This window comes from Giraffa tippelskirchi, chromosome X, assembly GCF_054371585.1.
Source record: "Giraffa tippelskirchi isolate mGirTip1 chromosome X, T2T-mGirTip1v1.2.pri, whole genome shotgun sequence".
NCBI classification, from domain to species: Eukaryota; Metazoa; Chordata; class Mammalia; order Artiodactyla; family Giraffidae; genus Giraffa; species Giraffa tippelskirchi.
This window is the reverse complement of record NC_137289.1, coordinates 8061440-8133528: the sequence shown is the minus strand read 5'-3', so window position 1 is coordinate 8133528 and position 72089 is coordinate 8061440. Positions and strand designations below refer to the sequence as shown.

Genomic DNA, 72089 nt, shown 5'->3' with positions numbered 1-72089 from the left:
CAGATAGTATAAAACTATAAATATTCAGTACATTTTTCTTAAGCTTTTTCTATGGGATTCAAGATGTACTTTCACAAAAAGGATCTGATAAAGTTATGTTAAATATATAGGGATCAGGCATTTTTAATCCATGTATATTTCATATGTAAAAGAAATATAGGATGTCTTCTAAAGTCTATGAATTCTTCTTGAATTTTTTTTTCTAATGAGGAGATTGAAAATCCTGACAAACATGTGAAATTTGAATCAGGAGCAGTTCAAGTTCAATGCTAAAATTAGGAGAAAAGTTTGAACAAGTTCTCTGTATGCATCCTCATCAGAATTACTGCTAATGGCTATGAGCAAGGTTTAGCTGATGAATTATTCAGTTTGATATCAATCTTGTCTGTTGCCACAGAATTTTGAAACAAAGATTGCTTTGCAACTCTTAAGAATATACCTTTAGGCAATGATGGAAATATTACTTGACATCCATAGTCCATGCTTTTAAAAATTTATTTTAAAGTTTAAGTAAATTGCATAAGAAGCTTTTAATTCCTATAACTTTTGAATACTTTATCTTACCTTTTTTTTTTATTATCAAACCCTTATGTGTGTTTTGCTATGAAATACATTTAGCTCCATGTGTACATTATTTTGACCCTAGATAGAACTGACTTTATAAATATTGGGCTGGCCAAAAGAGTCATTCAGGCTTTTCCATATCATTTTATGTAAAAAACCCAAACAAACTTTTTGGCCAACCCAATATTAACACTACAGAGGTGGCTAATGAGAGGACTCCATAAAAGTCAAGTACTCTATGAATCACGTTTTGGAAACCACTGGATTATAGAAAACTACTATGTATACAGTGATCCCAGCCTTCAGAACTGCAATGATTAATGTCTTTCCATTTTGTTCATATCAATATTTAAGTGCTTTTTCATGGTATTCCACAACTTAAGAAATCTACTCTCATCATATCTCCTTATATTTGTATAGAACTGCTTTGATCTCTCCTCCTATACTTTTCTCCTCATCAATAGCCACTTCTTGCCAACCTTAGACTATGCACCATTGAAGACTCAGTCTTTGCTAATGTTATTTCACATGTCTGGAATACATACATACATATATACTCCTTCCTCTGCCCTGATACAGGGCTTTTCCAACTGATTATTTATTCAATGTTTCTTCACAACAGTCACTAAAAAGTGGTTGCAGCCCTGAGGAAACAACCAGTGAAGACTGCCCAAGAAAATCATTCATAGAAAGAAACTTCTCTTTAGATAACTTCTCATAGGATCCCTAGGATACACAGAAAAAACATCAATGTTCAGGATCCGTTCTGTCACTCCCAGTGAGTGGGATACAGTGCAGCCACCCATGTTGCCCAAGAAAGGGGCCTATTTCCATGACTATAAATTTTTTGAAGATAGAAGTTGTATTATTTATCTTCATATTCATATTTCCCTGCATATCATGTGGTACAAACGAGGCCTTCCCACATACTTGTTGAAATAAAATGCAGTGGATTTCTGAGACATTGCATACCATTTGTAGTTGTTTCATATCACTGCTCATTTTTTTCATAGGAAAGAAACAATAAAGGGTTTTTCTAACTAGGTCCATACCGTAAGTGAGAGAGGTATCAGCATCTTCATGAAGAAACTGAAATATATTCTTATAAAACAATATAGTATGCAGACAGAAATGATAATACTATAAGCTTTTAGAATATTGGTTGTTGGAGAAGCGTTGGAATGCAATTTTTTTTGTAACGCACAGATTTGAGCTGGTACAGATCTAGGTTCATGTGCTAGATTTACCACCTAAACGCTGTGTGATCTGGACCAAGACTCCAGCTTCTGTAGTTGTACAATGGACACAATAGTAGTACCTGCTCTGAATATTTAACTAAGATAATGTGTAGGCCATACCAGGCACTATAAGACTTTGCAGTTGTTGCTGCTTTTAGAGGAAAATTAGGTATTGGGTAAAACATTAGGTTAGAAAACTTACTAGGTCCACTTTCACGTTTAGCATCTAATTCTTAGAAAAGTTCTTAGAGCCTGGGCTGGGCAGACAGAATTGTGATCATGTGACCACTACTTCCTGCTACTTTCTTTTTCAAGGAGCTCCCTGACAACAGGCACTGTATAGGCTCTGTCCCCACATCTCATACCCAAATTCAGCTACCAGCAGTCCTTGTTTCTTTCCCTCTTCTCTTCTCCATACTGGCTGATTCCTTGTCCTTGTTTTCCTTGTTATCCCTCAATGCCTTGCAGAATGTATTTTAACTCACCTTGTTTTTTCCATCTGTGAAGCAAGGATAATAACCTTCCTATCACCTTTGCTTGAACAACCACGGTGAGAATTAATGAAAAACAGTTTAGACTCAGGCTCAGAGATAATAAAGTCTAAGAAATGTCAAAGTACTTTGAGTTCTTTAGAAAAAATAAATTTGAGAAAGTTCAAAGATAACATTATAGCATTGATAGGCTGAATTTGTTGTCAGAAAAAATTATTTTGTCTTCCTAGATAGAAAGTAAAAACTGCATGCATTACTTCACCCAATTTAAATTAGAAATCATCAAATCCATAGAATATTTAGAGTTGGATGGGAGTTCTGAAATGATGCACTTCAACTCCAGCATGTTGACATGAAAACTGAGGCCCCAAGAAGGGAAGTGACCTCCTTAAGTACATGCAGCAGTTTAGGAAAAGTACCAGGCAAACTTCCATTTTGCTGTTGTGAAACAAGACAAAAAATATACTACATCAATATTTCTTTGGGTAAAATTACCATGACTCAAAACCTCCCAGTGGAGGTCATTTGACCTTAGTGCAAAGTTTCAGAAAATTATTCTATCAAGAATTCCAGGGACTTCCTGGCAGTCCAGTGGTTAGAACTTTGCACTGTCACTGCCAAAGGCATGGGTTTGATCCCTGGTCAGGGAACTAAGATCCCACAAGCTGCATGGTGAGACCAAAAAGTTGGTCAAAAGTTGGCAAAATGTTGGAGAGAGAAACAACCCTGGCATCCTATCCTTTCATGACTCTCAAGACATCTCAATAAAACAAGAGCTGCTTTTAATAAACTTCAGAATAGAGGACAGTATGGTGATCATTTTCAGCGGTATCATCTAGACCAGTGAAAGTTCTAGTTATCCAGCAAAGACTGAAACCAAACTTAGTGCAAGGAACCAAATGGAGTCCTTCATTGTTCTCAGTCAATGACAATTACATCAAGTTTGGAATACCTTTGTCTCCTCAATGATCTGTGGCTTTTGTTTAGCATGAAAGTGAAAGAATAATGGAACTATTAATCTTCATTACCTTAATAGTCCTCAAAGTCCTATTAGGGTAATGAAGATAGAAACTATTCCAGCTTCTTCTCGTCATTATGGTCATTGATGACCTGAGAAGCAATATCAGCCCCTCTCCACATCGGTGCTCTCTTATTTCCAACTCTAAAATGGAGGGGATTTTCTGAAGGCAAGAGGTGATGACTTTGAAATTGAGATTGATGTTTACAAGAAATTTTACCTTCTAGCCTAAAAACTTGCAGCAGAAACATGTCTCTCGAGGTATTCAATGCACACATCAAAATACCTAATAGGTATGCCCCCAAGAGAATACATATTTTGGAAGAAGCTCCTTGGTAAATGTTTAAAATGTGTTTAGAAACTCAATTGGTGAGATTCTTTATGATTATAAGCACAAACGAGGCTTACACTAAAAAACAACAACAACAACAACAACAAAACACCTCAACAAAAATTTTGGCACTCAGTGGGAAAAACGGCATTCAGCTCCCAACATTGATAATGAATATTATCGGGATATAGCACTGTCCAAATCTTATGGAAATACCAAAACCTTTTCCCCACCCTCCCTCTCACTGTTACCAGTTTTAGCTGTACAAGATATTTCTTCACCAAAACCCTGAGAAACTATTCACTGGAATCTTCAGATCCATAATAGTCTGCTTCCCACACTCTTCAGAGTGAGATTCCTCTGACCCTTGAGTGATGAAAAGACATAGTGATTTTCGAGTTTGGTTTCACAATAATGTCCTCTGAGGAGCTTTGCAAAATCCCGTTTACTCAGCCCTGCTGCTGCTGCTGCTAAGTCGCGTCAGTCGTGCCCGACTCTGTGCGACCCCATAGACGGCAGCCCACCAGGCGCCGCCATCCCTGGGATTCTCGAGGCAAGAACACTGGAGTGGGTTGCCATTTCCTTCTCCAGTGCATGAAAGTGAAAAGTGAAATGAAGCCGCTCAGTCGTGTCCGACTCTTCGTGACCCCATGGACTGCAGCCTACCAGGCTCCTCTGTCCATGTGATTTTCCAGGCAAGAGTACTGGAGTGGGTTGCCATTGCCTTCTCCGTTACTCAGCCCTACCCTGGGCCAATTAAGTGAAAGGCTGAGGTTAGAACCCAGACATAGGTATTTTTGAAAGTTCTTCAGGTAATTGTAATATGTAACTAGGCTTGGGAATCCCTGTTTGATAGTATACCTTCTGCAGGCCCCTGCCGCTTCAGAACCTTGAAGGAATATGTCCTTCTCCCCACCATCCCCAACTCCACTCATGTTAAATTCCTGAACCAAAGTCTGTGGAAGGTTGTGGAGTACACGGTATCTTTTTCTCTTGTCCTATTGTTCAGCCAAGATAAATGCCAAATGAGAAATAATTGCTAAGTTGTCACAGGATAGAGACAGACTAGGGCATAGACTCAAACATGTAGAATACACCCAGTGCTAGAGCAGATCAATATGGAAGAAAGCCAAAATGGTCTCTTAAAGTGACAGCTGGGGACTGGATTTGGGAATCATCCAGCTTCGGTTAACACTGAGCTTGCAGGTAATGATAAGCCCCTTCCATCTCTAGGAAATAAAGTCAGGGCCAGGATTGGGCTCAAGCATCTAAAACACTAAACTAGGACACAGAATTTTAGGGGCCATGAAAACATCAGTAAATCGGATTTGCTTGGTGGTCCAACAGTTAAAACTGTGCTTCCACTGCAGGGGGTACAGGGTTTGATCCCTGTTGGGAAACTAGGATCCCACATGGTGCACAACAGGGCAAAAAAAGAAAAAAAAAAAAACCAAGAAGTAAATAAAAATACACATTATTTTAATGTCATGTTTTAAAAATTCTAAATCAATGAAAAAATCTGACGGACAAAATTTTACATAAATACAGGATCCAACCCTGCACTCGCATAGCTTAGTTACTTCCCTCATCCTAACCTAGGCTCTGTCCTGACCTTTCACCTTAGTCCTGGCCCTGAGACAGATGCATCCAGACCCCAAACCCACCTACCACCCAGAAGAGGAAGATACTCTTATTCAGGAGAAAGATAATGGGACTCCTACTCCAATACCTCATGAGATGAGTGGGCATGAAATACACTGTATCCTGAACTTCTTACCTACAACTGTTCAGGAAAGCAACCCTCCTTTGCTGCCAAATAAATCTCATGAAACCTCACCATGATCCTCCCAATATAAATCAAAAGCTGTGAAATGAGAAGAAAGGGATAAGAGACCCTACAGAAGGAATTTTCCCCAAAGCCCTGCTTGGTGTATTGGAGGGGAGTAGAAGAACGGGATGGAATGGCTAGAAGGAGGCAGTTATTTGCCTGTTGCTTGACTTTTTTAGTTGAACCTCTTGACAGCTCTGTCTGCAGATCAATAATCCCTAAAATGATTCTCTAATGGTTACATTTCAGGCATCCAGCAGCTTTGGGAGAGGCATAGAGATGGAAAATTTCCAAGTTCTCTCCATGGGGTACTAATTAAAATAACAGACTTAAGAATGAATAAATGAGTGAATGGATGAATGGGTGGGCACCTGCTGTCTCTGCATTAGAATAAAATCTGTTGTCTACATTTTCAAGGTCACACAGAAAGATTTGGTGGAGTCTGCAATGAGAACCCTGGCTTGTCAATTCAGTGTTGATTATTGCTCAAAAAAAATTATATAAAGTAAAAGTGTACTATCAAGAAAAGTGTTAACAATAGATACATATGGGGAAAGAGGATTTTTGTTTTTGTAATGGTTGGAAAATTTTAAAGCATTTTTAAACTTTTATTATTAAAATTTCATATATTAATAAGAAAGCTGAGATGCTGATTTGAAAAGTAGGAACTAAACAAATCATAGCCATATACATCAAAAATTAAAATTATGAGATAAACATTGCAAACTATGATCACAGAAATGCAAAACTAAATATTTATGATATACCATTTGTTACCTATTGAATTCTAAAAGGATACAGATGCTCAGTTTTGACAAGGCATTATTAAAAAAAAGCACCAAATATTGCTGGTTGAACTTTAGTACAAATTTTATAAACTTATGGAGAAAAACAGCAATCTATAGCAATGTTCAAAAAATCTCAAGCATTATAATGTAGAAATTATACTTTGGGGACTATATTATAAGGAAGTAATCAGAAATACAGACATATATTAATAAATACTGATGGCCTCCCCAGTTATTGTATAATAAGAAGAAATAGAAAAATTTAAACATTTAAGTGTAGGGAATGGGATAAAATAAATTAGAGCATATTCATATAATCGTGTAAAATTCCAGACCTTTAAATTCTATTTGGAAAAATGTGGGGAAAATGTAGATTAGATAATGTAAATAGGACTAAAACAGAATAGAGAGCTGTATATCCAATTCATTCTAAAAGAAAGACTGAAAAAGAGTAACCCTATGTAGAAAAGCTATTATCTCAGATATTATACATATATATTCTAAAGTGACAATAGTGAGCTTATATCATTTTTATAATGCAACATGTAAATAATACATAATTTAATTGGATCCTCATAAAGGAATGGATTTCTGGATCATCATACCTCTGTCTTTGTTTTCTCCATATAACCTGCTCTCACTTCTATGACAATCTTTTGTTAATTGTGGCTTTACTCCCTCTATGAAGGATCAAATATTATATCTCTTATGAAGCCATAATTGAACTACTATCTATGATATTCTCCAATTTCCTTTATCAAAATTATATCCATATGACATAGTATTTGTTTTTTAAGTAAAATGTTTGGTTCAGGAATGTTACTTTGGTTATACACTGACAAGATTTATTACCAAGCATTACACCAGCCTGGGCATGTAGCTCAGTGGCAGAGCACATGCTTTGCATGTATGAGATCCTGGGTTCAATCCCCAGCATCTCCACTTGATTTCTCCTTGTTTAATTCTTGGAAAATTTGGCTCGTGTAAGTGCAGATCTGAGTTTAAAAAAAAAATATTACAAGATAAATATAATTAACATTGCTATATCTTATATATGAAAATTAAGAGTAAATCCAAGGAAAAATATTTGTTTTTCTTCAGATTATAACAGAGTGCAAGAAGGTTAACAGAGCCACAATATTATAAATGCATGCTATTGATTCTATATAAATGAAAATTATTTCTGATACACTTTGCTGATTAGAATGTAAAAGAATATTTCCCTTAAATCAGTGGTGGCATGAGATGCATCAGAGGATTTATTAATATGCTCTAGCAAAGGGCTTCCCTGGTGGCTCAGCAGTAAAAAATTTGCCTGCAATGCAGGCGACATGGGCAGGAGACATGGGTCCGATTCCTGGGTCAGGAAGATCCCCTGGAGAAGGAAAGGGCAACTCACTCCACTATTCTTGCCTGGAGAATCCCATGGACAGAGGAGTCTGGTGGGCTACAGTCCATAGAGTCACAAAGATTTGGACACGACTGAGCACGCAGCAAAGATATCATGTCCCACATAGTTTCTGCAATCAAGATTACTACTTTTGGTTGTATTCAATCATTCTTCAGGATCCATCCATTTTCTGCAGGGTCCAGATTGGAAAATTAAATAGAAATATAAAGGCTACGACTCCTGTATCCTTCAGATGTTTAATGATGTCACTAATCTTAACCATATCCTCCCTCATGATAATAAGGTATTGTTTTGATTTAGTATCATTTTCAGGTGATTTCATAGATTTCTGTATGGTCTTCCCTAACATGACAGTTCTTGCTTCACAGACCAGGGGCCCAATGTGTGGTTTACCTCAATTTTCAAGTATATTCAGGGATTCCCTGATAGCTCAGTTGGTAAAGAATCCACCTGCAATTCAGGAGACCCTGGTTCAATTCCTGGGTCAAGAAGATCTGTTAGAGAAAGGATAAGCTACCCACTCCAGTATTTTTGGGCATCCCTTGTGGCTCAGCTGGTAAATAACCCTCCCACAATGCAGAGACCTTGGTTCAATCCCTGCATTGGGAAGATCCCCTTGAGAAAGGAAAGGCTACCCACTCCAGTATTCTGGCCTGGAGAATTTCATGGACTAGACAGTCCATGGGATTGTGAACAGCAGGACACAACTGAGTGAATTTCACTTTCAAGTATATTCATTTCAATTGTGCATGTGGGGACTAAGGTCCGTCTTAAAATACCAACACTCTCCCACCTTCAGGAGACATATGCTACAACAGAAAGTTGTAGGGCCTTATGGTCCTACAACTTATGGTCTGACCGGGCCTTATGGTCAGACAGAACAAGAGGAGGCCCCTGGCTCAGCATTAATAGCTGACAGGGAGCAGGGTCAGGGAAGACTTCCTGGAAGAGGCCGAACTGGAACTGAATGTTAAGATGGCCTTTGTCTAATCATCTCTCATTTTGCACTATTTAAGTGTGTGGGCATGCTAAGTTGCTTCTGTGTGACCCTATGGGCTGTAGCCTGTCAGGCTGCTGTGTCCATGGGCTTCTCCAGGCAAGAATACTGGGGTGGATCACCATGCCCTTCAGGGATTCTTCCTGACCCAGGGATCAAACCCCCATCTCTTATGTCTCCTGCATTGGTCGACGGATTCTATACCACTAGTGTCACCTGGGAAGCCCATTTAAGAGTGAGTAAGCCTTAAGTCATTTTGAAAGTACTTATGACACATAGTTCAGTTCAGTTCAGTTGCAGAGTCTTGTCCGACTCTTTGCGACCCCATAGACGGCAGCACAACAGGCTTCCCTGTCCACCACCAATTCCTGGAGCTTGTTCAAGCTCATGTCCATTGAGTTGGTGATGCCATCCACACATCTCATCCTCTGTCATTCCCTTTTCCTCCCACCTTCAATCTTTCCCAGCATCAAGGGCCTTTCCAATGAGTCAGTTCTTCACATCAGGTAGCCAAATTATTGCAGCTTCAGCTTCAGTGTCCGTCCTTCCAATGAATATTCAGGGCTGATTTCCTTTAGGATGGACTGGTTGGATCTCCTTGCAGTCCAAGGGACTCTCAAGAGTCTTCTCCAACACCACAGTTCAAAAGCATCAATTCTTCAGTGCTTAGCTTTCTTTATGGTCCAACTCTCACATCCATACATGATTACTGGAAAAACCATAGCTTTGACTAGACAGACCTTTGTTGGCAAAGTAATGCCTCTGCTTCTTAATATGCTGTCTAGGTTGGTCACAACTTTTCTTCCAAGGAGCAAGTGTATATAAATTTCATGGCTGCAGGCACCATCTGCAGTGATTTTGGAGCCCAAAAAAGTAAAGTCTGTTACTGTTTCCCCATCTATTTGCCATGAAGTGATAGGACTAGATGCCATGATCTTAGCTTTCTGAATGTTGAGTTTTAAGCCAACTTTTTCATTCTCCTCTTTCACTTTCATCAAGAGGCTCTTTAGTTCTTCTTCACTTCCTGCCAAAAGGGTGGTGTCATCTGCATATCTGAGGTTATTGATATTTCTCCTGGCAATCTTGATTCCAGCTTGTGCTTCACTCAGCCCAGCATTTCTTGAGATGTATTCTGCATATAAGTTAAACAAGCAGAGTGACAGTATACAGCCTTGACCTACTCCTTTTCCTATTTGGAACTAGTCTGTTGTTCCGTGTCCAGTTCTAACTGTTGCTTCCTAACCTGCATACAGATTTCTCAGGAGGTAGGCCAGGTGGTCTGATATTCCCATCTCTTTCAGAATTTTCCACAGTTTATTGTGATCCACACAGTCAAAGGCTTTGTCATAGTCAATAAAGCAGAAATAGATGTTTTTCTGGAACTCTCTTGCTTTTTCGATGATCCAGCAGAGGTTATCAATTTGATCTCTGGTCCCTTTGCCTTTTCTAAATCCAGCTTGAACATGTGGATGTTCATGGTTCATGTTCTGCTGAAGCCTGGCTTGGAGAATTTTGAGCATTACTTTACTACCGTGTGAGGTGAGTGCCATTGTGTGATAGTTTGAGAATTCTTTGGCATTGGCTTTTGGGGATTGGAATGAAAACTGACCTTTTCCAGTCCTGTGGCCACTGCTGAGTTTTCCAAATTTGCTGGCATATTGAGGTTAGCACTTTCACAGCATCATCTTTTAGGATTTGAAATAGCTCAACTGGAATTCCTTCACCTCACTAGCTTTGTTCGTAGTGATGCTTCCTAAGGCCCACTTGACTTCACATTCCAGGATGTCTGACTCTAGGTTAATGATCACACCATTGTGATTATCTGGGTCATGAATATCTCTTTTGTACAGTTCTTCTGTGTATTCTTGCCACCTCTTCTTAATATCTTCTGCTTCTATTAGGTCCCTATCATTTCTGTCCTTCATTGAGCCCATCTTTGCGTGAAATGTTCCCTTGGTATCTTTAATTTTCTTGAAGAGCTCTCTACTCTTTCCCATTCTATTGTTTTCCTCTTTTTCTTTCCAGTGATCACTGAGGAAGTGATCACAAATTTTAAGCGAGCTTTTTTGCCTCTCAACTCATAATTTCTGTTTTATTTTGATATCAGCTGAGTCTTCTTCTCTTGCTTCCCCTTTCTCTTGTGTACAAAGACCTACAGGACTAGTTTTGGCATATGAAATGGCAGCCCACTCTAACATTCCTGCCTAGAAAATTCCATGGACAGAGGAGCCTGGCAGGCTATAGTCCATGGGGTCGTAAAGAGTAGGACATGACTGAGAATACACAGGACTAGATTTATTTTATAGACACCTCCCACAGAATGTCTTCCTGTTAAGGTTTTTCCACAGAATACTGCTTGGTTTTTAATACGCAAAATGCATGGGCTATATTTATTTCTCAACTCAATGTTTTGGTTTTTTTCTGGCGACTGCTTTTACAGGAAAACTTTATGTCACCAAAACTCAGTACTATATTTTAAACATCTTTTGAGTTGCATTCTAGACATAATTTTTAGAATGTTAGTCACATGTTGAAATCTTTAAAACTATATCAATTGTCGACCAAGGGGATGTGAGTCATGAGAGTTCTTTGCACAAAGAGAGGCCATGTAACAGCAGTTATTAACATTTAAAACCATTTTACTTTGGTGACCAGGAAGTCATGTCTTAAGCATTTCACATACCACATGATAAGTTATTTATGTGTTACCATTTTTAGTCATTTTAAAGGAAGCTGGTTAGGAGCTTGGGCTTAATATGAAATACATTATAGTTTCCCATTTAAATGATGGAAAATTAGTTCCTGGTTAGTGTTTTCAGTCCAAATTACTTTTAAGAGTAGATTACTGGTATAAAGTAAGAGGTGTCTGTACATGAACCCTTTCTATAATCACAATCTTCCCTTGAACTGTGATTTAGTCTAATCGGTGTTGGATTTCCTTCTCCTTCCCTTTGCAAACTCACAAGTTATTTTAGGATTTTGTGATTGAAGTGCCAGTAAATCTGGGTCTTGCTACTGTAGATCTAGTATTATTTCACCTGAAATTGTCTGTTTGTCTACAAGTTCAGTCAAACTTCAGTGTGTTGGTGATTACTTGCTAAATAGCTGATTGACTTTATTTACCTGCTTTTCACTCAAAAGGGTACATGTAAAATATCAGATTGGCCAAAAAGTTCATTCTGGTCTTTCTGTAACATCACACAGAAAAGCCTGAATGAACTTTTCAGCCAACCCAATACCTAAAATACTGACAGTGCTACTAGTGAAGCCCATCTCTAATCTGGGGCATGGTATAGTGCAACGAGTAAATTCTCATGACCAAGACAGGAATGGAAAAGATGCTGCTAATACGTCTACTGTCTGAATATATGAAACACCACAGTATTTCTACACAAAAGTCTTATTTGTGTGAATTACATGAGACAATGCTAGAAGTCAACTCAACTACCAGTGAATAAAATGAGAAAGTCTTTCTATTCAATTCCCAGTTCTCATTGTGTTGGATATCAGATATATGATAAACTATAAGTCGTCTCCTAGGGAGAAAATGGCCCTCAAAGTACTATTTTTTGTTGTAGTTAACAAAATCTTTCACTTTCTTAGTTCCTTCACACTAGAATCAAATACAAAATAAGAATCCTGGTGTCTTAGGTGACTTTGAAGGCAAAAAGAAATTGCGAGTTCCTAAAAATAATTCACAGAGATGCAAAAGCATAAAATCAGCAATTAATACAGTATTTAAAGATCATCCTGTCCCACTTTTATAAGTATGAGATGTAAGTTATCGTTTTTTGGTTCAGAGACTCCTTGGATCACTAGTTTAGTTCTATAATTACTTGAACACTGTTTTAAAGCCCACCTCAGTGTGCAGGCTACTCTAAAACATACAGTTTAAATCATTAGATAAATTCTTATCTGAAAGTCAGAAAATAATTTAAAACTCCCACACAGAAATCACACTGTACTTTAGATTTCAATGGCATTTTAATTTTTTCAGGTGAGATAAATATAACTTAATTTCTGTCTTTAAAGTTGGTGGTGGTGTTATTGAATATGAAACCACAGAATTTTTTTTTTTATTGTTGAGACAATTATGTTTTTTCCTAGGGGATAGAAAAATGCCCATGAAGTTTACATATACTTGCTTTTATTTCTATTTTTATTCCTTTGAGAATCTGGTAATCTCCAAGGGAATCTTTATTATTTTTTTTTAGATTAGTTTATTTATCTATTTTTTTAACTTTACGGTATTGTATTTGTTTTGCCATACATTGACATGAATCCACCATGGGTGTACATGTTTTCCCCTTCCAGAACCCCCCTGCCACCTCCCTCTCCATCCCATCCCTCCGGGTCATCCCGGTGCACCAGCCCTGAGCACCCTGTATCATGCGTTGAGCCTGGACTGGCGATTCGTTTCACATATGATAATTTACATGCTTCAGTGCCATTCTCCCATATCATCCCGCCTTCGCCCTCTCCCATAGAGTCCATAATACTGTTCTATTTATCTGTGTCTCTTTTGATGTCTCGCATACAGGGTTATCTTTACCAGTTAACTAAATACCATATATATGTGTTAGTATACTGTATTGGTGTTTTTCTTTCTGACTTACTTCACTCTGTATAATAGGCTCCAGTTTCATACACCTCATTAGAGCTGACTCGAATGCATTCTTTTTAATGGCTGAGTAATATTCCATTGTGTATATGTACCACAGCTTCCTTATCCATTCGTCTGCTGGGCATCAAGGGAATCTTTAGAATGCTAGAATGTTTAAAATCTTACTATAAAAGAGATCATTGTTATTGGGCTGGTACTGTAAACTGTCTACATAATATCACATCTTATCTTGTTAAGGATTTTCCTCAGATTCTTTGTTTTCTACTTTTTTAGGTTTAAAAATGGTAGACCAAATAACTGAAAATATAGTGGTCAGATTGGTGGACATCCTGAACATAAACAACCAGGGTCATGGAAGTTCCCAAAGAGAAGTTTAAGTCAGCCATGCAAATTTCTGATCAGGGAGTCAGTGATGTTGATTTTAAAATATCCCTTCTCTATTTCATCATGAGATTTTTGGCATTACTCTTAATTGCCTTAATATGAAAGGTTAGGGTGAAGGTTAAGAAAGTCAAGAAGCCCTGGATGACTTCTAGAATACCTCACGATATTACTTAAGGGAAAAAAAAAATATTCACCAGAGGTTCTGCTCTGGCTGTGCACACCCTTGCCATTGTTAACAAAGATGCTAATTGTGCTCTGCAGTCCATTTTGAATCAGTTTGATTATGTGGTGTGAGGTAGGGTTTGAGGTTCTTTTTTTTCTAAACAAATACCCAGAGGCTCCACCACTCTTAATTGCAAAGGCTGCCTTTTCTCCATTGAATTACTTTGGCAAATTTATTAAAATATTTGAACATACATGGCTGGTTCTAGTTTTGTAATCTCTATTCTGTTTCAATGATTTTTTTTTCTCTTCCTCTGGACATCATGACCACATTGTCTTGGTTACTGCAGCTTGATATTAAGTCTTCGAGCTATATGAGGCCTCCAACTCTGTTCTTTTTCAAAAATTCTTGGTTATTTTACATGCATTTCATTATCATATAATTTTAAAACCAATCTGTCAATTTCTATAAAACTTCTGTTTTTTTGGGGGGAGTGGTGTTAGTATTGAACCTATAGATCAATTTGGAGACAGTTGATTATTTTGCTTCCCAACACATGGACACATTGTACCTTTTCCAATTATTTAAGTCTTCTTTCCATCTAGTATCAGTTTCAAGGGCGTTTTAAGTACTTTTTAGAGCAAGTCTGCTTGTGGCAATTTTTTTCAGCTATTGCTTATCTGAAAATATCTTTAGTCCCAAACATTTTTGAATGATAGTCTTTGTTATCTATACAATTATGGATGAATACATTTTTACTGTTTTTATTGAAATATAGTTGGTTTACAATACTGTGTTAGTTTCATTTATACCATAGTGATTCAGTGTTGACACTTTTGCAGATTATATTTTGTTATAGTTCATTACAATATAATAGGTATAATTTCTTGCACTATAAAGCAAATCCTTGTTAATTATTTTATACATAGTAGCTTATATTAATTATATACCTTTTATTTGTCCCTCCCCTCTTTGATAACCACAAATCCATTTCCTATGTCTGTGAGTGTGTTTCTGTTATGTATACACCTCATTTGTATTTTTTAGATTCCACATATCAGTGATATCATACAGTCTTTGTCTGACTTATTTCACTAAACATAATATTCTCTAGGTCCATCCACATTGCTACTAGTGGCAGTATTTCATTTCTTCTGACTGAGTAATACTCCTGGACACTCATGAGCAAGTCTGGGTCAGTCTCTTGTGGGGTCACTGCTCCTTTTCCCTGGGTCCTGGTGTGCACAAGGTTCCGTTTGTGTCCTCCAAGAGTCTGTTTCCCCAGTCCTGTGTAAGTTCTGGCGGCTCTATGGTGGGGTTAATAGCGACCTCCTCCAAGAGGGCTTATGCTATACCCAGGCCTACTGCACCCAGAGACCCTGCCTCTGCAGTAGTCCACCTCCTCAGGAGACACTCAACAGAGTTCTGTATCAGTCTCTGTGGAGACTCTGGGTCCTGGAGTGCACAAGTTATGTTTGAGCCCTCTGAGCATCTCTGGCAGGTATGGGGTTTGATTTTAAATGTGATTTCGCCCCTCCTACCAGCTTGCTGGAGCTTCTCCTTTGCTCTTGTACATGGGGTCTCTCCTCAAAGTCACTCCAGTGCAACACAGCTGCCACTCCAGCATCTACCGTCTTGCTGGGGCTTCTCTGCCCTTGGATGTGGGGTATATCCTCACAGTCACTCCAGTGACACAGCCACCACTGCAGCACCATGCACCCAGCATCCCCCTTCCCCCCGATCTTTGGTAGTTACCAGAAAAAATTTAATTATAAATGTGGCTTGCTTTATATTTCCAGTGGACATGGTATTATGCATAGCAGGGCTCCCCAACGATTGATTGAATCACTGCCTAAACCATCTCTCTCAACTCCCATTCCTGTCCATGGAAAAACTGTCTGCCACAAAATCAGCCCCTGGTGCCAAAAAGGTGGGAACAGCAGCTCTGAATAAGGAACTCCTGAATGCAGAGTTCCAAAGAATAGCAAGGAAAGATAAGAAAGTCTTCTTCAGTGATAAATGTAAAGAAAGAGAGGAAAACAACAGAATATGAAAGACTAGAGATCTCTTCAAGAAAATTAGAGATACCAAGGGAACATTTCATGCAAAGATTTACACAATAAAGGACAGAAATGGTATGGACTGAACAGAAGCAGAAGATATTAAGAAGAGGTGGCAAGAATACATAGAAGAACTGAAGAAAAGAGATATTCACGACCCAGATAATCACAATGGTGTGATTATCATATGACACAATATGTGATGGTTTAGGCAGTTATCACTCACCTAGAGCCAGACATTCTGGAATGTGAAGTCAAGTGGGCCTTAGGAAGCATCACTATGAACAAAGCTAGTGGAGATGATGGAATTCCAGTTGAGCTATTTCAAATCCTAAAAGACGATGCTGTGAAAGTGCTAAACTCAATATGCCAGCAAATTTGGAAAACTCAGCAGTGGCCACAGGACTGGAAAAGGTCAGTTTTCATTCCAATCCCAAAGAAAGACAATGCCAAAGAATGCTCAAACTATTGCACAGTTGCACTCATCTCACATGCTAGCAAAATAAGACTCAAAACTCTCCAAGCCAGGCTTCAACAGTACGTGAACCGTGAACGCCCACATGTTCAAGCTGGATTTAGAAAAGGCAGAGGAACCAGAGATCAAATTGCCAACATCCACCGGATCATCGAAAAAGCAAGAGAGTTCCAGAAAAACATCTACTTCTGCTTTATTGACTATGCCAAAGCCTTTGATTGTGTGGATCACAACAAGCTGTGGAAAATTCTTCAAGAGATGGGAATACCAGACCACCTGACCTGCCTCTTGAGAAATCTATATGCAGGTCAAGAAGCAATATTTAGAACTGGACATGGAACAACAGACTGGTTCCAAATAGGGAAAGGGCTGGAATCAAGATTGCCAGGAGAAACATCAATAACCTCAGATATGCAGATGACACCACCCTTATGGCAGAAAGCAAAGAAGAACTAAAGAGCCTCTTGATGAAAGTGAAAGAGGAGAGTGAAAAAGTTGGGTTAAAACTCAACATTCAGAAAACTAAGATCATGGCATATGGTCCCATCACTCATGGCAAACAGATTGGTAACAGTGGAAACAGTGATACATTTTACTTTTGGGGGCTCTAAAATCAGTGCAGATGGTGACTGCAGCCATGAAATTAAAAGATGCTTACTCCTTGGAAGAAAAGTTATGCTAACCTAGACAGCATATTAAAAAGCAGAGACACTACTTTGTCAACAAAGGTCTATCTAGTCAAAGCTATGGTTTTTCCAGTAGTCATGTACGTATGTGAGAGTTGGACTATAAAGAAAGCTGAGCTCCAAAGAACTGATGCTTTTATACTGTGGTGTTGGAGAAGACTCTTGAGAGTCCCTTGAGCTGCAAGGAGATCCAACCAGTCCTTTCTAAAGGAAATCAGTCCTGATTATTCATTGAAAGGACTGATACTGAATCTGAAATGCCAGTCCTTTGGCCACCTAATGCGAAGAGGTGACTCACTTGAAAAGACCCTTATGCTGGGAAAGATTGAAGGCAGGAGGAGAAGGGGACAACATAGGATGAGGTCATTGTGGGGCATCACCGTCTCAATGGACATGAGCTTGGGTAAACTCTGGGAGTTGGTGATGGACAGGGAGGCCTGGTGTGCTTCAGTCCATGGGGTCGTAAAGTCAGACACAACTAAGCAACTGAAGTGAACTGATGATCCAACAATTCAACTTCTGTGTATATATCCAGAAAGAAAGAAATTACTAGTTTGAAAATGTAAATGCCTTTTTACATTTAGCATTTAAGTATGTCCTTTCCTTTTCTTCTGATATCCCTTATTAAAAATGATGAATGAGGCATGGTTTGTATTTTTGTTCCTTGAATGTTTTTGTCCCCTCTGATTGTCTTCAAATTTTTGTCTTTAACTTTGGTTTTTATCAGTTTGACTAGAATGTGATCAGATGTGGTTTTCTTTGTATTTATCTTGCTTAAATTTCAGTCAGCATCTTGGATCTGTAAATAGTTGAATTTTACCATAATGGGAATTTTCAACCATTATTTTTCTAACCCCCCTTTTTTCCCCTGAGTTTGCAATGTGGTGTTACACTGCTTGTTACTTTGTGTACAATTCAGAGTGTCTTTCTTTGCTGTTTCTTTTTATTTATTTATTTTAATATAAATTTATTTATTTTAATTGGAGGCTAATTACTTTACAATATTGTATTGATTTTGCCATATATTGACATGAATCCGCAATGGGTGCACATGTGTTCCCCATCCTGAACCCTCCTACTTCCCTCCCCATTCCATCCCTCTGGGTCATCCCAGTAAACCAGCCCAGAAATTTGACATTCTGCAGCTTTGTACTCAAGCTACTGACTATGTCTTTACTAACACACTTTTAAAACTCAGTGGTCTTTTTAATATTTCAGACACTGAAGTTTCCAGTTCTAGAATTTAAATTTAGCAGTTTTTTAACTGAAGTATAGTTGATTTAGAATATTTGTTTGGGGTGTTTAGCATAGTGACTCAATATTTTCACAGATTAGATTACATTTAAAGCAATTATATTCATTTTATTCCCTGTGCTGTAAAATACATCCTTGTATCTAGTTTCATACATAATAGTTTGTACCTTTTAATCCCCCACTCCAATCTTCTCCTCCTCCAACTAGCAGTCACTAGTTTCTCCCTATCTGTGAATCTGTGTCAGTTTTGTTATATTCATTAATTCCATTTTTTAGGTACATGTAAGTGATAACCTACAGTATTTGTCCCTCTTTGTCTGACTTATTTCACTAAGTATAATATACTCGTACCTTTAAAATCTCCATCTACATTGCCTCTATTTCATGAAGACTGTAATTGCCTCCCACATTGACAATTGCAAACCTATCTGGTCTCCTTGATTTCATTCTCTCCACTTCCCCCAGTTATATTCTCTGTATATTGCCCAATAGTCTTTATCACACCCTCGATTACAAACTTTCAGTGGTTTGTTAGTGATCTTGAAATTTCATATACCTTATCTTGGTTTAGGAAGCCCTGGGCTACTTATGAATCGCCAACCATCCCCTGTACTCATGGTTTATCCACGTTGGCTTAAAAAAAAAAAAAACAAAAAAACTCAGTTCCAATTTTTGCTTCAGAACTGTCTTCTGGAGACAGCCAGAAAGACACCGTTGGTGTAATTGTTTCCTGTACCATTTTTCTTGAAAAATGGCACATTTGTAGAAAAGTTTTAAGGTTAGTACAAAGAATTCTTGTAGTTACCCAGAGACCTTATTCAAATTTTACCATTTGTCCCAGTGGTATCATTTATTGGAAAAGGATTTTAAAATCATGAGATTCACCCACTTGTTATGGTTTTTAGTTTCTTTAACTCTAGAACAGTTTATTTCTCAATCTTTTCTTGACTTTGATCATTTTGATATCACCTTGAAGAGTACAGGTCGCTCATTTTGTAATATGTCTCTCAGATTGGATTTTCCCTTTTTTTTTTGACCACGCTGCATGGCATACAGGATCTTAATTCTCTGACCCGGGATCGGAACCTGTGCTTCTTGCAGGGAAAGATGCAGAGTCTTAGCCACTGGACCACCCTTGAAGTCTCCCAACACTGTTTTTTTGTTTTTTATTCTTAGATTTAGGTTACACTTATTTGGCCAGGGTCTTTGTCATAGAGTCTATTTCTTCTTATTGCAAATTATGTGGCAAATGATATCTGCTTTTCTTATTACTGATGGTGTTAACTTTTACTATTTTGATTGGTGATGCTCAGTTGTGTCTGACATTTTGCAGCCCATGGACTGTATCTCACCAAGCTCCTTTGTCCATAGGATTTTTCAGGCAAGAATACTGGAGTGGGTTGCCATTTCCTCCTCCAGGGGGTCTTTCTGACCCAGGGATCGAACCCATTCCTCCTGTGTCTCCTGCGTGGCAGGTGGAGTGTTTACCACTGAGCCACCTGGGAAACTCTTTATCATTTGATTAGTCATATCGTTTAGATGAAGGATACCAGTTTCTCCACTGCAGAATTAGCTTTAAGTATTTTATGGGTAGATATTTTCAGTTCAGTTCAGTCGCTTAGTTGTGTCTGACTCTTTGCAACCCCATGCACTGCAGCACTCCAGGCTTCCCTGTCCAACACCAACTCTTGGAGCTTGCTCCAACTCACGTCCATCAAGTCAGTGATGCCATCCAACCATCTCATCCTCTGTCATGCCCTTCTCCTGCCTTCAATCTTTCCCAGCATTAGGGTCTTTTCCAATGAATCAGTTCTTCGCATCAGGTGGCCACAGTATTGGAATTTCAGGTTCAACATCAGTCCTTCCAATGAATATTCAGGGTTGATTTCCCTTAGGATTGATTGGTTTGATCTCCTTGCAGTCTAAGGGACTCTAAAGTCTTCTCCAACACCACAGTTCAAAAGCATCAATTCTTTGGTGCTCAGACCATATAAAATCTCAGTTTTTTTAAACTTTTACTCAATATGAACATTTATTGTTTTTATGCTTGAATTATTACTATAATTGTCAGATGTTCATTTTCTAATCCCTTTGTTCCTTATAAATCTCCTGATTGTTGACATTGTACAGTAAGGAACAATTTTTTGTCCCCATTTCTGTATTCACTTATATATTTTTTTTAAAATCAATGTGGAGTCAGGAATTACTACTATTTATTATCACTATCACTATAGCTTCTAGATCTAGCCAGTCTCTTTTTAAGCTGGCTTTTGACATACCTTTTTGGAATGCTTATAATTCCAGTGGAGAAGAAAATAGCAACCTACTCCAGTACTCTCGCCTGGAAAGTCCCATGGATGGAGGAGCCTGGTGGGCTGCAGTCCATGGGGTCGCGAAGAGTAGGACACGACTGAGCGACTTCACTTTCACTTTTCCCTTTCATGCATTGGAGAAGGAAATGGCAACCCATTCCAGTGTTCTTGCCTGGAGAATCCCAGGGACAGGGGAGCCTGGTGGGCTGCCGTCTATGGGGTCGCACACAGTTGGACACGACTGAAGCGACTTAGCAGCAGCAGCAGGCTCTCAATGAAAATCTATTAAATGAGTGATATTGTGATTTGAGGAAAATAACTCTCAGTTTAATAGTTTCCATAACTAGTGGTTTCATTTCATTTGTTGTATTCAGTTCAGTTCAATTCAGTCGCTCAGTCATGTCCAAATCTTTGCGACCCCATGAACTGCAGCATGCCAGGCCTGCCTGTCCATCACCAACTCCTGAAGTCCACCCAAACCCATGTCCATTGAGTTGGTGATGCCATCCAACCATCTCATCCTCTGTTGTCCCCTTCTTCTTCTGCCCTCAATCTTTCCTAGCATCAGGGTCTTTTCCAAGGAGTCAGCTCTTTGCATCAGGTGGCCAAAGTATTGGAGGTTCAGCTTCAACATCAGTCCTTCCAGTGAAGAGCCAGGACTGATCTCCTTTAGGATGCACTGGTTGGATCTCCTTGCAGTCCAAGGGACTCTAAAGAGTCTTCTCTAACACCACAGTTCAAAAGCATCAATTCTTCTGTGCTCATGTTTCTTTATAGTCCAACTCTCACATCCATACATGACCACTGGAAAAACCATAGCCTTGACTAGACGGACCTTTGCTGGCAAAGTAATGTCTCTGCTTTTTAATATGCTGTCTAGGTTGGTCACAACTTTCCTTCCAAGAAGTAAGCGTCTTTTAATTTCATGGCTGCAGTCACCATCAGCAGTGATTTTGGAGCCCAGAAAAATAAAGTCAGCCACTGTTTCCACTGTTTCCCCATCTATTTGCCATCAAGTGATGGGACCAGATGCTATGATCTTAGTTTTCTGAATGTTGAGCTTTAAGCCAACTTTTTCACTCTCCTCTTTCGCTTTCCTCAAGAGGCTCTTTAGTTCTTCTTCACTTTCTGCCATAAGGGGGAGTCATCTGCATATCTGAGGTTATTGATATTTCTTCCAGCAATCTTGATTCCAACTTGTGCTTCATGCAGCCCATCATTTCTCATGATGTACTCTGTATATAAGTTAAATAAATAGGGTGACAATATACAGCCTTGATGTCCTCCTTTTCCTATTTGGAACCAGTCTGTTGTTCCATGTCCGGTTCTAACTGTTGCTTCCTGACCTGCATACAGATTTCTCAAGAGGCAGATCAGGTGATCTGGTATTCCCATCTCTTGAAGAATTTTCCACAGCTTATTGTGATCCACACAGTCAAAGGATTTGTCATAGTCAATAAAGCAGAAATAGATGTTTTTCTGGAACTCTCTTGCTTTTTCAGTGATTTTTTGTATTATATTCCCAATTATCCCTGATATCTACTGTTACATTACCTAGTGAAAATTCAGTTAAATATTATTTGACATAGCTCGCATGACCTTAGAATTGCCACTACTTTAGTTTAGAATCTTTGTAAAACTTAGAACAACATTATATCCATGCCACAGATACCATGTTCAAAAACTCTAAAATGTTTTATTTTTACAGCTGTATTAGTTGATTAAGGTGGCCACATAAAAATACCACAAATTCGTGGTCTAGACAACAGAAATTTCTCAGTTCTAGAGGCTGGAAATCGTAAGACCAAGGTGTTGGTAGGTTTGATTTCTCTTGAGGCCTCTCTTTGGATTGTGGACAGCCACACCCTGGTATCTCTTCCTCTTCTGCAATGGACACCAGTTACATTGGATTACAACCCCACTCTTATGACCTCATTTAACCTTAGTTACCACACTGGGAATTGGGGCTTCAGCATATGAATTCTTGGGGACACAGTTTAGTCCTTAACATTGGCTGCCTCTGTTTTATTATGTTTTCAATACCATGCCTGTACAGAAAATCATATTGATTTCCCCCCCAAACACACATTTCTTTGGTCAGATGAACACAGAAACCTCCATAACACTCAGGTGGAGATGAAGGCAGAGAAGGCAATGGCAACACACTCCAGTACTCTTGCCTGGAAAATCCCATGGATGGAGGAGCCTGGTAGGCTGCAGTCCATGGAGTGGCTAAGAGTCACACACGACTGAGGGACTTCACTTTCACGCGTTGGAGAAGGAAGTGGCAACCCACTCCAGTATTCTTGCCTGGAGAATCCCAGGGACGGGGGAGCCTGGTGGGCTGCCATCTATGGGGTCACACAGAGTCGGACACGACTGAAGCGACTTAGCAGCAGCAGCAGCAGCAGCAGAGATGAAGGAACTTTTCCACTTTATTCAATATTTTACAATTGGTTGGTGGTTCTTCCTGTTGCTAAGTGCTAGATGAGTCTTAAGACTTTTTCAAGCATCTCTAAATATAAGGTTTTTTTTTCTGTTTATTCATTAAAAAAATTTTTTTTGACAAAAGTTCACAGGTAATCTTAGCTAGTTATGATCTTTTCTCTAAACCGGCCGGATTACTTTAAAAATTACCAATCCAATAGGATCAGCTATTTATTTGAATGACATGCATTAAGAAAATAATTCTGCACTTTCGGTCTTTGTAAGACTTTTTGACAGGTAATTCTCCAGTGACTACTAATGTGTACAGAGTTTCCTTTTGGGTTAATGAAAATGTTCTAAACTTAGGTTTTGGTAATGGTTGCACAACTTGGTCAATGCAATAAAAACCAGTGAATTGCACTTTAAAGGGGGGGAATTATATCTGAATAAATATGTTTTAAAAGGGTAATATCTGAATTTATTCTATTTGTTATCATTGTCAACTAGTGACATTTAGCTGATATACTGATTAGAGTTATCTCTGTATCTAATCAGATATGCTGATTAGAGATTAGAGTTATCTCATGTTATGAAATTACTTTTCCATGTTTTACATATTAAGTTTTCTCATTTATTCTACATCCAGTACTCATCCCTTTGTGAAAAGAATCTAATAAGGTTTTTTTTTTTAATTACTATTTACTTTAACTGGGAAAATTAGAATGGAGATGAGTAATCACATCAAAATTTGGAACACTAGTCATAAGTAATTGAAAATCCAGAGGAAAAGAAAGGCTAACATATGAAGACATCTCCAACTTTTTGAAACTAAGAAAACTCATTTTCATGGCTCAAAAGAAATGGATCTAATCCCTGAAATTCAGTCATAACATCTAAAACCCTCTTTTTCTGTCAGCTATCCCATGCCAGAAAATGTGCCATAAAAAGAAGAGACTTTTTATGATAAGCATGGTTTCTAGCACTACCCCTAAATCTTCAAGGGATTTTACATGAGTAACCATTGCTCACTGCTCATGCTTATAATTCAATGTGTGAGTTTTGATCAGGCTTTTTCTAAGACAAAATAATGCTTTTAACTCATGGTGATATTTAAGCACTTAAGTTCAGCTCCTAGAATGAGCTTCTAAGTTATTTTCTAGATTTTTTTCACTAATTGCTTTGTCCTATTCAAGTAAAACATGTGCTGATATCAGTATTGCACTTTAATATTATGCTGCATTTAAAATTTTTAGTTGTAAGCGATCTTTGAAAAAGCCATTTTAAATAAAACTAATAGAAACTGATGTTTACCAATAGTCAAATCTGCCTAAATTATCTGTTTTTAGTAATGAGGGAAAACCCCAAATCTGGAACTTACAGCTCTGCCTTTCTCTTGAGCAGAGTAGTAAATGCAACTCTCTGAATCCAATAAGTTGATTACCTTTTTTTTTCCTAACGTTTAACAATTTCCTCAGTAACTTATTCCAAAATATCTCCATTTCCTTCTCTTGCCTCATGCAAACAGAGTCTATCATTTCCCATCAAAGTAAAGTTTGGCTATTTTGAATGACCTTTTTTCCCCACAAACTTGAACTGTAGTCTATTCCTCTTTGTTTTCTCTCTGAATGATACATAAGCTTGGGAAAATGTTGCTGGATTTCTCTGAGCATAAAATGCAGAGATTCCCAGAGTTCTCAGAGCTTGGTAACAATGTCTACTTCAGTCTGGCAGTGTGCCTGAGGGGCTAAGGGCCCAAGGCTGCCTTTGAAAGGAAAGACCTTCTGCCTTTGAAAGGAGAAGCCAAGAAGGAAGAGAATCAGTCTATAGTTTAAATGGGGTTCCAGTTTGATCAGTTACACTAGCCTACTGTGTCTACATGTGGTCACAGAACTTACTGAAAAGCTGATTAATCTAAAATAATAATCAGTTTTTGCCCAGCCAATCACATTAGCCATGAAATAGATCTCATTAAGTTCAAATTAAATGTGTCTAATTCAGACCAACTGAAGGGAAGTTTAGGCACATTTGACTATTGGTAAACATCAGTCTCTATTAGTTTTATTTAGTGGCTTTTTCAAAGATCACTTACAACTAAAAATTTTAAACACAGCTTAATATTAAAGTGCAATATTGATATCAGAACATGTTTTACTTGAACAGGACAAAGCAATTAGTGAAAAATTCTAGAAAAATAACTTAGAAGCTCATTCTTCTCTGAATTTTAGTGCTTAAATCTCACCATGAGGAAAATGGCATTTGGAAAAAAGGTTCTTCAAGCTGCCATGTGAAGAATGGATGGGAGGGGAGAGTGGGGGAGTCTTCTGTCTTTTTCCGTGGCTGCCCCTATCAGTGAATAGCCTTCTCAAACTACTTTCTGCAGATGTACTGTTTCACATTCTTCTTTTTCCTACCACAACTAACTGATTTTTAATGCAAGTAATAGCTTCACCTCTAAATTTAGCCCCTTAGAGAACCCAACCCAATGGCCCTTGAATATGCAGGGCTCCTGGGTAGGAAATCATATTAATGCCAATTTGGGGCTTGCAGCTTGCAGGATAAATGAAGTTATCTTTGGATTGGTTTACTCCACTTGGGTCAATAGCTGGCCTCCTTTCTTGTCTGGTAACACTTACCTGATTTGTGTTTAAAACTTGCTAGTCTGCCCTAACATAGATATTTCTGAAAGTTCAGAAACAGGTTTTTTTTGTGATGTCTCAAGAGCCATTTCCTTTAGCAAATCATAGTGCATCAGGGCTGGAAGGGAATCGTAGAAATCATCTATTCCTGCACTGTATGGAAAAAAAATAAATCTTCGGAGAGAAGAATGGGAAGTTAGCTTGGATTGAGGTATGAAGAACTTGTTTTGTTCACATTCAAGAGTTGATACTTTGTCCTGGAAGTAATCAAAGGTGATTGTGACTGAGTGTTATTGTGTTTGTTTTGGGGTGAGGAGAGAAGGTCTGAGTTCAGAAAGAACATTCTGGCAGAAGTTTAAAGGGCATTGAGAAAGGGTAAAACTAGGGTCTGAGGAGAGCATTTCAGGGTGTGATACAATTTCTGGTGAAAGTAATGGGGATTGAACTAGGTCTCTAAATGTCAGGATGAAGACCAGAACATAGAGCTATTGAAGAGACAGAATTATGAGGGTTTTCTGAATGATCAAATGTCACGGGTGTAGGAGAAAGAGAAGCTGAGTATTTATTGATTGATGGGCAAGCTGAGTAGTCAGTCATGGCCATTCAGTGTGATAAGGACTTACAGGCTGGAGACTTATGAAAATGTTTGGCTATGTGGGTAATGATATTAACAGTAATGCTACTGATGATAATACCATTGGGAAATGTCTAATGGATGTGGAGTTAACAGACTTCATCAATAGCATATATTTGAAGTATCCTCTGACCCTATCAATTATCAAATACATTTGTCTTCTTAGTATTTCCTTTCAATATTTTTTAAGAGACAGAAATATTAAAAAACTATTTAGTCCTATTTCTGCCATGCCCTTTAGCAAGTCATTTCATCTTGCTGAACCTAACTTCCTTATCTAGATATGGAGATAATAAAACAGGCTTATCTTAACTTAGTGTATAAGTCATATAAAACGGATAAGGGAAAGTATTTTGAAAACCTAAAAAAGCACACATGCCATAGACTAATTTTTTTATTAAGAGAATTGAAGGTCATCTTATCCCTATTATAGAAATGTACTTTAGGGACTTCCCAGTGGTTAAGACTCTGTGTTTCCACTGCAGGGAGCTTGGGTTTAATCCCGGAAACTAAGATCCCACATGCCCCACAGTGTGGCCAAAAAAAAAAGTGACTTTAAGTGCTCTCCCCCTTCCATATTCTTCGTGCATTATGGAACTCTTCAAATACATTAAACTCTGGCAAAACATTGGCATTCTTACGCCCTGTCAGCTGGCTGTGAATGTTTCTAAGAAAGAATACCCCTACATTTTCAGTGGAGTTTTCAGCTATCATCTAGGAAACCACTAGGACTGCTTTGACATCCAGGAGTTTCTTTGAGTGATCTAGATGCCAGGGAAGGCATTTGTGGTGGGACATAGCTGCTGCTGCTGCTGCTGCTAAGTCGCTTCAGTCGTGTCCAACTCTGCGACCCCTAGACAGCAGCCCACCAGGCTCCACCATCCCTGGGATTCTCCAGGCAAGAACACTGGAGTGGGTTGCCATTTCCTTTTCCAACGCATGAAAGTGAAAATGAAGTCGCTCAGTCATGTGTGACTCTTAGTGACCCCATGGACTGTAGCCTACCAGGCTCCTCCATCCATGAGATTTTCTAGGCAAGAGTACTGGAGTGGGGTGCCATTACCTTCTCCGAGTGGGACATAGAGGAGGTCTCAAATCTGTAATTTTGTGGGGAAATTTCTTGCGACTATAATTTATTTTGTTTCAGACTTACCCTGGTAGCACAGATGGTAAAGAATCTGCCTGCAATGCAGGAGACCCAGGTTCAATCCCTGGGTCAGGAAGGTCCCCTGGAGGAGAAACTGACAACCCACTCTTGCCTGGAGAATCTCATGGACAGAGGAGCCTGGTAGGCTACAGCCCAAGGTTGCAAAGAGTCAGACACGACTGAGTGACTGATACAACACTATCAGCAACCTGAGTAGTGATAAGGCCTTTTTTCCCCAAGTCAATAGATTTAAATGGCATAATTAAGAACTATGCATAAATTTCTCAGAAAAATCTTTCTAGCTGTGGTAGGTTTCATCCTGACCTGAAAAAGAATTAGAACATTTGGAAATGCATCCAGATAACTGTGTTATAGGTTTGCTATGTGTTCCTGTGGACTGAAAGGTGATCATGTGCAAGAAAGACATAAAAGCCGAGATTTATAAAAGGCACATCAGAGGCCAAGATTTTTAAAAGTTGATATATTTGTACAGAAAAAAATGAGTGCCTTGGAAGTCCTTTTAAATTTGAAGCCCTTTATTTTTACTTGAGTTATTTAAATAACGGTCCTGAAACCAAGAGACAAAGTTCACTCTCTGCAGAAAATTTAATTGAAAACAGCACTGGCCTCAGTGCCACAAACTTGGTCTCTTATCCTGGCTCAGACACTCTCGTGACTCAGGTGACATATGAGGAAGGAATTGATATATTTATACCTGGGATTCCTCCTAACTCTAAAATTCAGAGTCTTAAGTCTTCTCAGAATTCCTAAAATCCTTTTAATTGTGATTTTTGTGAAGATTAGTACAACAAAGTAGACAATTTTCTATAATGAGGTGGGGCTCAGTCCTCACTAAAACTAAAAATTTTTCATGTTGGCTTGAAACAGGGGAAATAAGACATTTAGAGAGAGAACTCTTTCCATGCTATGGATGGGCGTTATCAATAACTACATTTAGCCATGATTGCTTTCTATCTCTTTTGACTAGTATCAAGCCCAAGTAGATAATTCATGTGTCTTCAGATGGCTAAGTAAGCACTATAGAAACGTAAAAACCATTTGGGAATGGAAGGTTCAACCATATAATATTAAACATGGCCTGAGCAGTTTTAGCATATGCTATTTTTGGCCAAAGGCATAGAGAAGTATAGTCATTGGGCTGTAATGAGAGTCTGCTTTTCTACATTATATTTCTACTTAATTAAAGCATTTCTTTCCTATTTGTTATTTCCAAGTTTATTTTGTTTTTGTTCACAAAGCGTAATAAGTTAACAGATAAACTAGCTTCTCTTTTTAGCCTCTGTGGGATGCAGCTTCATTAGCTGAAGTAACATATATGTGTGTGTGTGTATGTATGTGTGTGTGTGTGTGTGTGTGTGTGTGTGTGTGTATATATTAATCAATACATTTCTGCTGTGTCTTTTTCCACTACTATATTGTTCTGGTCAGTAGTTGGTGCTCCTGCCTATGTTCATTTTGCATACAGATGTCTCATTCTGCCAGCTAATTGTAAAGAAATGTATGTGAAAAATTTCTTACTAATTAGCCTTTTTGCCATGTGTTATATTGACCTTAGTCCTTCTGTGGCCCATTGTAGTACAACCCAGGGAAGCTGGTTAGAAATAGGAAAGGGCACTTAGAAAACAATGTGTATGATGTCCAGTGACCCAGAAGAAGCAGTTATGCCAGTGTCAGAACTATGTGAAGTATGTGTGGCTAACTGTCCAAACATGGTCATGCTGAAATTGATTCAGTGTAGTGTGGACAATGAGAAAGGCACTGCCGTAGGCACTTTCAGGTACACCAAGAGGTTTAAAGCACAGTCTAGGTTCTCTTGAGGCTTACAATATAACAAGACTCAGACAACTATAGTTGAGGGAAAGGACTCAGGGAAAGTTGCTTTGAGATAGGTCATATAATTTTTCCTCTGTGCTTATTTGACTGATGTCGTTTATGTGCCATCTAAAGCTTCCCTGGTGGCTCAGACAGTAAGAATCTGCCTGCAATGTGGGAGACCCGGGTTCAATCTCTGGGTTGGGAAGATCCCCTGGAGAAGAGAAAGGCAATCCTCTCCAGTATTCTTGCCTGGAGCATTCCATGGACAGAGGAGCCTGGTGGGCTACAGTCCCTGGGGTCCCTAAGAGGTGGACACAACTGAGCAACTAACATTTCCACTTTCAAAGCTTTCCCCAGGTTGAGAAAATCCACTTCAACTCAAAGCCTGGACAGCTCCTATGCTGTCCAGGCTCACTCTCCAGTTTCATCAGTAATCTGAGTTACAATGAGACAACCTAGTTACAAAGGCTCCAATAAAGAACACATTTAGAGAGTTTTGAGACAAGTCTTAAGGGTTGTGAAGGATTTTGACAGGCACAGATAATGCCAAAGGGAGAAGGAGATCAATGGGAAAGAAGGCATAGCATTAAGAAATGGAGCATCGCCAGATATTGATGAATGAGGTAGGGTTCTGGGAAGTGCAAGCGATCTAATTTGGCTGCAGCGGTGGGGGGGGGAGATGAGCTCTTGTAGTGAGGGAGTGACATCATCACTGAAAGCTTCAACATGAATTCTGGCAGCAGTAGAGCAGGTGGACTAACAGGCATGGAGAGTGTGTGTCCTAAACGAAAAGAAATGTGAGCCTTTGCTGGTACAGGGGCTCTGGGAATGGGGACGAGGGACAGATGTCAAAGGCATGGAGAAGGATCTGTGACAACTGATTGGATCCAGAATGTCTTTGAAAGAGAATGTTGATGACAAAGCTGATTTATTTCTGTGAATTTTGTCATGGTCATATTTTTTTTTTGCTTGTTTCGGTTAGTTCTCTTATCAATGTATCTTTCTGTTTTCATGGAGATTCTCTTATACATTGAGAGATTATATAGTGAATTGATGCATGCTTATTGTATACGTCTCCTAGTTTAATCATAAAATCTTTAAGATATATATTAATAAATGTGAAATGTCATTAATACAGACATAAGACTCTCCAGTTAAAAGTAATTCATCTCTTGTCCAACTTTCCTTTTCACTTGATAAAGGGAATGATAGAGGATTTTTGTAAAGGTGATATTACAAGGAAATAAAGCTAGGTGGGATGCTTTGTTCTTATCTTGGTAGATACTAAAATGACTCTGCTTTCCACTACCCAAAGATATGTATGTTATAGTTAATTAGCCTGATCTCATACTTGTTCAAAAGTCTTTAAAGTGTTCATCTAATATGAGATAACATAAGGCGTCCTGGCTCACAGCCATATATCAATTCATCAAGACCCAAGTAATGGGCTGTTACCAGAGAACACTTAGATAATACCATCCCTGGAGTCTCTAAAACAGGCATTTAGAGAAATCCTTCAATTTGTACTTGTCCTCTATTCCTCTGTGTCCATATTTCTCGTTTAGAGTCGATGCTTCCACCATCTACCAAATACACAAGTCGGAATCAGTGAAGTAATTCCACTCCCTTCACAATCAATGAGTCATCACTTCATGAAGCTTTCTTAATATCTAAGATCTATTGTGCTTTTCCATACCCAGTATTCCTCCTTACTTCTGGATATTATTTTCTGTTCAAGTTTTGCATCCATTCTCATCTTGAACTCTTCTTGTCCCTCCTCTATATGATAATAGATTTCATTTAAAATGCATGTTACTTAAAATGCTGATTATATAGGAAATAGCTGCTGGTTTCTAAGAATTTAGAAAATGCAGCAACCTTTCTCAGAGTTCAATGAAAGAATTAAGCCCAATAAAAATTATTGAATAACTTCTCAGTTTTCCAAGGACAGTACATAGTAACTATCATTCTGGGTGAATACGAGAAATGCTTTAGAAAAAGGCTGGGCAAATGCAGCCTGAAGGCCAAATATTTGTAAATAAAGTTTTATTAGAACAAGTCATGCTCATTAATTTTATGAGTCTTTATGCCATTGTTTGTGGCTGCTTTCACACAATGGCAGAATTGAACAGTCATTGTGACAGAGACCATACAGTCTGCAAAATCTATTACAATAATTACTATCTGGCCCTTTACAGAAAATGGTGGCTAACTCCCACATTGGAACGTAAACTCTGAATACTCTGTAGTGATCTTGTTGAGAGGAGTTACAACTCAGGAAACCATAAAGGGAATATAAAAAATCTCACATAATCATGCAACCCAAATATAACCACCACTGTCATTTTAATACACTTGCACAAAAGTGTTTTTATATGCTTACATATATAATACTAATGTAACATTAATACCATTGGGATAACAGTATTCACCCAATTTAATAATATTTACCATATAACATTGGAATCATAGCACATATAACTATGTTATTAAATGTTCTTCGATGATAATTGCTGGATCCTCTTCCATCATAAAATTTAACTATTCTGTTCGTGTTGGGTATTGAAGTGATTTCTTTGTTTTTTACAAACTGTTTAAAAATTTATATAGGAAACTTTTATCAAATGTATTAAAAATTACTTGGTCAAATGCAATGTGGTATCCTCAATCACATCCTAAAAGATGGATATTAGCAGAAAAACTGAAATATAAAGTCTATAATTTAGTTAATAATGCTATACCCGTATTAATCTTTTAGTTTTGAAAAATATGATTATATAAGAAGTAAATTTTAAAGGAACCATGGTGAAGAGGAACTCCGTGCTATCTCAAAAACTCATCTTTAAACCTAAAATTACTCTAAAGTTTAAAACTTAAAAACTTTGGTCAAAGTTGTCAACTTTGGGGAGAAATTTGAATGAAGTATAACTTCCATATAAGAAAGTGCACAAATCATAAATGTATTGCTTCATTTTCAAAAATTTAACACTTGCATGTAACTAGCACCCAGATCAAGAAGTGGAACATCAGCAGTTTCACAAAAGCCCCCCCATGGTGCCCTCCGGATCACAGCCCACAGCTAATGCTGACGCTATCCTTATTTTTAACTGAAAATATCAAATTCACCAGCTTTTGCAGTTTTTACAATGGCATCAGGTAGCATATATCCTTTCGTGTCTGAAATCTTTTGCTTAACATTTTGAGACTTGTCTTTGTCATTGTGTTATAGTTTGTTCATTCTTATTGCTGTATAGTGTTCGACTGTATAATTATAGCACAATTTATGTGCTGAACTACTAAAATGCATTTGAGTAAGTTGCAATCTTTGGCTATTTAAAATACTGTTATGAATATCCATGTACAAATATATTTTCATTAACATGTTTTATGGTGTATACTGCTGGGTCAGAGTGTGTGCATTTATCTGGATTTAGTGATTATCCTTAGTCAATAATGAAAAATAGCTTTCTAAAGTACTTATACCTTGTAATCATAATGGCATCAGAATTTTCTGTGACAGAACTGTGATATACAAGACAACTGAAAATGCCCTAATACTTCCCAAGGTTAAATACTTCTAACTTAGAATTGTATATTAGCGAAACTCTCATACAAATATGAAGATGGAATTAATATATTTTCAAATGTACACATCTCAAATAATTTCCTTTCACAGACTCTTTGTCAGGAATTTCTGAAAAGTGCTCCTCTGAAAGTAGAGATTAAACCAAGAATAAAGAATATATCAAAAATTGTTTAAAAGAATAACATATCAGAGGCAACATGAGAGAGAATGGGTGATGTTGAATGAGAATCATATGTTGAGAACTGTGTATTAGGCCTCAGAAAAAGCAGCTCAGAGTGGAGCAGGTGGATGTCATTCTCTAGGGGAGAGACAGCTCGCCTCCCCCACAAAGTTGAATTAATCGATCATCTGATAGGGACATGTCTGGTGGTCCAGTGGTTAAGATCCCACACTTTGAGTGCAAGGGGTATGGTTTGATCCCTGGTTAGGGAATTAAGATCTCGCATGCTGCTGCTGCTGCTGCTGCTGCTGCTGCTAAGTCACTTCAGTCGTGTCCGACTGTGTGCGACCCTATAGATGGCAGCCCACCAGGCTCCGCCGTCCCTAGGATTCTCCAGGCAAGAATACTGGAGTAGGTTGCCATTTCCTTCTCCAGTGCATGAAAGGGAAAAGTGAAAGTGAAGTCGCTCAGCCGTGTCCGACTCTTGGCGACCCCGTGGACTGCAGCCTACCAGGCTCCTCCGTCCATGGGATTTTCCAGGCAAGAGTACTGAAGTGGGTGCCATTGCCTTCTCCGTCTCGCATGCTGTGCTGTTCAAAAAAAAAAAAAAAAAGTGATTACCTGGTATATTTACTCTCATTGAAGAATTTATATAGTATAGTTAAAAACTAAGGAGGGGGGTTGATAGGGATAGTTTCATAGAAAATTGCAAAGTAAAAAAATAGGCAGTTATAAACTCGAAGAGAAAATTATAACAAAAAGCAATCAGTGTACTGAATATGGGTGTGTCATAAACAACTTACATAGTTGTAATATAAATGCTGAATATTGATTTAATAAAATTGTGACATATTTATGTTTATCACAGGAAAACTTCAGTGTGATCATGGTAGAAGAAATCAAAATCCTCATATTTTTCCTAATAGGACAGAAAATAGAAAATGTTTACACTTGGTGAGAAATAATAACAGTATATGCATATCATTTAGATATATGAGGAAAATAATACATGAAAGAGCTAAGAGCTAATAAAACCCTGTGAGTGGTGAGGTAGTATGCCAGGTAAATACTGTGTTAATTATAAGTATATGCTTTATGTAAAGCCTTATTTACTAGGGATTAATTTCTGTATAATGTTTTTTTTTAATAGTTTAGAAGTTGTGTAAAAGATATAAAAATAATTCTTAGAATTTGGTGTTAGGACAAAAACATGAACAAATCCTTGACAAAAGAATATATATGGATGGCAAATAAACACATGAAAGGATGCTGTATATCACCAGTGAAACAGAACTTCTAACTACTGTGAGATTCAATTTCACATCTACTTGAATGTCTAAAGTTGGATAGACTGAAAACACCAGAAAGGAGCTTGCTCAAGTTAACAATCTTAGTGAAAAATGGCGCAACTGTTTTGGAGAAGAGATTGGCAAGTTCTTACAAAGTTGACCTACATCTACCTATGACCCAGAAATTCCTCTCCTAAGTATTTATCAAAAGGAAATTTATATATTCACATAAAAACTCGTACACAATATTCATAGCATTATTTATAATGCCAAAAAAATCGTCCTCAGTGGGAGAATGGATATATTTTGGTAGATTCACACAAAGGAATGCTATTTCAATAAAAAGAAAAAGTGAACAATTGATACCTGGAATAATGATGATAAACCTCAGAAATTTAACTTTGAGTGAGAGAATCTAAACACACCAAGATAATATTGTAAGTTTCTATCTGTGTGAAGTGCAAGAAACCAGAAAGTTAATTGCTGGACTGTAGAGATGAGAATCAAACTGAAAGGAGTGCCAAGGATTTGGGGGAGTAATTGAAATGCTCTGTGTCCTGTCTTGGGTATTGGTTATGTAGGCAGATATAATTGACAAAAGGTATAAAGCTTCATGTAAGACCTGTACATTTTTTAAATATGTAAATTAAATTTTGAGGAGAATATCAAGATGGTAGAATAGCAGGGCATGTAACTCATCTCCTCCCACAAAGACAGCAAAAATCCATCTGTATGTGGAATAATTCTCACTGAAAACTAACTGGAAATTGTCAGACTCCTGTACAACCAAAATTGTAAGAAAGAGCCACATGGAATCAGGTACAAAATAAAAAGAACTTAAACAATATCCACCTAGAACTTAAACAATAATTTGACAAATTTTCCATCTGGTAGGCTGAATTTCAGTAAATTGCCTTCCAGCAAATGGGCCTGCTCCCAGGACTCAATGACTGTAAACTATTTGTGCTTAAATTGGCATTTAGAGATGTGGGAATTTAAACTTCAATTATAATTTCTCTTGGTCAGATGTTTTTCAAATTGCAAATGATTGTGCTTCTTATAACATGTGAAACAACATCCTCCATCTGTGTGGTCCCACTCACAAACCCATGGTAACTCCTCTACTTTTCTCCATTCTCTGCTTTAAACATGGGATCATAAAGTAACATGTTTTTTTCCATCTTTGTTTTATCTTGCTTAGCAAAACTTCACAAAATCCCACCAAGTCAAGTTTTCAAAATTATGCGTAGTAGTCCATGGTATTAGTGCATCAGAGTCATTTATTTATTTCTCTCACTTAGAGAGTGGAGGGTCATTCCCAGGTTTGTGATCCCATGAGAATAGCTGTAGTAAATGGCTTTGTGTTTTTAGGTGATGGAACCTTTACTTCTGTGGAACAAGGTGATGGACATCTTTGTTGTTTCAGGAGATGCAAGTATGTATTTTTTTTTGCAGTTTGCAAAACACCTAAAAAGATAGGTTTTTGTTTTAAAATGTTACTCCACATCACTAGTGTGTTAGATTGGGTTCCTGAGAAACAGACTCCATGGAGGAAATTTGCATTTGGGGAGACTGACTGGGGAGGACACACAAGAGAAAACAACACCTGCGAGGGAAGGTGGGGGGCAGGATTGGGCAGAGGGAGAAGGCAAGTCATGATGGAGTTATACCAGATTCTCATCTGACCTGACAAGCAGCTCTGTTGCTGGGCTGGCCTTTCACAGTGGGTCAGAAGTTAGGCTGGGGGCCTGGGCCTTTGTAGTCCTATACTGATCTGTTATTGGATGTTGAATACCCTTGGGGGAGAGACATAACCTTCAGGGAGGCAACTCTTTAGACCAAGACCAATGCTCAGAGGAGACTGCAGCTGTGAGCCATCCGCAGCCAATGCTCCTGGAAGCTGGGGACATAGTGCCTTGGTCCTGAAGGGTTATCTAGGCAGTGCACCGCAGCATTTCCCACTGCCAATAATTAAAAGCTCAAATAATGCTTAACATTCACTGAATGCTAGAAGGAGGTCAATTAGTCAACAGTCAATTGGCTGGAAGCCAGTTTTTTTAAATGACCAGTTCACCAAATTAGGGAAGATTGCTGGGTCAAAGAGTAGGTGTCTATGTATTTAAAAGACAATGCCAGATTGGTTTCTCAAACAGGTGTATGGCTTGCATTATCTTGCTCTGCTGTCAGTATTTCAGTTAACTGTTTCACAGAGTCAGGTATAAGGCAGCAGGGAATGTCCTAATCTCTGTTAGATTGGGGAATGCACGCTCAATATAAAGATCTTGAAGTTCAGTCCTTTCAAAGGCTACTATGTTGGCCAAATAAAACATCTATAGCAGCTAGACTTGACTTCGCTGGTTTAAAAGGAATATCTATCATGGAACAGAAAACTGCCTAGCCAAGTGAATGGAGAGTTTTCCTATTTCACAACAAGGGAGAGCAAGAATGAGTCACGCAGTTACCTGTGATGCTGGTTTTGATTTGGGGCAGGATTAGAGAGTGGAGAGTGTTGATCTTATGAACAACCAGTATTTTATTTAAAAAAAGTTTTCTTCCAAATCTATGGAGTAGATACATGTTATGGTAGAACAAACGCTTTGTTTAAAGGCATTTAAATTATGCCATGAGCAGTCTTGGATTAGAAAATTCTGTGCTAGAAACAGAGTTTTTCTGCCACCCCTCCCCATTATCTTTTTAAAATGGAAAGTCACTTACCACATGCACTGAATGCTTACTATATATTAAATACTATGCCAAGACTTGGAGTTCAGTAGTGAACTAGAGGCAAAGACCCTGTATATAGAGTGCATGCTAAGTCGCTTCAGTCATGTCCAACTCTTTGCAACCTCATGGACTATAGCCCATCAGGCTCTTCTGTCCATGGGGTTCTCCAGGCAAGAATACTAGAGTGGGTTGCCATACCCTTCTCCAGAGGATCTTCCCTACCCAGGGATCAAACCCGCAATTCTTATGTCTCCTCCACTGGCAGGTGGGTTCTTTACCACCAGTGCCACCTGGGAAGCCCGTGTATATATAGAGGGAGACATAAAAAAAATCACAGCAAGAGAATAAAAGTAATTACAAGTTGGAATAGGTGCCATGAAGGAAACAGGCAAAACACTGAGAAACAACATTGAAAAGTTAGCATGTCGCATTTGCTAGGGAAGATGGGCAGAGCACATAAAATGCCAGGAAGACAGAAAATGGCTTGGAATAAGAACATAGGTTCTGGTGGTGGTTGTTCAGTCACTAAGTCATGGCCGACTCTTTGAAGCTGCATGGACTATAGCACTCCAGGCTTCCCTGTCCTTCAGTATATCCCAGAGTTTGCTCAAGTTCACGTCCATTTAGTTGGTGACGCCATTCAATCATCTCATCCTCTGTTGCCGTCTTCTCCTTTTGCCTTCCATCTTTCCCAGCATAGGCTCTGGAGCCCATGTCAATTCTGATTGACATCATAGACTGGCTTCATGAACTTGAACAAGCCCTATAACAGCTTCCTGGCTGATTCTCTTATTTGCAAAGTAGTGTTACTAGTGTATACCTCAGAGAATGTTGCATGCATGCTCAGTCCTGTCTGACTCTTTGTGACCCCAGGGACTGTAGTGTGCCAGGTTCCTCTGTCCTTGGGATTTTCCAGACAACAATACTGGAGTGGGTTGCCATTTCCTTCTCTAGGGGATCTTTCTGACCCAGGGATCGAACCCACATCTCCTGTTTGGAAGGCAAATTCTTTACTGCTGAGCTATCGGGGAAGCCCCACAGACTCATGAGAATTAAATGTTTCCAAATGTAAAGAGCTTAGGATGCTGCCTGACACATATTAAGTATCCAGTAACTCAGCTTTCCTTATTATAATTGAGATTTGATTATATGAATCACCAACCAAGAAGGGAATTGTGAAATGAAATGCAAAGCAAGGCAACGTTTGAGAGAGGCTGCATGTGTTTATTGTATAGGGATGGTGGTTTCTGCAGTCCTGTTTACCATTTTCTTCATGCTTTTTGCTATAGAATAATGAACTAAAGTGTCTAGGACACACAATGCTAAAATGTCTGTGGTATTTCCTGAGCCTAGAGTGCCTTCCTTGCCCCATTTGTCTTACCTTCAACCCCATGAGTTTTCTTTCAAATTCAGGTTCATCAAGCACCTCTCCAGGAAGCCATATCTGCCTCTCTTTCCCCCTACATAGTCAATTACACCTCCTTCTGTATGAGATCTGCACATTGCAGAGAGTGGAATTCTGTGAACCACCACCGTGTTCTGATCTATTTCCATGGCTCTGTCTCATATGAAGTCACAAGCATCTCAAAGACAGTAACTCGATGCCACATTCATCTCTCCAGCTTTACAATTTAACACAGTGAGTAATGCATAGTGGTAGCTCAGACAGTAAAGAATCTGCCTGTCAATTCAGGAAATGCAGGTTTGGTCTGTGGGTCTGGAAGATCCCCTGGAGAAGGAAATGGCTACCCACTCCAGTATTCTTGCCTGGAGAATCCCATGGACAGAGGAGCCTGGTGGCTACAATCCATGGGCGTCTCAAAGAGTCAGATATAACTTAGTGACTTTCACTTCATAATGCATAGTAGGTTTTCAATAATTATCTGCTGAATGAATGAGTGAATAAATGAATATTTTCATTAGAATCTTTCATAACTGTTTTTGGTTAACTTTCAGCAATTACACAGATGAGTGGGTGAATTAGTACTGTCGTAAAGAGAGAAGGAGGCAATCAAACTGCCTATGAGAAATAGTAGTAGCTAATGCTGATTGCTAGCTTCTTGTACATACTATGTTTAATCTGCTTAGAAACCGTATTAGATAATTTTGATTATGATCCATGTTTTCAAAAGTGGAAAATGAGGCTTGAAGAAGTTAAGCTTTTGTTCTGGATAGTAAGCCAGTAAGTGGTCGAGCCAAACATTGCTCCCAAATTATTTCTTGCTTTATTACACTATTTGAGCTTTAGCTAGCTACAGTAACATTGTTTTAGAATCATGATATTTGAAGTGTATTATGATAAGTAAAATGATAGAAATACTAAAGTTTTTATGGTCGAATAAAGTGGAGAAAACATCTTCCTTTTGAGATGCACAATATACTGTAGCATGTTCAAAACTCTAAAATGTCCTGTAATAAAGGACTTAATTGCTTTCTTGTTCATTTGCCAAGTTTGTCTATTTGTGGACTCATGGACTGCAGCACACCAGGCTCTTCTGTCCTTTGCTATCTCCTGGAGATAGCAAATTCATGAATTCTCAAATTCATGTCCATTGAGTTGGTGATGCTATCTAACCATCTTATCTCTGCTGTCACCTTTTCCTTTTGCCTTCAATCTTTCCCAGTATCAGGGTCTTTTCCAATGAGTTAGTTCTTCACATCAGCTAGCCAAAGTATTAGAGCTTCAACATCTGTCCTTCCAATGAATATTCAGGGTTGATTTCCTTTAGGATCAATTGGTTTGATCTCCTTGCAGTCCAAGGGACTCTCAAGAGTCTTCTCCAGCACCACAATTCAAAAGAATCAGTTTTTTGGTGCTCAGTCTTCTTTATGATCCAACTCTCACATTCACATATGATTATTGGATAAAACATGGCTTTGACTATTCAGACCTTTGTTGGCAAAGCGTTGTCTGCTTTTTAATATGCTGTCTAGGTTTGTCACAGCTTTCCTTTCAAGGAGCAAGGGTCTTTTAATTTCATGTCTGCAGTCACCGTCCACAATGATTTTGGAGCCCAGGAAAATAAAATCTATCACTGCTACCACTTTCCTCCTTCTATTTGCCATGAAGTGCCAGGACTGAATTCATGATCTTAGTTTTTTTGATGCTGAGTTTCTAGCCAGCTTTTTCACTTTCCTCTTTCACCCTGATCAAGAGGCTCTTTTAGTTCTTCAATTTCTGTCCTTAGAGTGCTAACATCTGCATATCTGAGGTTGTTGATATTGCTTTCTTACATAGCTTCAATTGATGACTTTTTTTTTTTCATGAGAACACTAAAAAGGGGTTCTGGTCACCAAGTCCACAGGAGGAGCCCCCACACATCCAACAACCGATTGTATGACCCCAGTGAGGTGTCTTACAATTTAACTTAATTCTGTTACTACCCAAAGATAGCATCACTTTCCCTCACATTCCTCAAGGGCTCACTCCTACAAAACTGACCTCCCTTTCAGATGTCAGTGAAAAGCATAGGTTATCATCTGTGTTTCTGAACAACTGGCTATAAATCAGAGGTTCTTTATTTGGTTTAAATTAATTTCCTACAGTGGCTCACAGAACTCAGAAAGATTTTACTTACTAGATTACCAGTTGATTATAAAAAGATGTAACTCAGGAACAGCCAGATAGAAGAGATGTGTGGGACAAGGCATGGGGAAGGGGTGTGGGGCTTGCTGGCCTTCTCTAGGTGCACCCCCCTCCCACACCTCTATATGTGCACCAACCTATAAGTTCCTTTTAGGTGTTTAGAAGGAAATGGCAACCCATTCCAGTATTCTTGACCAGGAAATCCCATGGATAGAGGAGCCTGAGGGCTACAGTCTATGGGGTCGCAAAAAGTTGGACAGGACTTAGCCGCTAAATAGCAACTGCCTTATCTATGCACAATTGATTAAATTATTGATCACTGGTGACTGATTCAACCTGCAACCCCTCCCTCTTCCTTGGAAATCAGGGGGTGGGCCTTAAAGTTTCACCCTCTATTCATTGGTTAGTTTCCCTTGGCAAGCAGCCCCCATCTTCAGGTGCTTTCCAGAAGTCACCTGGTTAACATAAAACCAGTAGTGGTGGGAAGGAGCTTCTTGTAAATAACAAGACAGGCATTTCACCTTCATGGCCCTGAAGCATTTTCAGGAACAGAGAACAAGAGACTAGATATTATAACAAAGATGGTCCCATTGTTCTTATCACTCAGGAAATTCAAAGGGCTTAGGGAGCTGTGAGAAAGGAAATGTAGACAAAGACTAGCTATGTATGAGAAATATATGATCAAAGTATGTATGTCTTATAAAACATAATATTGCAAATACCAACTGATTTGCAGCAAAGCTAGAATTCTGAGGAATACACTTTGGGAAGTGCTCACTAGTCTATAGAAATAAAGCACAAAGTAAGCTTTATTTAAACTGTACTAAACTAAAGTCTCAGAGGATTATGTATAAAATATGCTGGAGTCTAAACTCTTTTAGAGTCAAGAATGTTCTTGCCAACTGGAATCCTTTAAATAAAAATAATGCAGGAAGAAGGTCAGACTGTATGCAAGGAGGAGATGATAACAACATAAACCCAATTTTTATGTTTAATGCTGTTTGCAGTGTATATGCACAGAGACAAAGGATACTTACCACATGATGTGATTGGTGACACTGATGATAGCTCACTTAAGTTTTTAGCATTTATTAGTATCCCTTATTCTTTAAATTGAAAAGCTGGTGTATATCTCCACAAAGAACTATGTAATTTATCTTAGGCTGCACATATGAGGGACTGTTGTGGTCCTTTAATGGACCGGAACTTGGGGGTACAGAGTCGACCAATAAGAAAGTGAAAGAAGGAAGAAAAGAGGCTGAGCCGCATGAAGGGGACAGAGGAGAGAGAGGGAGAGAGAGGGGGAGAGAGAGGGGGAGAGAGAGAGAGAGACACACAGGAACCAGTGCTCTTAATGGAACAAAGGTGTTTATTTAACGTATTGTGGGCATATATATACTCTCCTACAAGATAGCCCTTTTTAGCGAGACAGGGATCAAAAATCTAACAAGTCATCTAGAAAGCCAGAGGCTAGAATCATTCTCAAGAGAGGGGGGTGTAAGTTACTTTACACATCAGAAGGGAAGAGAGCTGTAAATGGCTGCCGTTCACCGTATGGAATTTCCATACGAATGAGATACATGAACTTCTATTATCCCCAAAAGCTGGCTTGCCAGCTCTCTGGCACCTGTATTCAGGTGCTGTTAAGGAACATAGAATTCATGGAAGACTGAAAATAGCACACAGCAAGCCTCCTGTTAAATATATCCTGACAAGGGACAAATAACAGGAAGAGTTAACAATCGCTTAGAAAAATTCCATTAATGAAGAGAGTGAATCTGTGAAAGATTTTTACTTTGGAGACCTCCAAATTTCCTGAGATTTTTACTTTGGAGACCTCCAAATTTCCTGACGAACCATCTTTTAATTGAATATTGCCACATAATGTCAGTACTTGTGTTCAGTTTTGTAATTGTGTTGGCACCAAGTACTACTACTTAGCCTTGAACTATTGAGGAGACACTAGGTTTGGTTTTCATATCTAAGTTATGCAATTTCACCAATGTAGACCAAATTATGCAATGGCATACTGTACAAATGAAGAGTTGAAAATGACTTGACAATAGAAAAATGATGTTGAAAATGAATTGACAATAGAAAAATGATGGGAAGAATTTTGACATAACACAATTCTTGGTATTATGGGTATTTAGAAAGCCCTAAGATGTGGGCTATGGCGGTCAATATCATTATACGTATTTCACACAGTGCTTTTGTTTTCATAAGTATTATGATTTTATCATTTAATTATAAAGTTTACTTTGTTTTATAGTACTGTGAGAATTAACAAAATAAATTTGTACTTAGTTTTGTTTTTGTACTTTAGTTATATACGTTTAAGTAACATTACAATGAAAAAAACACTGAGAATCAGATCTACTCTGTAGTAATTGATTACTGTTTTCTAAATAGAAGATGGTGAATGACATAAATTCTGTAATTCGGAGATCCTCAACTGGGAGAATTTAGAAATGTGTGGACGCATTGCGGCTCTCACAAAGGCTGGGGTCTGCTAAAGTCAACCAGTCTATGATTTAGAGGATAGCGGCTAAATGTCCTGCAAGTGCACAGAATAGACTTGAAAAACACAGATCTGTCATATCAAAAATGTCAGTAGTGCTGTTGTTTAGCTTGCACCCCGTTTTGGTCTCTGTATTGTTAGCAATAAATCTTAGCCCAGCTCTAGCAATTGCACTGGGCCATATAATCTATAAATAGTGATAAGGTTAATTCATATATCAGAACCTCAAAATGGAGACCACCCAAGTGGTCCTGCCCACATCACAAATCTACAGCCAAGTCAACGTGCACTTACTAGAAACACCTGTCTAGGGAAACCTAACATATACCAACCCCAGTCTTCCAACTCAGTATTAGCTAGTTCACTTTACCCTAGAAAATACAACTTGCTAGCCTTGTAAGGAAATCCCAACCTCCTATCCAATCACACTGTTTCCATATTGTGACTTCTGTGCCTGGCTGCTTCAGTCGTGTCCAATTCTTTACGACCTCATGGACTGTAGCCCCTCAGGCTCCTCTGTCCATGCAAGTCTCCAGGCAGGAATACTGGAGTGGGTTACCATTTCCTTCTCCAGGGGATCTTCCTGATCCAGGGATTGAACCTGCATCTCTTATGTCTCTTGCACTGGTGGCTGGATTGATTACAACTAGCACCACCTGGGAAGCCCATTGCATCTTCTAATGTTCTTTAAAACAAAATATTGAAAAAAAATTAAAAAAAGATTCCCCTGGCAGTCCAGCGGGTAAGACTCTGTGAGTTCACGGCAGGGGACATAAGTTCGAACCCTGGTCAGAGAACCAGGATTTCACATGCTGCACCGTGTGGTCAAAAATTTAGGGGAAAAAAACGGCTCTTGCCCCAAATCCCCCTGAAACAGTATTCTACTGCTTGTGAGGTACTGTACTCCCCCAATCCTGGGATTGTTTTCCCTTGAATAAAGGACATCACATCTATTACTCATTAGCACTATTTTTGTCATTTGACAATATGTGTGCCACTCTGCCTCCTTGCTGTAATATTCTCCCATTCCCTTTTCCTCCTCATTCACAATTATTCATTTCCCCAGCTCCTTACATAAAGGATCTGAGTGTGTTGCTGTATATGTTTGTGCAGGCACCTGATTAACTAAGCAGTTGCTTAAGTTGGACTGGAATTTTTCAGTTTATATCTCTATGGCTATATTTCATTCTTTTATACTATAGATCTTTGTGTCATGATTTGTATATAATTGTCATAACTGGGCTTCCCTAGTGGCTCAGACGGTAAAGAATCTGTCTGCAGTGCTGGAGAGTCGGGTTCAATCCCTGGGTCGGTAAGATCCCCTGGAGAAAGAAATGGCAATCCACTCCAGTATTCTTGTCTGGAGAATTCCATGGACTGTATAGTCCATGGGGTTGCAAAGAGTTGGACACGACTGAAGCAACTTAGCCTGACTTATCCTGACATGATTTATCTTATATATTATAACATTTTTCAACCCTTTACAGCACATAGCCCAAGGTTCTTTTTTCCCTCAATTTTATTTTCCATATAGTACAAATTTACTAATCTTTCTTTGCCTCAATTTTATCATCTATAAAGTGGAAAAGGGCACCGGCTTTGGGTTCGGTAAGGAGGTTCAAGAGGGAGGGGACGTGCGTATGCCTGTGGCTGATTCATGTTGATGTATGGCAGAAACCATCACTATATTTACTGTAAAGTAATTATCCTCATTAAAAATAAAATTTAAAAAAGTGGAAAAGGGCCCATGCCTCTTAAATTTGTTGTAAGGGTTAAATGGGAAGTGAGTGAGTGCATAGTTTAGGTCAGTGACTACCACATGATAAGTGGTTAATAAGATTTTGCTATATAAAGCTGTATGTATGTTTCACAGTTAACACATTTGGATTTTGATAGTCTCAGTCACCCCCCCCAAAAAATAACTGACATTTTAAAGTGGAACAGGAAAATAGAACTATTGTTACAGTAGAAGAAGGGGAAGTACAGAAAGCAGTATCACCAGTGTCCAATACTGGACACTAGTGAGTCCATTCATTTTCACTTGTTTTCCCACTTTCTACCCTTTCACTCCGGAGGGTGATAAGAGTTAAGCAATGGGAAGATAGCAGAGTTAACCATCTTTGAAACTCTTTTTTACATTTATTTATCATTTAAGAGTTGGAGAAAGTATGATAAGAGACTATTTTGAAATAAAGCTACATTTTATAAACACAGAAATAAAGCACATTTTGTTTCTCAAAATCAAGATAAAAATTTGTTTAAATAGCCATGATAATGTCAAGAGTAGCATGTCAACAGCGAGCACAATTTTGGGTTTTCCTGCTCAGTGGCAGCTTCTTTGGCTAAGAAAATATTCAGATCTTTTAAAGGCATGTTTTCCTCTCTTCCACAAAGGTATCGGAATCTAGGAGAAGGATTATGTTATTCTTGGTTTAACAGGCTGCTTAGCTCATTAAGGAATACTTTGAATTTATAAAGGTTGGTAGTACTTACACATCAAAGGAAACAGAATGCTCACTTTCATGGTTTATAAATTACCTGTGGAAAACTGTGTTTCTCCTGGATGTCGTCTCCCTTTTTTTTTGATATACCAATAGTCAGGACATTTTCAACCCTGAAATTTCTGATCTCCCTCCTATCACTGAATTCGTTTTGCCTCAGGAATGTTGAACCTAGCCCTGAGCTTCAGTACATCATGCTGCCTGCCTTATTACCTTTGAGTTAACATTGTCATTAAGAAATATCGTCTCTTTAGATTAACTGGAACCCTTCAAAAAGATTTACTGTCCCTTGTATGGATTTTCTCCTTTGACGGGAAGGCAAATAAGATAAAGGCAAGAAGGAAAAGAGATTCCTACATAAAACAATACCTTAGCGTTTTTTCCCCCCTCATTTCCATTTTTCTCTGAGATGTACTTACAGTTTGTATTTCTGGAAAGCCTTTTTCATTACATGATGCATAAACTTGAAGAATGTGTAGTGATAGCCATGCTGTTTGTGGTTGGTTTGCTCTTTATGCTTATGTTTTCTTGCCCTTGGCAAGAAATAAAAAGTGATTTTGCAGTTTTTTCACTGCTCTTTTATGAGCATAAAAAAGTACTTGTTCTTAATATTTTTAACAGATCTTTTAGTAATGCAGTTGTCAAACAAAACCTTTCCTCTCTAGGTTGTTGATTTTTATGGTCCCAACCAGAAGGAGAGTAATTTCAATCACTCGACGGCATATTAGGATTGAAGCAAAAAGCATCTTAGCATGTTTTCCAGTGTGCATTTTACACAATACCGAAAGGATGTAAGCCTTGATCAATTCCTGATGTTTCCCTTGTCCACCAAAGCTTTTGCCAGAGTTCTTCAGGAGTTAAAAAAGAATCTAGGCACAGAGTCTGTCATCTGCTCTTGCCCATAGAACAGGCAGCCCAAAGCAAATGCCAAAAGTTTTATTGGGTTTTTTTCTCGATTTGTTATTGCAGCTGGTCTCATTCATTACACTACATGGCAGCTGATGGCAGACAGATAGAGTGAGGTGATTGAAACATCTAGGTTCAAATTGCAAAGTGAGAGGCTATCCGAAAGCGTTTTATGTGTTTGTGTTTGTTTCCTGAAGTTTAATGAACACAAAAGGCAGCAAGGATTGACATAAAGCAGGCTGCAGTAATGGCTATGGGAAATGCTTCCTGCACTGACTATTTTATTAGTGCCAAGTGGCAGGACCACCAGAGAGAATGCCCATCTTTCCAACAAGTTGAAATATAATTATTGGAGCACCTTCTGCTGCTATATGTTTCCTTTGTATTATATTGAATTCTGCGTGGGTCCTCATCTTTGTTGATGGGATTATGATTCATAGTCATTCACTGTTCTTCAAACTTTGCAATTCAGTGGTTAGCCCCCCACCGCAGACTAGGGGATGCCCAAAAGAGGAGGAGGATGAGTTGTCTCTATAGCATAAAGGGTCAAGAATATATCAGAGTTAGGCTATAGATGATCTAATTGCCTCTGTATATTGGGGTAGGGTTAGAAGTGACGTACAAAAACTGAAGCCCTGGGGAAAATGGACACAATGGCCACTTACCTGCACAGGTGAGGGTGGACGCCCAGTGGTTACATTCTTGATTCCAAGTGTGTGTGGCAGACCACGTGAAAATTCTCTGGGTACAATTGGAACATGTTTCCAATGATTAATTCAAATTTTACTCAAATACTTCTGTGGTAAGAAGGACTGTATTGATCATGTTGCCTATAATCCTGGAAAAGTTGGAGAAGGTGAAGACTAGGTCAACCACAAACCTATTCTTGAGGATTATTACAAAATGCACTGAGTGACTCACTATAAATAGTGATGGCGGAACAGTCCCCAGCAATGAGCAAGCAGGAGATGGAGAGCAGGGTAGCAAGCACCTAGTACTTACAAGATGGTAGGAGTGGACATTAGTAACTTTTTGTGGGCTCATCTCAAAGTGGTTATCTTTAAAAATGCTCCAGGAAAATCAAAGCAGAAACTTGGGGCACTAAACCTAAACTCATATCTTATCTAAAAATCCAGACTTCGGTTGTGAGCAGGGTTGTCATACTGTCAAATGCCTAAGGAGCAACTCAAAATAGCAGTTTTTCATCAATCAATCAACTTGCTGGTGGTAATCATGTCACGGTGTATTGTTGTTGTTCAATCGCTCATTTGTGTCTGACTCTTTGTGACCCCATGGACTGCAGCACTCCAGGCTTCCCTGTTGTTCACCACCTGGAGCTTGCTCAAACTTGCATCCATTGAGTTGGTGATGATATCCAAACATCTCGTCCCGTGTCATCTACTTCTCCTACCTTCAATCTTTCCCAGCATCAGGGTCTTCTTCTCTAGTGAGTCAGCTCTTCGCATCAGGTGGCCAAAGTATTGGAGCTTCAGCTTCAGCATCAGTTCTTCCAATGAATATTCAGGACTGATTTCCTTTAGGATTGACTGGTTGGATCTCCTTGCAGTCCAAAGGACTCTCAAGAGTCTTCTCCAACACCACAGTTCAAAAGCATCAATTCTTCGGTGCTCAGTCTTCTTTATAGTCCAACTCTCACATCCATTCATGACTACTGGAAAAACCATAGATTTGGCTAGATGGACCTTTGTCGGCAAAGACATATCTCTGCTTTTTAATATGCTGTCTAGGTTGGTCAGAGCTTTTCTTCCAAAGACCAAGCGACTTTTAATTTCATGGCTGCAGTCACCATCTGCAGTGATTTTGGAGCCGGAAAATAAAGTCTTTCACTGTTTCCATTGTTTCTACATCTATTTGCCATGGAGTGATGGTACCAGATGCCATGATGTTAGTTTTTCTTTGTTGAGTTTTAAGACAGCTTTCTCACTCTCTTTCACCTTCATGAAGAGGTTCTTTAGTTCCCTTCACTTTCTGCTGTAATGGTGGTATCATCTGCATATCTGAGGGTATTGATATTTCTCCCAGCAATCTTGATTGCAGTTTGTGCTTCATCCAGCGTGGCATGTTGCATAATGTTCTCTACATAAGTGTTAAATAAGCAGGGTGACAATATACAGCCTTGATATACTTCTTTCCCGATTTGAATGAGTCTGTTAATCCATGTCTTGTTCTAACTGTTGCTTCTTGACCTGCATACAGGTTTCTCAGGGGGCAGGTAAGGTGGTCTGGTATTCAAATCTCTTTAAGAATTTTCCACAGTTTGTTGTGAGCCACACAGTCAAAGGCTTTAGCATAGTCAATGAAGCAGATGTAGATTTTTTTTTCTGAAATATCTTGCCTTTTTTTATGATCCAAAAGATGTTGGCAATTGGATCTCTGGTTCCTCTCCCTTTTCTAAATCCACCTAGAACATCTGGGACTTCTCGGTTCACATACTGTTGAAGTCTAGCTTGGAGAATTTTGAGCATTACTTTGCTAGCCTGTGAAATGAATGCAATTGTGTGGTAGTTTGAACATTCTTTGGGACTGGAATGAAAACTGACCTTTTCCAGTCCTGTGGCCACTATTGAGTTTTCCAAATTTGCTGGCATATTGAGTGCAGCACTTTAAACAGCCTCATCTTTTAGAATTTGAAAAAGCTCAGCTGGCATTCCATCACCTCCACTAATTTTGTTCATAGTGACGCTTCCTAAGGCCCACTTGACTTCACATTCCAGGATGTCTGGCTCTAGGTGAGTGATCACACCATCATGGTTATCTGGGTCACCAGACTTTTTGGTATAATTCTTCTGTGTTTTCTTGCCACCTCTCCTTAATGTCTTCTGCTTCTTTTAAGTGAAAGTGAAGTCGCTCTGTCGTGTCTGACTTTTTGTGACCACATGGACTGCAGCCTAAAAGGCTCCTCCTTCCATGGGATTTTCCAGGCAAGAATACTGGTGTAGGTTGCCATTTACTTCTACAAGAGATCTTCCTGACTCAGGGATTGAACGCGGGTCTCCTGCATTGTAGGCAGACACTTTACCATCTGAGCCACCAGGGAAATCCCACCTCTTACCACTTCTTCTTAATAGCTTCTGTTTCTTTTAGGTGCATAAAATTTCTGTTCTTTATTGTGCCCATCTTTGTATGAAATGTTCTCTTGGTATCCCTAATTTTCTTGAGGAAATCTCTCTAGTCTTTCCCATTCTATTGTTTTCCTCTATTTCTTTGTATTGATCACTTAGGAAGGCTTTCATAGCTCTGCTATTCTTTGGAACTCTGCATTCAGATGGGCATATCTTTCCTTTTCTCATTTGCCTTTCACTTCTCTTCTTTTCTCAGCTATTTGTAAGGCCTCCTCAGACAGCAGTTTTACCTTTTTGCATTTCTTTTCTTGGGAATGGTTTTGATCACCACCTTTGTACAGTGTCATGAACCTCTGTCCATAGTTCTTCAGGCACTCTGTCTATCAGATCTCATCCCTTGAATCTATTTCACTTCCACTGTATAATCATAAGGGATTTGATTTATGTCATACCTGAATGGCCTAGTGGTTTTCTCTACTTTCTTCATTTTAAGTCTGGATTTTGCAATGAGTTCATGATCTGAGCCACAGTCAGCTCCCAGTCTTGTTTTTGCTGACTGTATACAGCTTCTCCATCTTCAGCTGCAAAGAATATAATCAATCTAATTTTGGTATTGACCATCTGGTGGTATCCATGTGTAGAATCATCTCTTGGGTTGTTGGAAGAGGGTGTTTGCTATGACCAGTGTGTTCTCTTGACAAAATTCTGTTAACCTTCGCCCCACTTCATTTTGTACTCCAAGGCCAAACTTGCCTGTTATTCCAGGTTATCTCTTGACTTACTACTTTTGCATTCCAGTTCCCTATGGTGAAAAGGACCTTTTTTTGGTGTTAGTTCTAGAAGGCTTGTAGGTCTTCCTAGAATCGTTCAACTTCAGCTTCTTTGGCGTTGGTGGTTGGACATAGGCCTTGATTAATGTGATATTGGATGGTTTGCCTTGGAAATGAACAGAAATCATTCTGTCATTTTTGAGGATGTATAAGATATCAAATATCCTCACAGTGCATAGGATATCAAATAATCACATTGTAAACCTAAGTATATTCAATTTTATATATTTATATACTATAATATATAATACAGATCATATGTTTATATGTTGTTATATATTTGTATACTTATATATATATTATAATAAATGTATTTGTATACTTATATGTATTTATATACTTACATATCTCAATAAAATCAGAAAGTAGTTTTAACTCATATTTAGTGATTTTTAACTTTAAAGTGAAAAATAATGGTGAATTATGTCAACTGTAACCTGTCTGTAATTTAAGAACTAATTTTACAGAATATTTTATTTTGATTTTCTCCTAGAAGTCATTGAACCTCTTTTGTGTTTCAATATACAAAATACTTCATTTAATCCTATATGGCAGTCATTTTTGTTTAGGTTCAGAGATCTTCAAAAACTTGTTACATATTTTTCAGGTTTCTTTCTTACATATTAATCTCTACATGAACATATGAATTTCTGTGTGCTGGTTGGATCTCTCTGATTGATCGGTATTTTCCTCAGTAAAACCAAATACACCAAGAAAGGTGAGTCATCAGAACAGAGATAGCCAAATGGGACCTGTTTGAACCATGCTTTAAGGTCTCTTATCTGTGTTTCAGGTGATTTTGCTTTTTCCTATTTTTGATATTAGGGCTCTACATATTTTTTGAAAAAAAATTAAACTAATAATTGATTAAAATTCATAATGCCTCTTATCTCCAGAAATGTAGCAAGGGGGACTGAAGCCTGCTCTTAGTAGTAGTTGCATTTACCCCTGTCTGGACTTCTAGGATATTGTTTTTGATCAAACCTTATTAATGTGCAGGCTGAGTCATTTCAGGTATGAAGATCAAAGGCTCAAAAGAATAAAGACTCAGGCAGTAGCTGCAAGTTCATTTGGAATAAATTGCTTTATATATCATTTTATTTGCACCATTTTAATCCTCAGAGTTACATTGTACAGAGCTGTCTAGTTTGCCCAAGATATTTCAAAGCTCAATATTGAGGAATGAGTTCATGAATCTGTGTTATTTTTGTTGTACCCTGAGATTGGCTATAAAGAGCTGAGTAGATTTTTTTAATCACTTATTCCTTTGTGGAAACAAGTGTCAGTTTAGACTATAGAGTAAACCCAATCCATGGCTTATGACTTGGTGGATTTGATGAAAGGTTGTGCAAATTTATCTGAAGGTTCAGCCTGGCAATAACTCATTTTCCAGGTGGTATTTAAAAGATTTAAATTACTTATAAATTATACCATGCCTATTTCTAAAAGGATTATGATACAATATGAAAATATTTCTTGAGAAGTACAGTTAAAATGCAAAAAAAAATGAGTACACACAAATACAAATTCATGTACATACGAGAACCTATTTTAAAGAAAGGAGAGAGAATCAGGTTGGAATCTGGAGTGAATGAATTATAGAAACTGAGCAAAATCGATTTAGCAGCCCAAACAAGAAGCTGGATCCACTGGATAATATTGTGTGATTTTCTGATGAAAAGAAGTAAACAATTTCAGCTACTCAAATAGCTGTTTTCTTTTTTTTTTTTTTTATTGGGCATACAAGGCACTTTATTTTTTTTTTTTAATTTACTTATTTTAGTTGGGGGCTAATTACTTTACAATATTGTAGTGGTTTTTGCCATACATTGACATGAATCAGCCATGGGTTTACATGTGTTCCCCGTCCTGAATCCCCCTCCCCCCTCCCTCCCCATCCCATCCCTCTGGGTCATCCCATTGCCCCAGCCCTGAGCGTTTGTCTCATGCATCGAACCTGGAATGGCTGTTTTCTTGACATTGAATTCTAAGAATGGTATATAAGGGGGCACTTATCTTCAGCTTCAGTTTTTAATCAATATAGCAACCCTCTTCAGATAGATTCTTCTCAAATGAATTCTCCAGAAATGCTAAATGTTGTATCAAATCAGGTTTCAGGTGAGTCATTCTGTGGAAAACATGGCAAACTTATCCAGGTGCAAATACTGCTGATGGAACATGAGCCCAGAGCTTAGAGTATCTGGAGGAAGGCATCTATAAGATCTTCTAGAACTTTCTCTCAAATTTGAGCCCTTGACTGGGCTTAGTTGGGATAGTAGACTGTAGTGACTATGTGGACTCTGTATTTGGCTTCTCACATCCTGACAGATGGGTTCCCAGAGGAAGCATCTGGACAGCAGATATTCTAAAAGACCTAGAGATTCAAGACTTAATAGGCTTGACTATTTTATGAGTCAGTCAGAAGGCACATAGAGTGGCATCTATGGTCCTCTATTGGTTGAAGGCATCCCAGGTTAGTGCAGATTCAAGGAGAGGGGAAACAGAACTCTGCTCTTGAATGAAAGAGTCTCTAATAATCTGTGGTCATGTTTAAATACTATCTTAGTCATACTGTGTTCAAAGAACTTGTTTCTGTGTGCTGTTAAATCTTGTGGTTTGTATGTGCCTCATTTGTTTCCCCATACCTTTATTTATAACGATTTTTATTTTTTGCTCTAAGTGTATCTTTTAAAAGCAGGGTATTGTTGGGATTTTTGATTTATTCAATATTAGAAACATTTTGTATATGACTGTTTCTGAGCTACAACAACACAATTAAATGATTATAGGAGGTATCATATGACCCATAAGGCTATAACTATTTAATAATTGATCATTTACAGAAAAACTTTTCTGATCCTTCTTCTAACTCAAACTCCATTGTCAAAAGTTCACCTATCCAAATAATAATCTTCATAGTTAAATTTCCTCATTTAGGACACACGTGAGATTTTTCATAGCATTTAGTTGTTTCTTTAGTCTTTCTGGCCACAGCAGTTCCTCATCCTTTGTTTGTATTTAATGACACTGAAATTTTTAAAGACTAAAAGCCACTTGTATAATCTCTTAATATAAATTTATCTGATATCACCTCATGATAGATTTAGGTTAAGCATTTTGGGCAGGATTAACACTGAAAAAATGCCATGTTCTTCTTAGTGCACCCTGTCAGTAGGTATAGTAGATGTCAATTTTTCTTTTGTTAGTGATAATCATCTTAATCACTTAGTTAAGTTGTTATTTAAGTTCTTCCAACATAAGGTCACTATTTTGCCATATTAACATATAACTTTTGGAGGAAAAGCTATATAAATATCTTGTTCTGAATGAACTATCATTATGGTTAAAAAGAGTGATTTTAAAGTCCTATATGCATATTTTAATATCTTGTAGGATAATGAAGCCCAGGCCTGTGCACACAAAGTGCAGGAGGAATGTTTAAGGTCAATACTCAGTAGAAGCCAAGACTTGCACAGAATGCTGAGCCTTATCTTCAATGCCTTTTTAAGTGTAAATAATGGATGTGATCTTGAAAACAGGGAATGTTGTGTGGTTGACAGAATCTTTATGGAGTAGGATACTACAGGAGTGCTCAGAATAAGTTCTGAATAATATTCTTTCAGAAAATGCAGTATAGAGATTCAAATGCAATACTATAATATGAAAAGGAAACTTCCATCATTTCAAAATGATTCAATACAAGGCATGACTGTCTACAGGCCAGAAAGAAAACAGACCACAACATATAGGTTTGGGTAACTGATTTGCAGTGGTGGTCCTCAGCCAAATATTTCACTTCAGTTCAGTTCAGTCGCTCAGTCGTGTCCGACTCTTTGCGACCCCATGAATTGCAGCACGCCAGGCCTCTCTGTCCATCACCAACTCCCGGAGTCTACCCAAACCCATGTCCATCGAGTCGGTGATGCCATCCAACCATCTCATCCTCTGTCGTCCCCTTCTCCTCCCGCCCCCAATCCTACCCAGCATCAGGGTCTTTTCCACTTTTCCAATGAGTCAACCCTTCGCATGAGGTGGCCAAAGTATTGGAGTTTCAGCTTCAACATCAGACCTTCCAATGAACACCCAGGATTGATCTCTTTTAGGATGGATTGATTGGATCTCCTTGCAGTCCAAGGGACTCTCAAGAGTCTTCTCCAACACCACAGTTCAAAAGCATCAATTCTTCGGTGCTCAGCTTTCTTCACCGTCCAACTCTCACATCCATACGTGACCACTGGAAAAACGATAGCCTTGACTAGACATACTTTTGTTGGCAAAGTAATGTCTCTGCTTTTAAATATTCTATCTAGGTTGGCCATAACCTTCCTTCCAATATTTCACTTACGTGACTGTTAAAAACCAGTGCATTGGGCTGAACTAAGACATGGTTTCCCTACCCTTAGTTAAAAGCAATCACTCAGGCTGCCACTGTCAAAATTACTTTTTCAGGTAGTGGGGGCTGACATACCAAGTGTATGAAACTTCTGATTTGACTCAAGATAAAGTAAAAATGAAGGTCATATCACAGTCCTCAAAGTCAGACTTTGTTCGAGAAGTAATTAGAAGAAGAGTGATTAAGGAAATAAAAAACAATATTTTCTTCCAAGTGTTATTGACTTAGGATTGATGGATGTTTTCATTCTGTCCACTCTCTGATTTGAAAAAGAGGAAGAATTGAAAGGCCAATTTGGAGTATACTCATTTTCAATTTCTGTTCAATATTGGTTTGGAATAGAGCAAATAGTGAAATGATAATGGTATGGACAAGAAGGGAAGCAAATGTTTTTCTAGATGGTACCAGGGGAATTTCCCAATACGGCAGAAAGGAAGTAGTAGGAAAGAAATCTCACAGCATGTTTTATGTGGTTGAAGTGTCAGTCTCTTGGTGTTCCCATTTAGATATTTACATAAAACATTGCAAATAGTCTTGTAAATACTGGTTTTAGGCAATGCTATGTGTCATTTTAAGAAAATTTATTTTTACAATATGTCGGGAAGGTTTAGTTTTGGAGTAGTGATAATGATAGAATAAGTTGGCATCAGTTATAGTATCCTAAAAAGACATTGAATAATCATATGGGGACATATGTATACCTGAGGCTGATTCATGTTGATTTTGGGGAGAAAAAAACAGAAGTGTGTAAAGCAATTATCCTTCAATTAAAAAATAAATAAATTTAAAAAATCATACTCATAAGGTACAAATACAAGCTCTCTAAGAAAACAAAGATTAAGTGAATGAAAAAAGTGTTGAACCTTACCATATCTTGGCATACACATATGATGATAAATGCTAACATTTGCTGAATTGTTATTCATATTCAACTGAATCCAATGTGAACATATTTATAGATCTGTACACTCAATTGTAGGTTCTTTTCTACTGACAGAAAAAAAACTGTTTTGGATGCTATTCATCACAAAAATCTTCATTTCGCTTATTTATGAAGGATATATTACCTACATAAATCTGAATCGTTGCTTTCATAATTTTCCAAGATGGAAATTTGATAGGAAGTTCATTTTAATTGGAAAAATATCTAAATTATTTTAAGACTAGAAATATCTCCTTGCTTCCAATCATTGAAAGTTTGTTTTTCAAAATTCAACAATATATTTATTTACAATATTTGTTATAGGTTACTGCAGAACAGAAATTTTTCTTAAAAGCTGGTTAAAGCCACCTAATGATATATTGTATGTATTGAAGGTATTTGAGGTAGAGGGGTTTTAGGGTCACACAGTCTGAAGTGAAGAGAAATAAACGTTTGATAACTAATTCGACTATTGCTATTTAGTGTTAAGATTTCCATGAAATATTTACTTATGATCACACTTTACAAGAAATAGTCTTCCTGTTGAAAAATAGGTTTCCAAAATGTTGTTGTTAACAGTTTATGAAGACTCAAAGGGATTTTATATTGCTATTTGTCATGATTTGTACCAGGATAACGTAATTAGCCACCACATCTTAGCCAGAATTTTCTGTGGGGCAAAGGGAAACACAGGAACTGCTCTAGAGTACTTTTTAAATTATGATGATTTGGAGGACAATACCTGCATACAGATTGCCTGAATTCCAGTTTGGCTCTGTCATCCACTGCTAGTGTGATCTGGTGTAAATATGAGAAAATGTAAAACCTCTATGCAGTTTCCTATTCAATAAGATTCTTGGAGTATTAAATAAATATATTAGAATATTTATAAAAGTACATATAGTAAGCCCTTAGGTATCACTATTACTATTAAATAAGGGCAAACTGTACATATGAGAAAATTCATAGTCCAAAAGAGTTTCATCATTAAAGTTGAAGAAAATAAGTGAACTGAAGATGCAATTCAAAAAGTTAAAAATACTAAAAGAACAAAAGGAACCATGAGAGATAAACTGTTAAATATAACAACATAAATTATTGGATTGAAAATATAGATTAAAAGTATTCCAAACATTGTCACATTGAAAAGGTGATCAAAATGGACAATTTGGTAAAATCTAATTATGAATCAGAAAAAACATAAGATATGCTGTCAGAAATTGGAAGGCAACAAAATTATTCATAATGATGGAGAAAATTGATGATGAAAAATCACTATCCTATCATTTGCCTCTGATAAAAGTAGGTTTTTGGAGGCCAAAACCACATAAAAAGACTGAGTCATGTATCTAAAATATGGTTGCTTGTATTTCTCTGAGGAGAAGGTGTTGTGAACAGCTAGCTGACACTTTGGTCAGTGAAGAAGATGACAAGAGGTGAGAGAGTAGGTAGATGGTCAGGTGCTGGGGATGTTGTTGCAGTCCTTAGAATGTGACAGTCTGATAATATTTGGAATAGAAACTTCGACTTGGCAGGTTTGACAAGTTTTTGCTTCCTAACTTATTAGGATGTATTTGTTCCATTAATTAAAAAAAAATTACTACTTTTAAAAATGCCAGCCTGGGTCAACTAGATTAAGTGAAACAAAGGAACAGATTTGGGCCAGAGATTGAGTATGACACTTCTCAAAAGTGGGTATGATGGCAGCTTTAAGGAATTCTGAAGGTTTAGATGGATCATAGAAAAAACAAGAGTGTTTTAGTTGGATCATAGAAAAAGCAAGAGACTTCCAGAAAGACATCTACTTCTGCTTTATTGACTATGTGGATCACAATAAACAGTGGAAAATTCCTCAAGAGATGGGAGTACCAGACCACCTGACCTGCCTCCTGAGAAATCTGTATGCAGGTCGAGAAGCAATAGTTAGAACTGGACATGGAAGAACAGACTGGTTCCAAATTGGGAAAGGAGTGTGTCAAGGCTGTATATTGTCACCCTGCTTATTTAACTTATATACAGAGTACATCATGTGAAATGCTCGGCTGGATGAAGCACAAGCTGGAATCAAGATTGCCATGAGAAATATCAATAACTTCAGATATGCAGATGATACCCCCCTTATAGCAGAAAGTGAAGAAGAACTAAAGAGACTCTTGATGAAAGTGAAAGAGGAGAGTTTAAACAGTGGCTTAAAACTCATCATTCAGAAAACTAAGATCATGACATCACCTCATGGCAAATAGATGGGGAAACAGTGACAGACTCTATTGTTTTGGGTTCCAAAATCACTGCAGATGGTGACTGTAGCCATGAAATTAAAAGACACTTGCTCCTTGGAAGAAAAGCTATGACCAACCTAGACAGCATATTAAAAAGCAGAGATGTGACTTTGTTGACTAAGGTCCATCTAGTCAAAGCTGTGGTTTTTCCAGTAGTCATGAATGGATGTGAGAGTTGGACCATAAAGAAAGCTGAGCACTGAAGAAGTGATACTTTTGAACTGTGGTGTTGGAGAAGACTCTTGAGAGTCCCTTGGACTGCAAGGAGATCCAACCAGTCCACCCTAAAGGAAATCAGTCCTGATTATTCATTGGAAGCACTGATGCTGAAGCTGAAACTCCAATACTTTTGCCACCTGCTGCAAAGTAGTGACTCATTGCAAAAGACGCTGATGCTGGGCAAGATTGAAGGCAGGAGGAGAAGGGGATGACAGAAGTTGGGATGATTGGATGGCATCACCAACTGGATGGACTTATGTTTGAGCAAGCTCTGGGAGTTGTTGATGGACAGGGAAGTCTGGCATGCTTCAGTCGCAAAGAGTCAAACACCACTGAGCAACTGAACTGAAAGGTTTAGGTGAAATTCAGGGGGCCTTGAAGAACCTGGTTTCCTTTTAATTGCAAAGTTATTTGACAGTAATGTCTGTAGTATAATTGTTTCCAGCACCCCAAACAGTACTTGCCACCTGATAAGGACTGAATGCATGCATGGTGAATGATGGAGGCCACTTTTATATAGCCAGATCAGTGGTTACCACCTTATCTTGATGGTAGAGATAACTTTATGACAGAAGTGTGGAAAATGTGTCTCCAGGTTTCTGTTGCCTTTTATAATAGCAAAGGTGCACTACTCAGTTCATTAAATAGGCCTGCTCTCAGCATGCACTAGTCTTTTGCCTTTGATACTTTCTGTGCACATAGGTACAGATAGAATCATCAGTAAATGAATAGAAATTGATGTACCAGACACATTCTATCAGAGAAGACTCCAGTCCCAGCAACTAGTGACAAGTGCCATCCTCCTGGAATGTTCCAGACAGTAGTAATGACATCAGTAATAGCTCTCAGATACTAATATATCTACCAATATCCACAGTAGCAGTTTCAAACTAAATGTGACGCTGAAGGACTTTTCATGCCACACAGATGTTTCCACTAATAGCACACAGGTACATGTTCGCTGAAGAATTGATGCTTTTGAACTGTGGTGTTGGAGAAGACTCTTGAGAGTCCCTTGGACTGCAAGGAGATCCAATCAATCCATCCTAAAAGAGATCAATCCTGGGTGTTCATTGGAAGGTCTGATGTTGAAGCTGAAACTCCAATACTTTGGCCACCTCATGCGAAGGGTTGACTCATTGGAAAAGTGGAAAAGACCCTGATGCTGGGTAGGATTGGGGGCGGGAGGAGAAGGGGACGACAGAGGATGAGATGGTTGGATGGCATCACCGACTCGATGGACATGGGTTTGGGTAGACTCCGGGAGTTGGTGATGGACAGAGAGGCCTGGCGTGCTGCAATTCATGGGGTCGCAAAGAGTCGGACACGACTGAGCGACTGACCTGAACTGAACTGACATGTTCATTCTTCCCTGGTGGTTCAGATGATAAAGTGTCTGCCTACAATGCAGGAGATCTGGGTTCAATCCCTGGGTCAGGAAAATCTCCTGGAGAAGGAAATGGCAACCCACTCCAGTATTCTTGCCTGAAAAATCCCATGGATGGAGGAAACTGGTAGGCTGTAGTCCATGGGATCGCAAAGAGTCGGACACAAGTGAGTTCAAGGAAATTGAAAGGAAGAATGTTTTTTTTTTTTCTTAATGACTTTCTCTATTTCTTCCCCCCAAATCAATAAAATTGATAAACCTTTGGAAAGACAGAAAAGAGAAAATTAGAGATGACAATGACGGATATCAGGGATAAAACAGGGAATATCACCACATATCCTGCAGTCATTAAATGGATAATAGGTAGATGCTGTTATTAACTAGTAAACTTGAAAAATTAGAAGAAATGAATCAATCCTTTGAAATAATCCCAAATTACCACAACCCCCACCCCAACCAGGTTATATAGGCAATATAATTAGTCCTATAACCAATAAAGATATTGAATTTGTAGTTTATGTCCTGAAAAATACCCATGCCCGCATGATTTCACTGGAAAACTCTACCAAACACTTAAAGAAGAGTAAATGTCAATTTACAATTTCCATCACAGAATCAAAGAGGATGAGCACATTTCTCATCTCATTTTATGAAGCCAGTATTACTCTGATAATAAAACTACAAAGAATACAAGAATAAAGTGGAAGGAGTCTCTCTACCCAGTATTATGGTTTACTATATAGTCACAATACTGAAGATAGCATGGTGTTTGCTGAGGGATAGACACATTTATTAATGGAACAGAATAAAGAACCCAGAAATAGAATCAAAACAATATTCTCAACTATTTTTGATAAAAAGGAAAATGGAGGAAGAGTTGCCTTTTTAAACAGATTTTCCTGGAGCAATTGGACATCTCTAATTAATTTTTTTTTTAAAGAACCTTGGCCAAAATCTTATACCTTATACAAAAACAAAGGACAAATCATGGATTAAATGTAAAACTCTATAATTTTAGAGATGTTCAGTACCTAATACCAAGTGAAAGTCCTTAGACACCAAAAGCATGATCCATAAAAGGAAAATATTCATAAACACAATTATAACTTTTACTCTGTGCAGTATGCTGTAACGATGATGAAACATAAGCTACAGACTGGGAAAAATATAAGTAACATTATCTGACAAAGGACTTGTATCTAAAATGTATAAAGTGTTAGTTGTTCAGTCATGTCCAACTCTGCAAACCCATGGATGGTGACCCTCCAGGTTCCTCTGTCCATGGAATTCTCCAGGCAAGAATACCAGAGTGGGTTGCCATTCCCTTCCCCAGGGGATCTTCCTGACCCGGATCGAACCCAGGTCTCCCACACTGCAGGCAGATTCTTTACTGTCTGAGTCAGCAGGGAAGCCAAAAATGTATAATGAACTCTTGACATTCAATATTGATAAAATTTAAAAATCCAACTAGAAAATGGACTACATCTGTGACCCATGATAAGTACATGTGGTGAGCCTGTATGATTCCTTTATTCCTGGGGTTATCATGTTATTGCTAAAAACATCATAGACAGAAATCAGACAGAGGAACTCTTAAAAAGAGTATAAAAACTGGAGAAGGAAGCGAAATGGCTTAAGAAGGAACAGGCCAACAACAACAAGGACTCACACACTAGAGAAAATTCTTTGAGAACTGGAAATCCTAGGTGTGCTATTTTGTTTGGTTGTTTTTTTTTTTTTTTTTAAATTTCAGTGCTCATTACCAAAGACATGCAGCCCTAAAGATAGTCTATCTGTTTTGAACTAAGGATACTAAAGCTTTACCAGTCAGAAAAACACAAAACCACTGAAGAGAAACGGAGGCCCTAAACAAGACTGACTAGGAGAAAATAGGCTGACTTCCAACTCTCACTGATAAGAGTGAACAACGAAAGGTATTAAGTGACTTTGAAAGGTGATTTCTCTTGGCCTTTGTTTTTACTTTCCAAGGAGCTGGATTCAGAGGATGTTGATTTGAACAAGGTCAGCCATGCTGCTAAAGAGGTTCATTATCCCCACATTTGCAATCAGATGCTCCCTCAAGACCTCCATATACTGGCCCAGGCCCCTGTAGAACTCAGCTTCAGTGCAAGGTTCAGCTATCATGAGTGGACCTACTGCCATTTCCCCCTTGTGCTGACTTAGATATTATAAACACCAAAAGTATGATGACACATAAGACTTCACAAACTTGTATAAATGGATGTAGCCAACAGAGTGATTAATTTTCAGTGGACTATTCTCTCTGCTCAAGTACAGCTAGTAGTCCAGTGCCTGAGTGAAGGGAGAGGGCAAGAACTTTTCTAGCATGTCAGCTTGAAATTATAGGCCAGGTGTTCCTTTATCATCATGTCTGTTGTATGATGGTTCTCCTTTTGCTAATTGGCCAAGAAATGGAAAAGACAGACTGTTGATGAGCTGCTGAGCATAGAGAAATATCCCTTGAAACCTCAATATGGTATGGCTGTAGAATTTCTCTTGTCTGTAAGACTTTGAGTTTCAAGATAGCCACTGGATTTTATGACTGGGAGTTTCAGGAGTTCAGTGTAACCCATCACCAACTACTGTAGGTTAAATACACTCTTAAAACTTACATGTTGTAGAGTGTGCTAGAAGGACTGGACTCCGTTGCAGTTCCCCATGGGAAAGGACCAAAGATGGATGGAGTGATAGAATAAAGAAAGGTTAATAACTCTGTCATAATGCAGACCACTGCATTTGTAGTAGAAGGAAACGCACACTATAAGCCCCTAATAGATGATCCTACATGCCAAGAATAAGACTCCTGATCCAGCATCTTGTAAGCAGGGGATGTACATGAGCATCTACATGTATTTCATGAAGAGGAAACAAAAAGCCTAAAGGGACTATAATGCCAGACTAGAGGAAGAAAATATTACTTATGGAGGCCAACAAAGAGGCTCTGTGTTGATACAGAAATTAAGACAGCATTTAACCATGGAAAAACTCACCAGAATCCAGGAGGCAACGACCACCTGGTTGGTAGGCTGGTGTAGAAAGGAGAGTGTATATATGGTTACAAGAAGTTCTAGAAATTCAGACGATAAGCTCTTTAAAAAGCCCATAAGATTACAGTAAGAAAGGTCTTGTTGCTTAAATAAGAAACAGTTTATTCTTTTATCCCCGTCCAAAAAGATTGAGATTTAAAAAAAAGCAATTGTAAAATGGCGATGTATTTCTGTGTACCTGGAAACCGGTGCTTTGTGTTCAAATTCATGAAAGTCTGATTCTACCAGTGTTAAAAAAAATAGGCTGTAGACATGAATAGAAATCTCAATGAAGGATACACAGATGGCAAACGAGTATATAAAAAGATGTTCAACACTTACCATAAGGGAAATGCAAATGAAAACTTCAGTGAGATATCACTACACATGAACCAGAGTGACTTAAAATAATTTTTTAAAAATGATAACACCGAATACTGGTGAGAATGCAGAGGAACTGCTGGCGGCATTGTAAACTGGTATAGCCACGCTGGAAAGAAGTATGGCTATTTCTTACAAAACTGAGCACTCCATTACCATATGACCCAGCAATTGCTCTTATGGCAATTTATCTCAGAGAAATAAAAAATTTAATTTCACAGAAAAACCTAGACAGGAACAATCATATCGGTTTTATTTGTAATAGTCAAAAAAGAAAAAACAACCAAAATGTTCTTCAGTGAGTGAGTGTTTTTTTTTTTAAACTGTGGTACATTCATACCATAGAATATTACTCACCAATAAAGAAAGCAAAAAAAAAAAATTTGATAACATACAACTACTTGAATGGATCTCAAGGGGTTTATCCCAAATGTAAAAAGCCAATCACAAAAGGTTATGTGTTAAATGATTTCATTTATTTAACATGATTTCATGTATGTAGCATTATTATAATGGCAAAGTTAAATAAAGAACAAATTACTGGATTCTAGGGATCATGAGGAAAGGAGGTAGTTGTGGATATGGATGAGTAGCATGACAGATCCTTGGGATAGAAACTTTCGGTATCTTGACTGTAGTGGTGATAACCACAGGAATCTACACAGGTGATAAAATTGCATAGAACTATACACACACATGTACACAAGCTCATACATGTAAAACTGGTGAAGCTGAATAAAGTAAATGGATCATAACACTTTCAATTTCCTGATTGTGATATTGTACTATAGAAATGCAAGATATTACTGTTGGGAGAAACTAGGGTAAAGGGGATAAGGTATCTCTCTCTATTTCTTAGGACTGTGCACGGCTTTACAATGATCAATTTTTTTAATAAAATTAAAGCAAGTCTGTGGCATCATTTAAACACTACTAAACTCTCAACAAAACAACAATCATAATATTAAAAAGAAATGTACTATTGATGTACCCAAGAACATTGACTCTAATTATGCTGAGTGAGAGAAGCTGGATAAAAATGAGTACATGTTGATTCCATTTGTATAAAATGCTAGAAAATGTAATCTATGGCGACAGCAAGCAAATCAGTGATTATATGACTATGGGCATGCAGAGAGGGGCAAGAGGGAACAATGATCAAAGGGGAAGGGGGGATGTCTGAGAGTGATGAGTATTTTCACACTTAAAATTGTGGTTGTGGTTTAACAAGTGTACACATATGACCAAATTCATCAAACTGTTACTTTAACCATGTGCAACATATTATATGTCAATTATACTTTAGGAAAACTCCTCTAAAAGGATCATCTCTTCAGAGAAAAAAGCAACTTTGGAAGGTATAAGGACAAAAGATTTTTGAGGGGGAGATAATGCTGTTCTCGTGTTTTCTGTAGACCATTGCCTGCGCTGAAAAGAGACAGCTCCCACTGACCTGCCCTTGGGAAGCCACTGCTCCATGCTTGTTTCCTTAGAAAGTGGGCTAATTAGTGTTGCATTTGTGGCTTCCTATCACCATTACTTTAGTCCTTAGGGATGTATCAGTAATTTTTAGTAGAGTGAGATATTTTGGCCCTTTGGAGGACCTGTAGTTGCTGACATCATAAGGTGAAATGTCACACATACTTCTAGGAGGTGGGTGGCCTGGAAGTGATTTGTCTATTTCTTGGAATGACACTGCCATCTACATTCTCTGGAGAAGGAAATGGCAACCCACTCCAGTATTCCTGCCTGGGAAATCCCGTGGACAGAGGAGCCTGGTGGGCTCTATATAGTCCAGGAGGTCACAAAGAGTCGGACACAACTAAGTGACTGTGCACACAACACACACCTCAAACCGCATACGTTCTGGTTATCTACACTCTGTCATTCCCCTCCTCCAGCCGCCTACTAGATACAAAAAGGCCGAGCCCTTCTGGGTCTTGCTTGTGGGTTGAAGTGTTAAAGAAATTTGTCTTCAGCACTCAGTCCTGAGGCATTCCTTTCCCCCACTGTCTGGTTAACTGATTCTGCCAGTCTGGCCCCCAGCCCTGCAGGACCCTTGTCCCTCCCTCCTCACACACCCGTCTCTTCCCTTCCTTCCCTGCTCCTCCTCCCCCCTCACCACCACGAGAGAACTCGGAGAAACACACAGAACTTTTCACAAGTTGATTTTTATTGAATTACCATCAGTGTACCCTGTTGCTGTAAAATTCAATGCCTACACATCTGGCCATTTCTCAGACCTCAGACTTCATGGGTATTTCTGAGGTCCCCGGTCTCACTCTGAAGTAACCTGGCTGCTCAGGTCTTTATTTCCACTGATGGGCTTCTGCACTTCCTCTTGGTTCTGCTCTGGATCATTCTGACGCAGTGTCTCATTCAACCGGCGATAATGGCCGAACTGTGTTGATTGTCTAGTTTTCTTCGGCTTTCTTATAGAGTTGGTAGTTTTTCCAGAGACTTTTTTACTCAAAACCCTTTGAAGGTTTTTTTTAACCTTTGTGGTTGTCTTCAGTACCTGGAAGGACAACAGGACAACAGAGTGAGGCCAAAAAGACATTGGTTTAGGGGGTAGAAAATGTGATATTGAGAGAAAGGGAGAGTTCATGAGAAGGAGTCAGGGCTGAGGTGCAGTGGGGGGTTGAGGGCTGAGCCAGGCAGGGCAAAGGTAAGATTCTTGGGCGAGAGGGAATCAGTGAAAAAAAGAGTAGCTTGAGTAGGGTCATCTTACCTTGCCACCACTTTCGGATTTGGGTTGACCGGAAACCTTCATCTTCCCCTGATTGGAACTTGAGGTTGGTTGGTCCGTCTCTGTATTAGGCTCTGCTGGTTTTCTGGACTCCTTGGCCATATTGAAGCCTCCCAGTGGTCTACCCCAGGCCTACTGACCACGCTATATATATGGCTCCCCAGGACAATGAAAAGGCCACACCCTTCAGTTTTGATTGGTCAGCAAGGCACTCCCCTAGCCAATGGTGGCTATGGAGGGGCTTGGACATCACAAAGCACAAATTATGACACCTCTGTGTGCAGGACAGTTTGCAGGGGAGACCAAGATGTAGCTTAGACATTTCAGCAAATCATTCCTGACACTTCAGAGGGTGGGAATGGGGGGGATGATAATGAAGCAAAGATGGCTCAGTTATTAGAGAAGGGGCTTTCTTTAACATCCCAACAGAGTCTTCCTAAGCAGAACTGCCATCCAGCCTCATATCCTTATGTTCAGTTGTGGTGGTACATATGCTAGAGAAAGAATCTTTTCCTCCGAGCTAGTCTCCAAGGCTCTGTCCTACTCAGTAGTTTGTTCTGATATTTCCCACCCTTAATTAGTAGTGAGTGTTTTGTATATTTTACCCAAAATCCCTCCAAAAGCTATATAGCGGAACTTAAATATAGTTGGAGCTATGAGTCTTACAAACTAACAAAAAGACATTTCACATGAATAAACATCTCCCTACCTAGAGCAACTGGCATTAAAGCCTGCTGATTTTGATTAAATCATTTTCTGCCAACTCTGCAACTTAAAGACAGGGATTAGAATTAACTGCCCAGTCATGAAGTTTGCTTTTATTTTTACTTTTATTCTATTCTTGGACTCTAGCCATATTATCACCATTGAGTTTTACAAGGTTTTTTTTCTTATATTTTTTCTGTTTTTCTTTCATCCTGGAGTACTCCACTCATTTTCTTCCCACCATCAGGCATCTGCTCTGTTGTATCTGAATTATGCCCTTGTGTATGTTTGTACTCCTGTGAAATATATAGCCCTGTTAAATATGTGTGTGTGTGAATGTGGTGCATTGTGCCATAGATCTTGTTCTGTTTCTTACGTTGTACTTTGAAGTTCAACTTATGCAGTTCTCTGTTTTCCTAGTTCATTGTTTCTAATACTGCATCATATTCCATTATAATGAATATCCCATGTATCACTTGTCCATTCTTTCCTCTCTTGAGGGACTCTTACGTTTACTTTCCACTCCTCTGCCACAAGCAACATTATGAGAAACATTCTCAATGATGTCCTTTTATGGATTTCTGCATATATTTTCTGGAATATACACTCAGGAATAGAGTTTCTATGTAATAGATATCCTTAGTCTGTTCAAGCTGCTACAAAAGAACACCATAGACTGGTGGCTTAAACAACATACATTTACTTCTCACAGTTCTGGAGGCTGGAAGGCAAAGAGTAGGATGGCAGCATAGTTGGGTTTTTGATGAGGACCTCCTTCCTGCTGATGTCATCACATGGCCTTGCTCAGTGGGTGCACACAGAGAGAGGACTACCCTCTGTCTCTTCCTCTTTTTCTAAGGGCATTAATCCCATCATAAGACCCCCATTCTCATGACATAATCCAACTCTAATTACCTCCCTAGAGCCCTGCATCCAAATACCATCACAGGTAGAGGGTTAGAGTATCAAGTTATGAATTTTGGAGGGATACAAACATTCAGTCTATAAGCAATATTTTTTTCTAAATATTGTCAGGTTGCTCTCCAAAATGATAGTACCAAATCTATCTTCCCAATAGAATGTTGTATTACTTATTTCCCTACATACTTCTCAATACTCAGTGTGGAAGCAACTTCTAATATGACTCTCCCACTGTCCTGATGTTAACATTTTGGGTAATCCACTCCCCTTGTGTGTGGGCTGTACCTATTGACTTGCTTCTACTGAGTTGAATCACTGGAATCCAGCAAAAATCATAGGATGTTATTAACACAGTTAAGTTTCCTCTTGCTAGAACTTTGCTGCTGTCAGTGTCTCTTGCCTTTTTGTCTTCTCGTTATAATAAAATCATGTTGTGAGATGCTCATCCCAGAGGCTTACACATCAAGGAACAGATCCTGAGGACCTGAACTTCCAGTGTGAGAAACCACAAGGAACTGCATGCTACCAGGAACCAACGAGGGATGCAGATCCTTCCCAACTGAGACTTGAGATGAGGTAGCCATATAAGACACCCAACACCAGAGGACTAGCTAAGGTGCACCTAGATTCTTGACCCATAGAAACTCTGAGATAATAGATTCTGTTGCTGCAATCCAAGAAGTTTTGGGGTAATTTTTTACACAGCAAGTGATAACTAACACACTTAGTATTGTGTGTATGTTCAGTCATGTCTGACTCTTTGTGACCCTATGGACTGTAGCCTGCCAGGCTCCTCTGTCCATGGAATTTCCCAGGCAAGAATACTGGAGTGGGTTGCCATTCCCTTCTCCAGGGGATCTTCCCAACCCAGGGATTGAACCTCGATCTCCTGCATTGTGGGTGGATTCTTTACCATTGAGCCACAAGAGAAGCCCACACTTAGTATCACAGGACTTTTAATTAAAAAAAATAAACTGAGTGCACTGGTTTTGAGTGCCCTATTTCATGCAATGAACTTGGACTGGTCATCTGTTTCACATATGCTAATATACATGTTTCAATGCAATACAGAGGGATGGGATGGGGAGGGAGGTGGGAGGGGGGTTCGGCACCAGGGGACACATGTACACCTGTGGTTGATTCATGTCAATGTATGGCAAAAACCACAATATTGTTAAGTAATTAGCCTCCTATTAAAATAAATAAATTAATTTTTTAAAAAGGACATTTGATTCACTTGAAAAAAATAAACTGGTAACTAGTGTAATCTCCTTTCACTTCTATAATCACAAATGTTTCAGATATTTAAAGTTTCAATTCTTTAATTTTTTTTTTTTTTGGTTAATAGTATTTCTCATTCTACTGGGCTTCTTGTCTTTTTCATGTTGATATTACCATTCCTTTGTATTTTATGGGTAATAATTATTTGTTAGTGAACTTTGATATGCTTTGAATAAATACTAAAGATTTATGTTCAATACTTGTGTTAACCTTCACATAGTTTTCCTGCACCATGTGATATATGGTGATACCTTTTTCATACACCTCCTACTTTTAGTGGTACTATTTCACTGATTGTTCATAATAGATGGGGAAACAATGGAAATAGTGAGAGACTTTATTTTGGGGGGCTCCAAAATCACTGCAGATGGTGGCTGCAGCCATGAAATTAAAAGATGCTTGCTCCTTGGAAGAAAAGCTATATGACCAAACTAGACAGCATATTAAAAAGCAGGGACATTACTTTGCCAACAAGGGTCTGTCTGGTCAAAGCTATGGTTTTTCCAGTAGTCGTGTCTGGATGTGAGAGTTGGGCTATAAAGAAAGCTGAGTGCCAAAGAATAGATGCTTTTGAATTGTGATGTTGGAGAAGACTCTTGAGAATCCCTTGGACTGCAAGGAGATCCAACCAGTCCATTCTAAAGGAAATCAGTTCTGAATATTCATTGGAAGGACTGATGTTGAAGGTGAAACTCCAATACTTGGCCACCTGACGAGAAGAACTGACTCATTTGAAAAGACCCTGATGCTGGGAAAGATTGAAGGTGGGAGGAAAAGGGGGTGACAGAGGATGAGATGGTTGGATGGCATCACTGACTCAATGGACATGAGTTTGGGTAAACTCCGGGAGTTGGTGATGGACAGGGAAGCCTGGCGTGCTGCAGTCCATGGGGTCACAAAAAGTCGGACACGACTGAGCAACTGAACTGAACTGAACTGAAGTGATTTCATTGATTGTGGCCTCTAGTACTAGGTTGACATAGAGGCAACCTCAGACATGGGTATCCTGAAATTTGTGTGGCTAGTAATGTGTTATGAGGCTTCCTGGTAGCTCAGATTGTGAATAATCTGCCTGCAATGCAAAAGTCTCCAGGTTTGATCCCTGGGTCAGAAAGGTCCCCTAGAGAAGGGAATGGCTATCCACTCCAATATTCTTGCCTGGAGAATTCTATGAACAGAGGAGCCTGGCAGGCTACAGCCCATGGGGTCGCAAAGAGTAAGACACAACTGAGCAACTATCGTTACATTATTAATATGTTGTAGTAGCTATTAGGAGGAGCTTTTCTAGGTTTTGTCTTATTTTATCTGTTACAGAGACTTTTTAACATGTTAAAGACGTTTCCTGCTATTCTTAGGTCTTGGAAAGTACTTTTTATAAAATGTTGTCTTCATCAAATGCTGTTGCTCTTGCCATTGAGATACTATCATATAGTATTTTACAAGTTTGTGTCTATGTTCATAAGGGAGCTAGCCTTTATGTTTCACTGTATGATCTATTCTATCTCAGTTTTGAAATCAAGGTTATACTAGCTTTATAAGACAGGTTGGTAAGAGGTTGGAGAGAGGTTAAATGTTTTTAAAAGTTAGACTAGAGTGAATTCCCTGACAGTCCAGTGGTCAGGACTCTGTGCTTCCACTGCAGGGGTCACAAGTTTGATGTCTGGTCAGGGAACTAAGATCCCATATGTCATGAAAGTGCAGCCAAAAAGTAGGCTAGAACAAGTGGAGGCTCCAAAATAATTGACCTTTTCAGATTTTTTTTCTGCAAAATGTAGCCATTTATACTGTTTCCTCCAGTAATATTCTCACTTCTTCTTGGACTTCAAACTTATTGGCATATACTAATTCATAATACTTCATTACTTTTTAAATGTCTATTTTTACTTTTATAATTCATATTCTACTTGAGTCTTAGCTCTTTTTTTCTTGATGTTTCCTTGTACTTCATTTTATACATTTTCTAAAGTAATCATTTCTTGGATTAGAATTCTTTATCTTTGGTATGTTATTTCCTCATTTCTGTATTTATGTCTGTTTCCTCCTTTATGTTTTCTTTCATATTTATTCTATTTCCCTTCATTCTAGCTTATTAAATTAAACATATAGCTTATTTGTCTTCAATATTTTCCTTTAATTCTGATAAACATATTTAGAGCAGTAAGTTTATCACAAAGATCTTTTAGTTATATGTCACAAAAGTACTGCTAATTCATGTTAAGAATATCTGAATTTTATTTCTTCTTTAATCCAAGGATTATTAAGTAGTATAATTTTAGTTTTGAAGCATGTTGAGTGTTTAAGCTATCCTTTAAAAAGCCTCATTTTATTGTAGTCAATCAACATGACTTACATGCATGTATCTTTTATGGCATTTTCACAAGTTTTAATATTTTACTGTTAATGAGACTGGCAACCGACTCCAGCACTCTTGCTTGGAGAGTTTCACAGAGGAGCCTGGCAGGCTACAGTCCATGGGGTCACAAAGAGTCAGACACGACTGAGTGACTAACACTTTCATGCTTAAATAGGTAAGGAAATGACATTTCTACAGCCACCTCAATGCATATATGAAACCATAGCTAATTGATGGTGCCATAAATTTTTGCTGCAGCCTCAGAATCCAGTTAAACAAAACATTCCAGATAGTCCTTACAAGTGGACAAGCATTGACCAAACATGTACAACCTATCTGTTTTCCTGAAGCCAGATCAATAGTTAGTTAAATGACAGCAAGTATACGAAATTCAGCTTGGCTGCCCGATTAGGCCAAAACAGAACAAACCAAAATAGCCATCTACACATTCATGTTTCTATTTTCTATGGCTAATTTCATGCTATGACGGAAGAGTTGAGTAGTTGTGGTGGAGACCATATGGTACACAAAGCCAAAATTATTTGCCATCTAGATCAACAGAAAAAAAACTGTCCACCGTGTGGTAGGTTCATGAGCTTTCTGAAGGCAGAATCTAGGTTTAATTTATCTGTGTCTTCTTGCAGATGACAACGTTTGGTTGATCCTTATGAACTGAAAAACAAAAAGAAACATAAAAGAAACCCAGAACTTCAGAGCTGTGAGTTGAGTTTATTCAATGTCTTACTGAGGACTATAGTCTGAGAGACAGTCTCTCGGATAGCTCTGGGAAACTGTTCTGAAGAGGTAGGGAGGAGGTCAGTATATGTGATTTTAGCCAAGGGAGTATATGCAGTCAAGCACACTTCTTGGTAGAAGGTTGCTGTTAGTAATGAAGAGCAGGGGTCTCAGTTAATTATTTTAGAGTTTCTCTAATAAGATGCAAGAATTCGGGTTCATAAAAA

General features: G+C 38.5%; 1 protein-coding gene, 1 non-coding gene and 1 pseudogene across 2 annotated transcripts; 2 read left to right on the top strand and 1 right to left on the bottom strand.

Annotated features, from left to right (window-relative positions):
- Positions 1-7128: 7128 nt before the first annotated feature.
- Positions 7129-7200, top strand: TRNAA-UGC (transfer RNA alanine (anticodon UGC)). The gene has a single exon. It is a non-coding gene; the product is annotated as a tRNA-Ala (tRNA).
- A 21914-nt stretch (positions 7201-29114) lies between these two features.
- On the top strand, positions 29115-62407 carry LOC145536648 (tRNA pseudouridine(38/39) synthase-like; annotated as a pseudogene).
- A 2866-nt stretch (positions 62408-65273) lies between these two features.
- LOC145535950 (uncharacterized) lies at positions 65274-66004 on the bottom strand. The gene is made up of 2 exons (XM_081564299.1): positions 65850-66004; positions 65274-65636 (listed from the first exon to the last, which is right to left on the bottom strand). Exons 1-2 carry the CDS (start codon positions 65967-65969, stop codon positions 65397-65399), a joined length of 360 nt encoding a protein of 119 aa, XP_081420425.1. The 5' UTR covers positions 65970-66004; the 3' UTR covers positions 65274-65396.
- Positions 66005-72089: the final 6085 nt, after the last annotated feature.

Bases quoted from the DNA above. Each gene is read 5' to 3' on its own strand.
- LOC145535950 (XM_081564299.1), bottom strand. From the start codon at position 65,969: ATGGCCAAGGAGTCCAGAAAACCAGCAGAGCCTAATACAGAGACGGAC. The intron at 65,637-65,849 runs GTAAGATGACCC...TTGTCCTTCCAG, and splicing joins AATCCGAAAGTGGTGGCAAG to GTACTGAAGACAACCACAAA.